Here is a 70,704-nt window from a genome sequence, read left to right as displayed (position 1 = left end):
TAAGAGACACAGATGCATGGAACAATTTTATGGACTCTGAGGGAGAAGGTGAGGGTGGGACGTTCTGGGAGAATAGCATTGAAACATGTATATTATCATATGTGAAACAGAACACCATTCCATGTTCGATGCATGTGACAAGGGCTCAGGGCCGGGGCAATGGGATGATCCAGAAGGATGGGATGGGGAGGGAGGTGGGTGGGGGGTCCAGGAAGGGGAACACATGTAAACCCATGGCTGATTCATGTCAATGTATGGCAAAAACTATTACAATATTGTAAAGTAATTAGCCCCCAACTAAAATAAATAAATTTATAAAAAAAAAAAAAAAAGAGTTGAACAAGACCTAGCGACTAAACAACAACCCCAAAGTTTGATGTCTCCTTCCCACTGTAGCAAGCATTTGCCTCATTCAGTCTCAGGGTTGCACAGGTAGCCTCATGGGTGATTAGCATTCTCTGACAAAGGCTCAGTGGGATCAGTCATATTTTACACACACAAAAAAAATGGGGGTGGGGGTAGAGTGTCCCCTGTGTCCCTAAGACTAGAGGATATTATACTGAGGAAAGTGCACTGGCTTTGAAGTCAGACAGGCTTGAGTTTGCAGATCTGTGCCCTTTCCAGCCGAGCCACTTCAGGTTCTTCATTGGCACTTATTGAGAGCCACTTGGTTGCCTACTTTCTGAGGCCACTTTGTCTTTTAAGAAAATACCAAAATATTAAGACAAATAGAAATACGTTAGCTGAGACTTTTGAGTTCAGTGGGAGAAGGAGAGGGTTGGATGATTTGAGAGAATAGCATTGAAATATACATTACCATTTGTAAAATATATAGCCAGTGGGAGTTTGATGTATCACCCAGGGCACCCAAAGCTGGTACTCTGTGACGACCTAGAGGGAGGGAGGTGGGAGGCGGGTTACAGGATGGAGAGGACACATGCATGCCTATGACAGATTCATACTGATGTGTGGCAAAAACCATCACAATATTGTAAAGTAATTATCCTCCAATTAAAATAAATAAATAAATTTTAAATAAATATATATATATGCTGAGACCAACAAACAATTTCCTTTTGCTAAAAAGATTCTCACTCCATCATTGTGGAAAACAGAATAAATTTCTCACAGCTATGTTATAGACACAAATGAAGTTAAGGCCTAGAGAGATTAACTAATCTATCCAAAAGCACCAGGTTTATTTTTATTTCTATTGTTATTGCTGTTTAACTGTGGTCATCACCTTAAACTCAAGGAAAAACTCATAACGTTAGAGGCGGGGTGGGTAGGTGCAGAAATAGGAAGCAGAAGGAAAAGCCAGGAAGCTGTTTCCCATAGAATAAGACAATTCTATTCCAAGGAACCCCCAGAGAGTCGCTAGCTAGGGACTAACACAGACTGAGCCCCCACCCACAAAGTATCAGCCAAGCAGTTTTAATCTGAAGGTAGCCCTATGTCTTTATCCATGGTGACATTCAGCTCTCATTTTCCCATTCACTCACACAGTTCAGTTCAGTTCAGTTCAGTTCAGTTCAGTTCAGTCGCTCAGTCGTGTCCAACTCTTTGCGACCCCATGAATTGCAGCACGCCAGGCCTCTCTGTCCATCACCAACTCCTGGAGTCTACCCAAACCCATGTCCATCGCGTCAGTGATGCCATCCAACCATCTCATCGCCTGTCATCCTCTTCTCCTCCTGCCCCTAATCCTACCCATCATCAGGGTCTTTTCCAATGAGTCAACGCTTCGCATGAGGTGGCCAAAGTATTGGAGTTTCAGCTTCAACATCAGTCCTTCCAGTGAACACCCAGGATTGATCTCCTTTAGGATGGATTGATTGGATCTCCTTGCAGTCCAAGGGACTCTCAAGAGTCACTCACAGAAGCTATTAAGCAACTATGACATTCAGGAACTCAGCTAGACACGGAAGACACAAAAATAAATGGCGCACAGGTCTTAGCCCTTTCTAAGTTCAACGTCCAGTGGGAAGACAATCAAGTAGACCAATAATACTATTAGTTCATTAATCATGCTGCAAATGTTTATTGATCCCTTAGAAGTTGAGGCTGTATTACGAAATATGACAGAATGTATGACATCAAGGCTGTATATTGTCACCCTGCTTATTTAACTTCTATGCAGAGTACATCATGAGAAACGCTGGGCTGGAAGAAACACAAGCTGGAATCAAGATTGCCGGGAGAAATATCAATAACCTCAGATAAGCAGATGACACCACCCTTATGGCAGAAAGTGAAGATAAACTAAAGAGCCTCTCGATGAAAGTGAAAGAGGAGAGTGAAAAAGTTGGCTTAAAGCTCAACGTTCAGAAAACTAAGATCATGGCACCTGGTCCCATCACTTCATGGGAAATAGATGGGGAAACAGTGGAAACAGTGTCAAACTTTATTTTTATGGGCTCCAAAATCACTGCAGATGCTGATTGCAGCCATGAAATTAAAAGACGCTTACTCTGTGGAAGGAAGGTTATGGCCAATCTAGATAGGATATTTAAAAGCAGAGACATTACTTTGCCAACAAAGGTCCGTCTAGTCAAGGCTATAGTTTTTCCAGTGGTCATGTATGGATGTGAGAGTTGGACGGTGAAGAAAGCTGAGTGCCGCAGAATTGATGCTTTTGAACTGTGGTGTTGGAGAAGAAGGACTGATGTTGAAGCTGAAACTCCAATACTTTGGCCATCTTAGTTTTCTGAACGTTGAGCTTTAAGCCAACTTTTTCACTCTCCTCTTTCACTTCATTGGAGAAGACTCGTGAGAGTCCCTTGGACTGCAAGGAGATCCAATCAATCCATCCTAAAGGAGATCAGTCCTGAGTGTTCATTAGAAGGACTGATGTCCGACTCTTTGTGACCCCATGAATTGCAGCACGCCAGGCCTCTCTGTCCATCACCAACTCCCGGAGTTTACCTAAACCCATGTCCATCGAGTCAGTGATGCCATCCAACCATCTCATCCTCTGTCGTCCCCTTCTCCTCCTGCCCCCAATCCTTCCCAGCATTAGGGTCTTTTCCAATGAGTCAACTCTTCACATGAGGTGGCCACATTAACAAATTGAAAGATAAAAACCATATGATTGTCTCAATAGATGCAGAAAAAGCCTTTGACAAAATTCAACATCCACTTATGATAAAAACCCTCCAGAAAGCAGGAATAGAAGGAACATACCTCAACATAATAAAAGCTATATATGACAAACCCACAGCAAACATTATCCTAAATGGTGAAAAACTGAAAGCATTTCCCCTAAAGTCAGGAACAAGACAAGGGTGCCCACTCTCACCACTACTATTCAATATAGTTTTGGAAGTTTTGGCCACAGCAATCAGAGCAGAAAATGAAATAAAAGGAATCCAGATTGGAAAAGAAGAAGTAAAACTCTCACTGTTTGCAGATGACATGATCCTCTAAAGAGAAAACCCTAAAGACTCCACCAGAAAATTACTAGAGCTAATCAATGAATATAGTAAATTTGTAGGATATAAAATTAACACACAGAAATCCCTTGCATTCCTATACACTAACAATGAGAAAACAGAAAGAGACATTAAGGAAACAATTCCATTCACCATTGCAATGAAAAGAATAAAATACTTAGGAATATATCTACCTAAAGAAACAAAAGACATATATATATATATATATATATATATATATATATATATAACTATGAAACACTAATTCTAAAGTTTAAACAGAAAGGCAGACAACCCAGAATATCCAACATAATAATGAAGATGAATGAAGTTGGAAGACTTACACTACCTAACTTCAAGACTTGTTATAAAGCTATAGCAATCAAGACTGTGTGGTACTTGCAAAAGAATGGATATATAGATCAATAGAACAGAAGAGGGAGCCTGGAAGTAGACCCACTCAGGTATAGTCAGCTTACTTTTAACAAAGGAATAAAGACAAATCAATGAACAAGAGATAGTATTTAAAGAAATTGTTCTGGAAGCATTAGATAGTCTATATGCAAAAAAACCCACAAAACCTAATCTAGATACAGACTTTACACCTTTCACAAAAATAACTCAATATGAATCCTAGACCTAAATGTAAAATGCGAAGCTATAAACCATTTGGAAGAAAATAAAGAAAACAATCTATGTGACCTTGGATTTGGCAATTTATTTAGACATAACATCAAAAGCACAATTCAAAGAAGAAAAGTTGAAAACTGGACTTCATTAAAATTAAAAATTTCTACTCTAAGAAATGGGCTTCCCAGGTGGCACTAGTGGTAAAGAACCTGCTTGCCAATGCAGGAGACCTAAGAGACAAAGGTTCAATCCCTAGGTTGGGAAGATCCCCTGGAGAAGGGCATGGCAACCCACTCCAGTATTCTTGCTTGGAGAATCCCATGGACAGAGAAGCCTGGGGGCTACAGTTCATGGGGTCACAAAGGGTCAAACATGACTAAGCAACTTAGCACTCTGAATGACAGTGATAAGAGAATGGAAAGACAAATCCCACACTAGGAGAAAACATTTGCAAACCATATGTCTAATAAAGGACTCGTACCCAAAATATGCAAAGAACTCTTAAAACTCAACAAGAAAACAAACAATCCAATTTTAAAATGGGCAAAATACCTAAACAGACATTGCATGCACTAAAAAAGAGATACAGATGATGAATAAGTATATGAAAAGATGCTATCATTTGTCATTAGGGAATGACAAGCTAAAATAATAACAAGATATCACTACACATCTAATGGAATGCCTAGAATCCAAAAAACTAAGCTGGTGAGGATGTGGAGCAATGGGAACTTTCACTCATTATTCAGTGTATATGTATGTGTTCAGTGGGAAAAGGCTACCCACTCCAGTATTCTGGCCTGGAGAATTCCATGGACTGTATAGTCCATGGGGTTGCAAAGAGTCAGACACGACTGAGTGACATTCACTCACTCCCTCACTCACAAAGTTAAGCTTGGGCTTACCATATTATCTGGCAATCACTCATCTAGGGATCTATTCAACTGATTTGAAAACATATCCAAACAAAAACTTTCATGGAAATATTTATAGAAGTTTTGCTCATAATCAGCAAAATCTAGAAGCAACCAAGATGTCCTTCAATAGGTGAATAGTTAAACAAAATGTAGTATGTCCTTACAATGGAATATTATTCAGCAATTAAAAAGAAACGAGCTATCAAGCCAGGCGGAGAAGGCAATGGCACCCCACTCCAGTACTCTTGCCTGGAAAATCCCATGGACGGAGGAGCCTGGTAGGCTACAGTCCATGCGGTCGCTAAGAGTCGGACACGACTTCACTTTCACTTTCACTTTTCCCTTTCATGCACTGGAGAAGGAAATGGCAACCCACTCCAGTATTCTTGCCTGGAGAATCCCAGGGACGGTGGAGCCTGGTGGGCTGCCGTCTGTGGGGTCGCACAGAGTCGGACACGACTGAAGCGACTTAGCAGCAGCAGCATCAAGCCAGGAGAAGACATGAGTGACCCTTAAACGTATATTAATAAGGGAAAGAAGCCAGTCAGCAAGAGCTATATCCTGTATGCTTCCACTAATATGACATTCTGAAAAAGACAAAACTACAGAGACAGTAAAAAGATCACTGGTTGCCCTGGGTCCAGTGTTCTGGAAGAGGAATTGAATAGATTAACTACAAAGGCTTTTCAGGGAAGTGAAACAATTCTGCATGACTCTGCGTTTATAAATTATGACTGTGCACTTGGCAAAACTTGTTGAATTGCACTGCACAAAGAATGATCCTAAATGCATGCCAACCTTTTTTTTAAAATCATTTAGGCACAATTCCAAGATAGAACACATGTATTTTCTTTAACCTAACTGTATTGCAAACGTACAAAACAACCTGAAGTTGGAGTATCAAACACTCTTGAAGGGGGTGTCTGTTGGGTGCAAAAGTAGGTGAGCGAGGCTGGAGTGCAGTGAGAAAGGGGAGAAAGAGTAGGAGATGCGTTCAGAGGCAAAACTATGAGTGAGGTTAAGTAGGACCTTTCAAGTCATAGTAAAAGGACAGGGCCCTTACTCTGAGTGATAGGGGAGAGAAACTATCAGAGGGTCTTGAGTAGAGAGGAGAGACAGATGTGACCTGGTTGTATCTTAACAGGTTCTCTCTGGCTCCTGCGTTGAGAATAGACTCCAGGGCTAGGGGATGGGCCTCCCCGGTGGCTCAGCAGTAAAGAATCTGCCTGCAGTGCAGGAGACACAGGTTCAGTCCCTGGGTCAGGAAGATACCCTGGAGAAGGGCATGGCAACCCACTCCAGTATTATTGCCTGGAGAATCCCATGGACAGGAGAGCCTGGCAGGCTACAGACCATAAGTGTTGCAAAGAGTCAGATATGACTGAAGTGGCTGAGCATGCCTACTGGGGGGCAGCAGGATCAGGGAAACCAGTTAGAAGGCTACTATAGCATTTCAAGTGATAGGTGATGTTGACTAGAACCAGAGTGTAAACCAGGGAGGTGCTGAGAAGTGGCTGAATTTAGAACTGTAAACCTAAATATATTTTGAAGGGAGAACCAATCAGATGAGGGAAATGAGAGAAAGAAAGGAGTCAGTGATGGTCCCAAGAATCTTTGGCCAGGGCAGCTAGAAACAGGACGTTGACTTGCTGAGCTGGGGAAGATAGCAGTGGGAACAGTTTCAGAGGAAAGAGCGGGGAGTTCAGATTTAGACATCAAATTTGTCGATGCTACTAGAGATTCACGTGGAGATTCAAGTGGAGATTCGTGCGGTTAGAATTTGAACCTAGTCTTAAGGAAAGGTGTTTAGCCTATAAATTATAAATTTGGGAGGTATAGGTGATGAGTTAAAAGAAGGATTCCAAAAGAGCATTAACAGGAGGAGATAAAGAGAAGAAGCAGAAAGCTGGATCTTAATAGCAGAGGGGACTCATCACCTTCTGAGGCTGATGTGGAGAAAGAAAAAATGTGAAGAACAGCAAGTGGGAATGTGGTTGAAAGAACATTTGCAAGGTCACAGGAAGTTGAAAGATGTCTTGCTGAATGGACTCCAGTTTTCTCTGCTGAGAGTAAGAGGGTGGGGATGGAAGCCTGGGGAAGGAAGTGAAACATGGGAGTATTTGTGACGACAGTGGGAGCAGAAGCTGACCAAGAGCGAGTAGGAGATTTGTCTCAAGGCAGTGCTGGAAACCCCTCCAGGAGCTTGGGTGGGGCTCCTCTCCAACCTCCAAGTCTCAGGACATGCTGTCTTGCCACTCCGCATCCTGATGTGCCGAGATTGGTCTTACGACCAGAAGTACCAGGACTCCAACACCCAACACATCTCTGCAGCCAGTGCCCCAGCACTTTTGCATTTCCAGCCCTTTTCCCTTCCTTCCTGTACCTGCGCCAGCTGGGCAACCTGCCTCCTCACCTAGCAGGTCCACGCATTCAGCCCTGGCCAAGATGCACCAACTCCACACCCACCAGGGACTCCCCATGCCCCAGCTCCAGTCAGGGAGTCACTTACTGACCCAACCAGAGCAGAACTCCAGTTCCCTTCTGTTGCTGTTTCCTCATGCACCTTCCCCCACCAAGAGCCTCTGGAATTAGAGCCCTTACTGGGACCCTTAGACTCCAAAACATCTCAGATCTGGAAAATGCCCAGGTCACCTGATTCAACCCCACAGTCACACAAAAAAAAAGACGCTGAGGACATTCATTCAGTTCCCAAGTATTTATTAGGCTACTATTATGTGCCAGGGGTATTCCAGGGAGGTCCCTGCCCTCATAAAGCTAACATCCAGTGAGGAAGATGGGTATAAAGCAAATAACAGTAGAATTAAAGATTCAGTTTTGAATCATGCAGTGCTGGAAAAAGCCAAGTTTCTGAATGACTGTATAGCTCATGGGGAGCGGGGGTGGGGGAGGGTTTCTCTCTGAAGTCATGATATTTAGACTGGGAACTGAAGGATGAATAGAACTTGATGGAGGGGTGGAATAGAGAGGGCGGGAAGGACATTTTAGACAGAGTTAAGCCCTGAGGTCCAAACCCCATGACCACCTCACATCAGTTTCCTGGTGGGTCTCCTCTCTTAACTTGTTCCCACCTATCTCCAGATGAAGACCTCCCTAAGCTGAGGGTAGGGGGTGGCAGGAAGGCAATATTGGTTGCCTTTAGCTTGCTCAGTGTGAGAGATAAGGTTAGTCACTAAGTTGTGTCTGACTCTTTTGCAACCCTGTGGACATAGCTCACCAGGCTCCTCTGTCCATGGGATTTCCCAGGCAAGAATACTGGAGTGCGTTGCTGTCGGAAGCTGCGATAGGCATTACTGACAAAATGGAGGCACGGCCCCAACCCCCTCTCCTCATCCCGCAGGCACAGTCCCGGGATGAAGGAATTAGGTCTTGTGATTCTGACTTGTCCTTTCCTTCCTCTGGTTGAGTTGGCTGGAAAGAATGTTATAATCCATAAAGTTAACTATTGACATTTGTTCAAGGATCTTTACAAAGAATGTTCCAGGATGAGCACATAGGCTGCAGCTTGAGGCCATGGGAAACATTGTTATCTGAAACCTGCTTGTAAGGGAAATGTTTATGACAAAACAGGTTTGCTGAGTTTAGGGGTTAGGAATAATTAAGAATAGTTAGAGGCTAAAAGTTTAAGGTATGTTGTAGTGTTGGCATATTTTACTATACCTTATGGAAACTAGGTATTTTAGAGATACTAATAGCTAAAAGCCTTTTTAGGAGATGATGAGCTTAAGTTACTAGGGGATAACAGGATTTAAAGAGATAAGAAATAAACTGAGGAATGTAATCTACAGCCCAGAGACAAACTTGAGTTACAATGTTATCAAAAGGACACTTAAGAGGGAACTCTGAAGGACAACAATGATTTATGGAGACAGTAAATCTGGGTGAGGGGAAACTGAAGATGTCATACCTCTGACCTAATGCTTTTGTAAAAGTATAAAAGAAAACCTGATGCTTAAAATAAACATGCAGCCCAGTGCTTTGAGCGAGAGACTGCATCATTTTCATTCACCGACCCCGTTCATCCCTTCAGTGCTTCCCTGGCTGCCGGAGCTGGACTCCGGCAGGTTGCCATTTCCTTCTCCAGGGGATCTTCCTGACCCAGGGATCGAACCTGCGTTTCCTGCATTGCAGGTAGATTCTTTACCACTGGTATAGAATGGGTATTTTATACTTCAGTTTATGTGCAACATTGCAACTTCTCCCTCTCTTTTTCCTTTAAATATTAATCTAGAAAATTTCATTATTAGCTAAACTTGACAGAGTAGAAAACCAAGATGATTAAACAAGTATCGTTGGATTCTCAGGAACTAGAATCTAAACCAAGATTTCCTGTGATTTTTAAGCAACCTTTAACTTCCTCAAACACTAGAAGTGTACAGATCATGAAGCTCCATTGTTGGGAGCCGTTCTGGATCTACTGCCGGATGGCAAAGTCACGGCACCACTCAAGAAGAAACTGCAAAGCGATTTCTCTCCAGGATCGGAACCTTCACTCCTTCCTGTTTTTATGCCTTTGGTGTGGCTAGCTGTGTTTCTTTCCTTGTTGGCAGGATTTAAAGGGGCTTCTGTAGTGATTTCACGAGAGTTTAGGGAAAAGAGAAATGATCCTCTGTCCCAAAGAAATATTCCCAAAATGATTAAACCTACTGATGCCCCTGGCTGATGGATCCCTAACAATCAGCCAGGGAGTAAGGCCATGCTCATTTAAAAAACAAACCCTAAGCCTATTGTGATTTGGCCTCATGAGGAGATTATTATTGATGACTGAAAACTTGGATCATGTATTAAGAAAAATTACAGAAACTAATTCAATTGCCTTTTCTCATAAAGATTGGGATGTTAGAGATATTTGTGTCCCCCCAGAACCTGAACACAGACAAAAGGAAATATGTGAGTCATATTGCAGGTGGTTTCAGGGTAGACTGTAAAAGATTTGTTTTTGCCACAAATAGTCTTGTGATATGTGGGTAGATGGTAAACAGACCCCCACAGACAATGGCTGTACTATGAAAGACTCTTGACCTTAAATCCTGCTATAGTGCTTATTCCCTGAAGCAAGACGCTGTGTTCGCTGAAGTAGATAGAACAATATGATTTATAACATCATGGATCATGTTTTTAGTAAAATAAGAATAGATTTCGGGGTAATGTAACCGAAATGTAACAAAAGACCAGGAAAGAACATTTACATCTTAGAATCAAGAGATAACTCATCTGAATAGGAAAATATTGCAAAAGAATCATTACAAAGGTTACTGACCTAAAACATGTGCTATGTAAGTAGAAGCTTAGAGCAATAAAGAATCTTCATCTCTGAACCTTCAAAAGACTCTGTGTCTTTCTTTCTTTCCTTTCTTTCTTTTCACCAACGCCGTTCATCCCTTGGGTACCCCTGGACCAGCTGGAGCAGGACTCCGGCACTCCATCAACCCTCTACATGCCATGCATTCATCCGAAGAGTCCTTGTACATGTCATATGTAGCTTATTATATAAATAAATGCTATGCCCATGTGCCTGCTTCAGTAACAGGCCAGCGTGCCCATAGTTAACTTGAAGAATTAAGGAGCCATGGTACTTACAATGTGAACCCCGTCACATGCACGTGAAAGCCCTAAGAAAGGAAAGCAAATTAAAAATGGAGTTAAGGCATACGCTTGCCTTTAGTGAAAAACAAGAATAAAAATTCCAAATTTGGGATGCATGAGAATATTGGTGGTTACTGAAATGATGCCTGTGGGTGCTGCAAAATGAAAATAGACTAATGATAGCAATGAACAATAGTGTCTGCACACCACACATACACACACACCCCACATACACACACATTCACACATTTCAGCCGTAATTCCTCTCTCCCTCCAGCAGAGATTAAATGAGAGTATCTGTCAGCGTGTTTGTGGTTGTCATAATGAACAACAGAGACTTGTAGCCAGTGGAGGTAGATTCCTGGAAAGACTATATAAGGCAGTGATGGTACATGCAAGCGGGCACTCAGTTTAGTTCTGGAGCATGTCTTCTCAGTCACTCATCTGTGAAATGGGGATCACAGTGCTCTCCTCACAGGTTCAAATGGGGCACTGTATGTAGGAGGGCCTGGGGCTCATTGCCCAGTATACATGGATGTTTGGGGAATGATACTGAAGGATTGAAATAAAAATGCTGATGATGAAGAAGGAAGTGATGACTCACAGACGATGATTAAATCAAAATTCAAAAAGATTTCAACAGAATTTGAAGTGAAGAACACTATTAAGAGGACACTAAATCAAAACACCCCAGAGTCCTGCATTTAGGTTGAAAAAATGGGCCTGCTGAGGGCATAATGGGGTGAGAAGTGGGTTAACAGCATTTGTGATGGGACAACCCACTGGCCCAGCGGGGCTGACAACGTGACCGAAAGGTAATGCAATCTTGAACTGCAATGCTATTATTATTGATGTTGCTACAACATGAATTCAGAACTATGTCATTTATATAGTTTTATATGTATCACCTTATTAATTGAAGGATACTGTTAGATCAAGGGAAGTAACTGCTCCAGTGAACCCTGAGTCAAGGCACCCTTGGGTGTTTTGTCCACTTGTAGTCACTAACTGTAAAAATAGTGTGAGCAACCAGAGGATAGTCTAATTTGTGCAGACAAAGGAACAGAAACTCAGCTCAGCATCACCATGCATTAGCCATGCAATCTTAAGAAAGTGGCAGTCTCTCCAAGTTGAGCCTCAGTTCCTTCAGCTGTCAAATAGGAATGACAGCTCCTATCCTACTGACCTGTCTTGGGGATTAAATGAAATCACGTGTATCAGGTACCTAGCAGAGTCTGGAAAAGGACCTCTGAATGTTATTGGGAACCCAGCCCTCTCTATCAGCCATGTATGGGTATCTGTTACCAGGGTCTACTGTAATTTGGTTTGATCCCAGGCAAGTGGACTCCTGGTCCCTCCATCTTCACACTCTGCATCCCCACCCCGATGTGATGAACCAGTGAGAGCCCAGTGGAGCCTGAACAGACAAACCAGCTACACTGGCCACCTGCTGTAAGACAAGTCAATAGACAACCACACCTCCTGTCTCCCCCTAGACCTTGGGATTCTACTTGTCTGGATGTTTCCTGAGCACCTGTTGCAGGGAGAAAGCCAATTCTGACTCCATATTGGAAACTGTTTCTTTGACTTGCTTGTATTATTATAATCATACTCAATGGCTTGCCTGGAGGACCCTGCCCCTCTGCTTGACTGTAAACTAAAGTGCCTTTTTTTTAATCTTATGGAGAGGTAGTTTGTCCCTGCCCACCTGTGAAGAGATTAACACACCCCTTCTGAAGGCTGGACATTCCCTTGGAGATGTTTTGCAAGACTGAAGACCCTTTCACTTTACTTCCCCACTGCATCTCTCTCTCTATTCTGCCTTTTGACTTTAGTTTCTCATTGTTTCTATCTCTGTGATCTATAAAGGAAGCTGGCATCCAGATCCCAAAAAGATAGTTATTTTGAGGTGCTAGTCTGCCATCTTCTCAGTCTGCCGGCTCCCAATTAAAGTTTCTTCCTTGTCTCAACACCTTGTCTCTCGGATTCATTGGCCTACCGTGCAGTGAACAGAGAGAGTGTGGACACAGTAACACAGCCACTATGCACCAGGAGCAGACAGACACGAACGCAATAAGCATGATCTCCACAATCACGGCCCTTGTAATCTAGTGGGGAAGAAAGACAGATACTAAGATATGTACCTACACAAACAGAAACACATAAAATAAATAGACACGGTGCCAAAGAAGAAGAGAAAATATTACTAATTTGGGGGCCTCAAGAGATGGACTCTTAGAAGAAAGGACCCGTGAGCAGAGTGCTGAGGGTGCATAAGAGATGCCCCAGCTCCCCTCTGTTGACTAAAACAATATAGTCACAACCTGAAAGTAGAGAGTTATTTTATTTGGTGGGATGCTTAGGACTCCAAGCCAGGGAGACAGCATCTCAGTAGCTCTGAGAAAACTGCTCCAAGGAGGCAGGGGGTAAGTCTGGCTATATACAAGTTTGCTACAAAGGGAGCAGGCAGTCTGAACATCAAATATCAGGTATCAAGTTAAGGAGTCTAGCATTCTATATGGAAAGGTGCAGGCCTCTGGGCTCACAAAATCCATTCCTTTCATATATACCTCACCTATTTGGGGCCAAATCCTGTTTCCTTGTTTACCTTGCTTCTTGCAATCATCGTGAAGGGGATGGGAGTGGGCGAGGTGGCAGCATCCGCTGGATCAGTTTGGGGAGTTCTCATTCACATTTGAAGGCCAGAAATCGCTGATGGCTCTGCCATTTCTTTATTAATATGGCAAGAGATATTTTCATTTCACACCTCTCTGCAGGCAGCTTCATCAACCTTGGGTGCAAAAGCTTTTGGCCACCCTGAGAGAGAACCTCCAGCTTCCCACCGTGGGGACACACTTCTTACTCCAACCCACTGCAGAAAGTCCCCCAAAAGTCCCTGCCACCCCTCTCAGGGTCTCACACCCCCACACACCACTCCTCCCAGCTAATCACACCTTCCTCACCCAGAGCTGGCTCCTCTAATTAAAGCCCTGTCCTAAATCAGCTGCCCTGGCAGAACCTGCTGGGCCAGAAACACACCTGTCCATTCTTTGTGGCTCTAAGCTTCCAAAAAATGTGTGCCCTCCCCAGAGCCACCCCACCCTGGCCTTCCACCCCCTCCTCCTCCTCCCCAGCAGGGCTGGTGGCCCTGGGACAGAGCAGAGCTTGGTGGAGGGCAGAGTCTACAGTACTACAGCACAGAGCCCATCATCTCCTCCACGCTGCCACAGCCTAGATGTTGATGAGAGCAAAAGAGAAAGGGCAATGAGGAGATGAAGATGGAGGCAGCATGAGAGAAACCATGAGAAAAAGAGAGAGGGGAGGCAGGAGGGAGACAGAGGGACACTAGAAAGAGATACACAAGTGTGGGAAGAAAGAAGCCAACAAGACAGAGGAAGAGCCAGGGAGCACAGGAGAGGCTGGGCAGAGACTTCGGGGAGGGAGCTTTTCCTGTAGGGCCAGCTTGTGGGGAGCAGCCTCAAGGCCCCCACAGGGAGACAGTTACAGAGGCCTCCAACGGCTGGGGGAGCACTGGTGCTGGAGAATCTCTTACCCCCAATCTCACACCAATGGAGAGGCCACCAGAGTTGGGGAGCCACGGAGGGCTGGGAATTAAGATGGAATTAACTTGTGGCCTCTGATGTGTTACAAGAGTGGGCGGGTTCCTGGCAGCAGGCAGACACTGGGATTTTCCACTCTGTGACAAACATCCCAAGACCAGCCCAGGGAAGGGCTGCTGCCCTTCTGGGCTGGGAACGCTGCCTCTGCTTGCCCTGCCCTGTACAGACGAGGCCCTTCCCTTTCTATTCCACAGACAGGCAGGTGCCACACCCCCACCCCAGTGCACCAGCTCTGGGCCAGGGAGGTGCAGGCAAAGGCCCAGAAATCCAGGTCAGAAGGGAGAAAAGAGGGGAGCAGTGATGAGCCGCCAAGAGGACCAGGCAAAGGCCCCGGGCACCCAGTGGAGGGAGATGTCATCTCTGGTCTGGAGAAACAGGGAGTGTCTGGAAAACTGGTGGAACTGGGGGAGTCACAAGGAGGGCAGGGACAGGTGGGCAAAGGCCCCAAGGTGGGCAATTGCAGGAGGAGAATCTGCAAATTGCCACCTAAGTCTCATTCTGTGCAAAAGGGTAGGTTCGAGTGATTGTGGAAAGCCCTAAATGCTGTGCATGCTAAGATGCTTTACTTTATTCTGTTGGAAAGGAGGGGTCATATGTGATTTCAACCAGAGAGGTGCAAAAATGGGGCTGTGCTCAGAATCTGAGGATTCCTAGGATTTCCCTGGTGGTACAGGGATTAAGACTCCGTGATCCCAGTGCAAGGGGCCCAGATTCAATCCATGGTCAGGCAACTAGATCCCACATTCTGTAACTAAAGATTCTGCATGATGCAACCAAGACCTGGCACAGCCAAACAAATAATCTCATCCCTTAGAAAAAGATTAATAAAATTCTTCAGATTAAAAAAAATAAAAGAAGAATCTGAGGGTTCCTCTTTTATTTAACTCACTGAGTGAACTTAAACAAGTCATCGGCCCTCTTTGGTTTCAGTTTTCTGGAAAATAGGCTTCAATCGAATTAGTATTCCAGAATCAAATAAAAGTTTTTGTGGCATTTTTTTTCTTTCTGAGCTTACAGTTGTGGAAAACAGCTAATAAGATGAGCTTAGAGGCCCTCCAGCCCTGAAAGTCCAGGATTGTGAAGCCACTGTGTCCCTCCCGTACCAAGGGCTCCTTTACCCGTGCCCGACTTGTGGGGCTCCTCCCTGCTCTCACCAGCCTTTGCCAACTCCCCAGGAGGCTGAGACTGAGGCCCACAAGGGTGTATCCTTCCTTCCTGAGCAAACAGCAGTAACAGATTGCAACCACCACCACAGCAGCAACAAGAACCATGATACCACCACTCAACTTTGGCAGGATCACATTATATGCAACCACGAGCCACAGGACTCTAAATTCACTTAATCCTCACAGCTAACCTCTGAGGAGGGATGTTAGTATGAACTCCACTTTTTTTTTTGGCCACCTCTCACGGCTTACATGATCTTAGTTCCCTCACCAGGGATCAAACCTGGGCCTCAGCAGTGAGAGCTAACCATCAGACCACTGGGGAATTCTCTGAATCCCACTGTAAATAATTAAAGGGGAGCTGGAAAGAATCTCTGCACACAAAGGACACCTAAGAGGCAACTGAATGGAACTGGCTGCCTCAGGATTGACCCTGAAAAAGCATTTTCCTACTGAGTGCTCTGGTTTCACCTAGATTATGTGTATTTAAGACAAATAAAAGTAAATAATCTTGAAAAGACAATAATTCAGACCCGGCAATAACACTGATTTGAGGAGGCCTTGAAGAGCACTAATGGAGATGGGGGCGTCTACAACCCACCCCCACCCCCACCCCCAGGAAAGCCTGCCTGGGGCAGGGGCTGGGGAGGCTAGTGAGACCCTGAGGCCAGGAATGTGCTTTGAATCAAAGGCCAGAGACTCTCTGCTTTGGAGAGTGGTAAGAAAGGCAGAGAAAGCTGGAGGGCAGCTCTTTTCTTGGGATCAATTCTCATCACACATCCACCTTTTTGTCCACTCCCCGTAGGAAGGGCTCTGAAACTCACCCTGGATGTTGTAAGAGAAGGGGAGACACACTGTGGCTAGCTGGGGAGGTTTCGCCCCTAAGGAAGGACTGGGTTGACCAGAGCTTCTAGTCCAGTGACTCCCATCCCAAGGGGTTCTCCTCCTGGAGCAGCCTCCCCTCTCCCCCTGACTCTAAATCAGAAAGGGGCATTGAGACCACCAGGCCTACTCCTTCCCCTGCTTACCTGCCCAGGTGACCTGAGGATAAAGTGAATCCGGTGAGATTGGCGGACAGTCTTTGAAAAGCATAAACAGCTGTGAAAATGTGAGGTTGAACCTGCTTTGTTCTAAGAGGTGTGAAACACTCTAAAAGCAAAGACTTATGTGAATACCAAAGGAGGGGGTGGGGAATCCATGTTTCTCCCCTTCTTCCTCCTTTCCTTGTTTCCAGATCAGGAAAAACTACCATTAGCAGGTAGTTTCCAGTTCCTATGCTTCTAGTAAACAGCAGTTGTTTCCCCCATCTGAAAGGGTGAGGCTTCACCTTGGGCAGGAGGAGTCCAGGAAGGGAGGGCTGTTGAGCCCCCAAGCTCTGAGTCCCAGCTCAGCTTGATGCCTAGCAGACTCAACCAGGGAAGGACAGAGAGCAGCGCTGTGTGGACACAGCCTCTGCCCTCAGGGAGCTCTGGGAGGATAGGAACATGGGACTCTGGAGACACAATAACCATTGCAGTTGAGCAACCAGGGCAGCTCTGAGTCTCAGACTGGGAGGGAACAGAACAGAGAGAATGCTGGTGGGATGAGGTATCATCCAGCAAGTCTTCCCCAAAGAGGGGATGATAAGCAAATTGGAAAGGGGAGCAAGGACTTGGTCCACTCATTCATTTATTCATCCATTTCTCCAATAAATGTTTGTAGCACCTTCCCTGATAGCTCAGTTGGTAAAGAATCCGCCTACAATGCAGGAGACCCCAGTTCGATTCCTGGGCTGGGAAGATCTGCTGGAGAAGGGATAGGCTACCCACTCCAGTATTCTTGGGCTTCCCTTGTGCCTCAGCCAGTAAAGAATCCACCTGCAATGCAGGAGACCTGGGTTCCATCCCTGGGTTGGGAAGATCCCCTGGAGAAGGGAAAGGCTACTCACTCCAGTATTCTGGCCTGGAGAATTCCATGAGCTGTATAGTTCATGGGGTCACAAAGAGCTGGACATGACTGAGTGACTTTCACTTTTACTTTTCTGTATTCAGACACTGCTCAAGAACTGAGGACACAGACATGAATGAAACTGGACAAACTCACAACCCAGTGGAGAGAATGTCTATAAACAATCACTGCCCTGAAATAAGGGCTGCATACAAATATGGACAAGGTAGTGTGTGAACAGAGAGGAGGGACTGGGATGTTGACCTGGGTCACGTGTGAGGCTGGGAGCTGCCAGGCAGACGGTGAGGGAGGAAAGGAACAGGCCGAGCTGACTCCATCTTGAAAAAGAAGTAAACTCCATCTTGCATTTTCAGTGAGCTTTGGACCATGTGCCTGGTAGCCATGGGGATAACATACCTGTGGCCCAACTGGCTTCCCAGACTGATAAACACCAGATTCCATACCAAGATTTCCCATCACCAGAAAGAATGTAATAATCCCCTATGTAGTCAATCACCTTAATCTTTATGGCACCCATTGGTGTAGGCTACAATGCATAACCAGCTGACCCTTCTGATTATGAATCATGGCTGTAACCTGATTGTATCTCCTTTTAACACTTTTAAGGGATTTGGGGATGTGGTCTTGAGCAGTACACTTAAGGTATATAAGGTTTTCACAAAGTCGGTCAGAGTCCTTGGCTAAGAGGAAACTCTGCCTTGGGCCCGCCAGTGTAATAAACTGCACTCCACTATCTGCATTGTCATTCTGAGTAAGTTTGTTTCCCGGAATGTATGGCTACAACAACAGGAGGAGAAGGCACACCAGGAGAGGGGTGTGTACAAAGGGACAAGAAGGCTCACCTGGGTGAGGAGGTGGGTGCTGGGGAGAGGAAGGTGAGGAGGGAAGGAGGCTGGGTGCAGTCTCAGACGGCTGGAATGCCCCACTATGGGGTTTGATCAAATGGAACTGATCATACTAGTTAGGAAATGATCATACTAACCTGAAGCAGAAGAAACAGGATGGGGCTGGCCTGGAGGGGACGCAGGTGTTGAGCCAGGATGGAAGGTGAAGAAGGGGAGACTCAGAAGCCAGGGTTGGGGAGGGGGTGGTATTGGAAGGAATTGGGGTTCCCTCATTGTCTGAAATGAGGCCAAGTCTTAATGATGTTGTACAAAGCCCGTCCAGGAGACAGAATGTTGGTCACATCGCTGTGCCCCACCAACAGGTAGTTGGGGACCAGATACCCCTTGACCACGGAACACTGGATCAGGTTCTGAGCTGCCTCCAGCGCGGCGGCATTCGGTGGTTTTTCTGCAAAACACATTTAGCCCAGCAATCACTAGGGTCTCAAGGTTACTTGCTTTTGGGCAGGGACAAGCACCTAGCCCAGTCTCCCTTTGTCCCCATCACCACCATAGCCAACAAATTCCTGTAAGTTTCTGCAGCCAGGCACATTGGGAAAACAAAGTCATTGTGTTCCCTGATTCTGCCTTCTAGAAAGTTCAAAACTTCTCTGAAAAATAACTGCAGCTCAACACATCACTTCTCAACAGTCACCACGGAGCAGACACGGCAGCACCAGACCATTCATTGCTTGTCTATAGGAGATAGTGGTGCTCCCCAATGCTGTTGCCATGGTTACCAAGGGAGAAGCTACATTTGCCAACAGTGATATGAAAATACCAAAGTTTGCAAAATATTTTTTTCTCTCTTGCTCCATGTTTGCATTTGGGCATGGCTCTAAAGACAGACAGAACTGGGTATTGGTACAGGTGAATTTGGAGGAAATGTTCTGTCTGAGAGGGACTCCTGGGGACCTGCCTCTTGCATTGAGAGTCCCACTGACACTGTCGGGCACCACAATGCATCTTATCCCCATTGCTTCCCAGATATTTCACATAATACTTCATCATCCAGAGTCCCTCTGCCCCATGTTTACCCCTTACCTACAAAGTTGCCTATGAAGGCAATTCCTAGGCCAATATCGTTGTATCCATATGTGTGAGAGCCTTGGATATGCCAGCCAACTCCTTCATACACACCACCATCCTGGCCCACCAGGAAGCTAAGATCAGGCAAAGGGAAAAGGAGAAAATTACTCTGGGGAGAACTGGTTTCATTCACTCCTTGAATCATTAATTCATCCTTTCATCCACTTACTATTATTACTATTACCATTACTATTACTCTTACCATATGTGCCAATGTGAACAGAGATAAAAAGGCAAAAGAAAAAAAAAGTAGTCCCTGAACCTAAGAAATGAAGACAGACAGTGACAAGCAATGATGACAGCAACATCAGTCCACTGCTACATGGTAACACTAGTAATGAAAACTGATTTTTATTCTGATCCTGTTGGCCACTGATTTCTTGACATGTTCTCTTCCCCGGTTCTCCTCCCCTGGGACTCTGGTCTCACACCTTCTTTCTTCTCACTCAACATATTCTCCCTGGACAAACATCCAGTCTTATAACTCCAATTGTTGTTGTTTTTTAGTCACTTAAGTCATGTCGAACACTTTTGCCTGCTTTTGACTCATATCCGCTCATGGACTGTAGGCCCCCAGGCTCCTCTGTCCATGGGATTTCCCAGCCAAGAATACTGGAGTAGGTTTCCGTTTCCTTCTCCAGGGGGTCTTCCCAACTCAGGGACTGAACCCGCGTCTCCTATGTCTCCTGCTTGGCTGGCAGATTCTTTATCACTGAGCCAGCTGGGAAGCCATAGCTCAATTACAAGCTCTAAAAGCCAACATGTCCAAACAAACCCATCTTCTTCCACAATTTCCCTAGCCAGAAAATTGGGCATCACATTGAATGCCTCACTCTCCCTCCCCCAGCCCCATCCAATCAACATTCATGGCTTGTCAACCATTTCTCCTATTTTAAATCTCTCCACTTACCTTTATGCCGACAGCTGCCATGCTGTTCCAGGTCACCATCACCTGCTGTCTGAATTACTGCAAAAGCTGTCTGCCCAGAGTTTTACCTCCTTCCAATCCATGCTTAAAACAGCCCCCAGAGTGGTTTTGCTAAAATACAGATCCCATCATAGGGCATGAACTTCCAGTTGCCTTTCAAATAGAGTCAGCCTGTCAGAACCAATGTCCAGGCCTGTGCTGTGACTCCTGTTAACCTCTCCAGCCTTCCCTCTCACCATTGCCCTCTTTGTAGTCTGTTTTAGGTAGGAGTTAAGCTTCTTTGTGGGCGTCCCAGGTGGTGCTAATGGTAAAGAACACGCCTGTCAATGCAAGAGATATAAGAGGCACGGATTTGATCCCTGGATCAGAAAGATCCCCTGGAGGAGGCTACCCACTCCAGGATTCTTGCCTGGAGAATCCCAGGGACAGAGGAGCCTGGTGGGCTACAGTCCATAGAGTCACCCATGACTGGAGCAACTTAGCACAAAGCTTCTTTCATTTGTGCTCTGTCTGGACTCCAGGCCCTTGTACATGCTGCTCCTTCTTGCCTGGAACACTCTGCATCCTTCTTTGCCTGACTGACCCCCACTCCGTATCCATGTCCCAGTGTGGATGCCTCTCCCTGCTGAAGCCCTGCTGTGATACCATTCAGTCCTCCAAAGTCTTGTTAGAGGTCTATCCTGGGCACATTCTGTTACTCATCCATCCCAGTGCCAACACTCACAATCGTCATGACCTGCTTACTATCCTCTCTCCTCCACAAGGGAAGGAGCCATATTCATCTTGCTGAGCACCAAGCACATAGCATGCATGCATGCTCAGTTGCTTCAGTTGTGTCTGACTCTTTGTGAACCCATGGACTGTAGTCCACCAGTTTCCTCTATCCATGGGTTTTTTCAGGCAGGAATAGTGGAGTGGGCTGCCGTTTCCTTCTCCAGGGACTGTACCTGCATCTCCTGCATTGCAGGCAGATTCTCTATTGCTGAGCCACCAGGGATACCCCAATAAATATTGGTGAAAAAGTAAGAAAAGATGAATGAGAGGGCCCTTTGTCCATACTGAGCACAGTTGGTGCCAGAGTGACAGATGCTGCATCCTGAGGCTGCAGTGGGAGTGAGCACCATAACAGGCTTCTAAAATCAAGGGATAGGAATCAAGCCAGTCCCCAAAGAATGAATGTGAAAGGAAACTAACATTCCCTCAGCTCCTGGCATTTTTCATTTGGAATTTCCACATTTAATTCTTTATTAACTAAGCTTAATAACAATAGCAAGGCTGTGGAAAATACTGTAAAATGCAGCCATAGTTTTCTCCTATTTACAAAGGCTGTTTTTAAAATGGGAGTTCAGAGGAGAAAGGCAGTCAGCCCAGAATGAGACATGTGCTTAGTCATTCAGTCGTGTCCAGCTCTTTGCGTCCCCAAGGACTATAGCCCACCAGGCTCCTCTGTCCATGGGGATTCTCAGGCAAGAATACTGGAGTGGGTTGCCTTCCCTCCTCCAGGGGATCTTCCCAACCCAGGGATCAAAGCCAAGTCTCCTTCATTGCAGGCGGGTTCTTTACCGTCTGAGCCACCAGGACATATGCAAAAGCAAATCCACCTGAGACTTCATAAAATTTGTTATGATTAAGTCATAGCTTCCCTGTAGCTCAGTGGTAAAGAATCCACCTGCCAATGCAGGAGACACAGGTTTGACTCTGATTCGGGAAGATCTCACATACTGTGGAGCAACTAAGCCCATGAGCCATAACCATTGAGCCTGTGCTCTAGAGCCTGTGCTCCACAACAAGAGAAGCCACCACAAAGAGAACCCCACATGGCAACTAGAGAATAGGCACCTCCTCTTCTGCTCCCCACAACTAGAGAAAACCTGCACAGCAATGAAGACCCAGACCAGCTAGTAAATAAATAAATAATTTTTTAAAATTGATTCTTTTATAGGTTATCACTGAATCACTTTGCTGTATACCTGAAACTAATACAACAATGTAAATCAACTAGATGCCAATAAAATTAAAATTAATACTAATAACTACAAGTTATCATACTCTAACCCTAAATTTCTTCTATAAAAATTCCAAGGGAACGTCTAAGAAGCTTCCCACTGTTCTACTAGCTTACTGTGTTTCTTAATTATAGACCTGGCAGTAAAGGAAACAAAAGAGAACATTTTTTTTATTTCACTTGGTATTATCAAATAGATAAGGTATTGTTGCCCTACTGCAGAGAGGAGGCAAAAGAAGTCCAGAGAAGTTAAAGTTTCCTATGTCTATAAATGGAGTAAGCAATACCAGAGGTATTGCAGGATTCTAACATCAGAGACAGCAAGTTTGGGGTTGGGCTCAAGGGCAGTAGGGGGTGAACAGGGTCTGGGTTTCTGGCTGGTTGGAAGGGATTACATTTAAAAGGCATGGTCCGTTGACAGCCTCCCATAAGGGTCTCACACTCTTGGTTTATCACTATTGTTTTAACACCTTCCTTTCAGAGTCTTCCCAACCACTCATGGAGAACATGCCCAGAGGAGATAACTAAACCTTAGCTAGGCTCTGAAGAATGCTCAGTCTAGAATCCTGCACAAATAAAAAGATGATGTCTTATGTAAAGCACTTGGCACAAAGGAAGAGCTTGGTAAACACTGGCTCCCTCCCCAAGCCTTCCTTCCTATAGCCCTGAAGAAAAGGAGGGTCAAGTTTGCACCAGTCCCACTTACTGATATCCGATGTCACAGAAGTTCTTTGTGTCCATGTGATAAGATTGTATATCTCGGACGCGGATCCGGCAGTCCATGGATACGTTGCAGGTTGCCCCAGCCGTGTGGATGATGACAACATATTTGGCTGGGAGGCTCATTGTAGGGCAGTGTGTCTGTCTGGCTTCCCAAGCTGACCTTGTGATGATGTTGGGGCAAGCTGTGGTGAGGAAAAAACAATGAGATGCAAATTCGCCTGTGCCCACATGTGGACAATCTCACAACTGCAGGCTGGTTACTCCTCAGACTTCCCAAACTCTGGCACCCACTAATACATCCTAACATGTAGGATTCTGTGGGATTCTGGGAAAGTCTAGATAGGGATTGTCTGGGTCAGGCAGCTGGAGCCAAGGGTTAGAGGCAAAATTCAAGTTCTGATAACAACTATAGAAATCAGCATGTAAGCAGAAGGGAAAAGACTATTGATACCTACATGCTTGAATATGCATCACAAATAAATGCAGATGTGTGTACTTATATAACAAGACCAATGTGCAGAAATCAGCTGACTTTCTGAACTGATCACATGCATATGGTAATTTGAAATCTCTAAAGAATTCTACACACACAAAAGTGTTATTAATGAGGACAACACCAGTCTGAAAGCAAGACAAATTTTAAAGATTTGCAACTTAAAAAGCTTAATAAAAAACATTCTTGAGTCCTAGGCAAGACCCACTCTAGCAGAGAGTGTTAAACTATTGAAAGCACTTATAATTGTACTGGTTTTAGGTTGCTGCGTGCCTTTCCAAAATAGTGCATGATTTTTATTATCCAACTTCTTGGACTATTCACACTCACGTCAGTGTAATCTGTGAACCCAAGTTTTTCTCATTGTGCTGTGGTCATGTTCAAGGTTGGCTTGTTTTGCTTTTAAGAAGGAGGTGTGTGTGAGAGAGAGTATGAGACAGAGATTGTGTGTGTATGTGTATTCATGTAATATACACAAGTATATATATATTTACCCCACCCCATTTCCATGCTTTATTCTTCTCCATAACCCTGATGTCATCTAACATCATATACATTTTACTTATTGATTCTTCATTTTCTATCTTTCTCTACTTAAATGTGCAGTTTTATCTGTTTTGTTCACAGCTTCACCCTCAGTACCTAGAAGAGTGCCTGGTATTCAGTAAATATTCGTTGAGTGAAGACATGTGTACATATATATTTATGTCAAGAATGGTTCCATGGCTAAATGGTTCTAGTGGAAAGGAGAGGCCAGGAAGGTACCCTCTTAGAATTTTCCAGATCTCAGCAAGAGATATTCTTGGTCTGAGAAACCAATGAATACCAATAAGAAAAAGCATCTTCTACTGTTGCTGGGTGGTAACTGGGAGGAGGATGAGGCAGTACAGAGAGGCTTTACCTTTTCTGGGCATCGGTGGCTGATGAGGGACCAGGCAGCTCTCTGCTTTCAAGAGAAGTGGCTGAATATACCTGGGTGATAGGTGACCCTTCTTTATGGCATAGAAGATCAGGTCCTCTGCGGCTGATAAGGCAGTGGGGCTGGGACTGCTGCCTGAAAGAGGATGACATGGAGGACAGAACTGTTAGCAAAAAGTTCCAACCTGGTCTAGATGTAGAGGGAGGATAAGTTGACCCCTTGAGCCTAAATAACTGATAGATGAAAAGAGAAAAAACTGGTCCAATAGCCAGGACAGAGAGGTTAAGAGACAAAGAAGTACTTACACACAGCTCTTAGAAACCAAGTTGGTGACTTCTTCCAAATACTTTATTTATCCACTCCATCACTATGTGGAGTCACTCAGAGACAGTGAAAGCTACATGTAGAAGGAGGCCCACCTGACCAAGTCAGGAATGCCCTAGCTTGGCAGAAAAGGTGACTGTATTTATTTAATAGCTTCCACAATCAGACATGAGGCCAAGTGCTCTTCACATCCATTAACTCATGTAATCCTCACAGAAAACCTCTGAGATAAATGCTATTACTTGCCCCATCAGGAAGATGAGGATCCTGGCAGGTGCCAGTTATTTATCGTTGGCTCTTAACTCCATCCCTACTCTGTGTTCTCCTGTGCTTTGCAGAGGACTAGAAACCTGCAAACTACATTTCCCAGACTTCCTTGCTTGGGGGCGGCTGGTTGGGCTCTACCAATGGGAGACACTGGAGGAAGAGAGAAGCCATGTTTTTCTGCCTCTGCCAGTTCCCAATTATCAACTTCAGGGCTTACCTGATAGCTCAGTTGGTAAAGAATCCGCCTGCAATGCAGGACACCCTGGCTAAATTCCTGGGTCGGGAAGATCCCCCGGAGAAGGGAAAGACTATCCACTCCAATATTCTGGCCTGGAGACAAAGAGTCAGACACAACTGAACAACTTTCACTTCACACTCTCAAAGTGATGCCAATAACCGTGAGCTCAAGCAGTATCAGTGGTGGCTTCAGCAGTCTCACAGGAGTATAGACCAGAGAGGAGAAAGAGAACTCCAAAAATGCCCCATCATAGAATCCAAGGGAGAAAAGAACTTCAAGAGAGGGGCCATCATCTGAGAGAACAACATGATGTAGGCTGAAAAGACAAGAGTGAGTGACGGAAGACAGTGTAGACAACTCCTTGGTAGAAGGTCAGAGGGGTGACCATTACCTAGATTATTCCCAAAGAATGCGAGGCCCAGGGAGATGTTGTTGTAGCCCTGGGTGTGCATGCCTTGGATGCTCCAGCCAACACCTTCGTACACCCTGCCATCGTTCCCAACCAGGAAGCTGCCAGGCAAGGAGACATGATTAAATGGCAAATTTCTATAACAGAAAACTTCTCACCCATTCTCAGAATGCAAAAAGTTCTAGAGGCTCGTATGTTACAAGGACATAACAGTGAGAGGGAGTGGGATAATGCATTTTAGACTTCCAAGAGATGCAGGAATATATCTTTAATTTTCTTGTGACTTAGTTTACCTGTGTTTCCCAGAATCTCACTTTAAAAATACTCATTTGGTTCAAAGTAGAATTCCAATATGTGACTCTCAAGAACCTGAGAACTTTAGTTCAACATTTTTCAAGGGCATGAGAATCCATTCATCATGTTTTTAAATTATAGGACCAAGCACTTGTACATTGAAAACAGTTGAGCAGAATTTAGGGATTCCTTTAAGTTAACATTTTCTTCAGTTTCTCTTTAGAAATTTCTAAGCTCTTTTTTTATCACAGAAATTTGTTTAGGATGTTCCTTTTCCCCATTTAGTTTTTGAAGCCAAAGTATTTTTTTCCTTCCACCTCTTCTTCTCTTTCTAACTTTCTCGTCTTCCACATTCCAGTTACAGTCTTAAAAATTTTATTTTCACAACTCTTACATGTTCAGCTTTTAACAGGTCATGCATTTCCACAGCAAACTGAGCACAGAAAGAACACTTCCCCGAAGTCACCAAAGACCCCGAATGAAGTGGAACAGACTTCCTACCCTGCAGTGACATCAGCCTAAGGACCAGGTGGGGGCCTCACTGTGTCTACTGTGTCCCTGGCTTTGCCACAGTACTTTCAGGTACTGAGGTACTCTGTCCCTGCAGCCTTTGGTCATTCCAAAGTGAACAGTCCCTATGGCTACAGCAACTGCATCGTACAAACCAGAGACTGTTACTCTGTCACCCCAGAAACATGACTGCGAGATGCAATGGCTGAAGTAGGCAACTCAGCGGTGACAATGGCAGAGTGGTGGGGCACTCGTGGTAGGCTCAGCAGCTGAGCTGTAGTGAACATGGCATCCACAGAGGGCAGATGGGAAGACTCCTAACCCTGGCCCTCTGGGGCTCAGGTGACTACAGTGAGGGCTTCCAGGTGCTCTTACTTATTTGCAATCTCAATAAATCAAGGATAAGACGTGGGTTACCCTTTCCAAAGTGGATAATTCAGAAAGCATTTATACTTGTCCTTAGAATTCAGGGAGGAGAGCACCATTCCCTCTCTCTCTCTTCTTCTATAAGGAAAAAGGGGGAAAGAGGAGGTTGTGGGCATCCTCCACTGATAATCCTCATCCTCCACTGATTATCATCCTCCACTGATAATCCTCAGAGAGCGTACTCAATACACAACACAAGCCTCTCCTTGCCTCACACATTTGCAGGCCCTCTTCCCTGCATTCCCAGTGGTACGTCTCCTATGGGGTCCCAGTCTCACTGTGGAGGTGGCCCTTCAGGGTACCTGGTGGAGAAAGCCCTGTGAGCAGAAGTGGAACAAGGCAGGACTAGTAGGCAGCCTGGGAAGAGTTCTGAGTTCACACTCCTTCTTTGAGTGACTTTCAGCAAATTCTCTAACTTCTCCAGACCACAGCATCCTCACCTATGACACAGGGGTGGTAATATTTCTCCTGCCCATTCCTCAGGGTGGCAGGGAGAGCCTACTTGAGTAATACTTGTAAAGACCTTCATAAATTGAAATGTTCTTTGAGCTTCAAGGGGGAGACTGTACTTATCACACAACCTCCCTCGCTTCTTTCCTGGAACTCCTAGTAGCCAAGACCACATCTGAATATGTGGCTCACAATGGTCCTCCTCATGACCCCTGGGAGACTTTGGATTCTGTTTATATTAGCATTTTTTATTCATTAGAAAAGGAACATGAATGGGAAATTAAGAAACGCAGAGAAGGGGGAACAGGAGACCCCCTCAAAAGAACTCAAACATGGGCTCCAGGGACCCCACCAGCCTCTTACTTGTAGGCCACATCACACCAGCCTTTGGTGTAGACGGAACGGGACTGCAGGCCCCTCAGCTTTTGACTGCAAGCATTCTGCTCCTCGCATTCCATCCCTGTGAGCTGGTCCGTGATGACATAGGCCACAGGCTGGGTCAGCTGGGCCCTGCAGGTCAGGGATCTCGCTCCCCACTCCTTGCGGGAGACAATGGTGGGCACACCTGGGGGGAGGGGAGAGGGGAAATAGGCTGGCGTGCTGAGGCCCTGCCATGCCCTCCCTAGGCTGTCCAGGCCATCCTGACTCCTCTGTGGTGGGAGAGGCCCCAGAAGGAGGCCTGCACCACCACAGCCTCCCCGTCCCATCTCCATCTCTTGTTTGAAAGTGAAAGTAAAAGTGTTAGTTACTCAGTCCTGTACAACTGTTTGCGACCCCATGGACTGTAGACCACCAGGCTCCTGAGGAAAGTTCTGTCACTCTCCTAAAACCAGCAGCTCCCCAGCCAGAGCCCACAGGAAGCCCCATGAACACTGGGGTGGGGAATTCCCTCTTTCAGATGAACGAGCACTGTGGGCAAGGCTGTGAGAGCCCCACCCAGGACCCCAGGACCCCCGAGGGCTCCCTCATTATCCTTACTTGAGAGCTCCCAGAAACTGCCTGAGTGAAGTGGTATCTCTACCCTGAGAGCTAGAGACTGAGATCCTTGTCTTTTTTCCCTGGGTTTCCTCTCCCTTCTGGAACGCACCTTTGCCTAAGGACTCAGGACAATCCATGGGAGGAGCTGTGGTTCTACCCTACCCCATCCACCCCGCCCAGCCATAGTGATGTTCTAAGAAACACTTCTGTCTCCCTAAAAAGCCCCAGGCAGCCCCCTCCCCCAAATGCCTCACCATTGCGACCTGTGTGAATGAGCTGTGAGATGCCAACAAACAGGTCCAGAAGCTCCTGTGACAGCCCCCCGGCTTGGGTCTCATTCCAGGACAATTTCAGGGGATCCCCTGCAAAGGCACACTGCACTTGGTGCTGGTCTTTGGAAAATATATGGACCAGCTCAGAGGCACAGGCTCCATGGTCCTCCTGTGACCCCACAGCCCACAGCCTCTCAGTCTCCCCCAGATAACCTCCCACCCGACCCACCTGACTTCCTCTAGGAAACAAGAAAGAGGAAAACCACAGATGCATCTGACCTCACCCTGCCTCTGCCTCTCACATCTGCCCCAGTGAGGCCTTTCCCCCATCCCGCACCCTCCCCAACCTCCCCAAGCCTCCCCTTATTTCAGGTTCAATGCAGTCTCTCTTGTCTCCTCAGCTGGGCAGCTCATTCTCAGTTCACCTGTATATGTAACATACCAAAATGGTCATCATGTTAACATGTATTCATATGTTAAGCACCTAGTGATCCAGGCAAGGTTCTTGAAATACAGAAATTTACAGATGGTTGTGACTGTCCTCACCAACGTGATTTTTTTTTGAAGATAGGATTAATGGAGGATTAATCACCACAAATAGGCTTCCCAGATGGCTCAGTGAGTAAAGAATTCTCCTGCAATGCAGGAGCCTCAGGTTCAACCCCTGGGTCCGGAAGATCCCTGGAGGAGGACATGACAACCCCCTCCAGTATTCTTGCCTGGAGAATCCCATGGACAGAGGAGCCTGGCAGGCTACAGTCCATGGGGCAGCAAGGAGTCAGCACAACTGAAGCGACTGAGCGCACACACACACACACACACACACAAAATCATCACAAATTTGCCTCATTCCCCTCTGTCTGTTCAGTACCAGAGGTCACGGGGGCAATGTCACTGGGACAGCAATGTCATCCACTGACCAGCTCTGTAGTTAACAAAGCATTTTCAAGGGCACTATCACATTTGTGGCTTAAAACAATTTTGTGAAATAGACAAAGCAAATTAACTACTCCCTCTATACAAGTGAGAAACTGAGGCTCAGAGAGGTTATTTGTCTAAAATGATATGAGCTTTAAGCTGTGGACTTGGATTCCAAGCCAGGCTGTCTGACCCTAGACCCATGTTCATAACCACTAGACTCTGCATCCACCCTCAAATTGTCAGGTGACCTAGAGCAAGTCACTGCCACAATGGGGCCTGTTTCTCTGTCTACAAGACTAAGTTGTTAAGGGTCTCCATCATGGTTCTGAGGTTCTGTCCTTCTGTGAAATAATCTGGAGCAAATGCCTGACCATGGCACTGACACCAAGCTGTACCAGGCAGGCTGGAGAGGCTGCTGAGGACCGGAGCCCATCTCAGCTGGGGAGGGGGCACCTGAGCTGGACTCCAGTAGGGAATATAGCTGATGGGGAGGAATGAGGACCCTGGAGAGGATAATTCACAAACAAAACCAGGCTGAGGCTGATGCCAAAAGCACTTGTGACCTAGTAAAAGAAAACTCACCCCAGGCCGCGAGATCCAAAGCAGACAAGACAAGAAACCATAGCAGCATCCTCATGTGGTCCTAGGTCACCAACAGGGAGAGTATGGATCACAGCCCTGGGAGAGACACCGATAGTTAGACCAGTCATCCTCACCCTTCAAACAGAGCACCGACCAAATTGCATGGCCCCCATCTGCCTCCTTGCCAAACTGAGGACCTCTGGAGAACCAGCACCTAGTAAGACTTCTCAAGGTCCTCAGGACAAGGTTGACCCTTGACAGATGCTCAATAAAGGTGAGCTAACACCTCTGTCTACCAGCCTACAGTTACCCTGAGAATTCATGGTCCCTCCTAGGAGGGAGCCCAGTGCCTCATTTACAGATTTACAGCACAGATAATAACAATTTCTAAAACTCTTGAGTAGCTATTTGAATAAACTCTGTGTGGATGTTTTTACATCTTAGTGCTGCTATTTTATATTTAATTCTTATAAAATTCCGATAAGATATTCGTAATCCTATTCTTTTATTTTTATTTTTTTAATTGTGAAAGTATGATAACACATTTACAGGAGGCTTGGAAAATACAGAACAAGGTTGCATATAGTTCCACTATATATTAAATTATTTTTTAAGTAAATAAATTAAAACTTTTAGTTGGAGTTTCAATATCAAACTCTCAAAAATTAACAGAATGAATATACAGAGACATAGAAGGCTATAGTAGACCTGAAAAGCACTGTGAATCAATTGAACATAATTGAAATTTATACAATTTTCACACAACAGTAGGACACAAATTGTATTCAAGTTCTCTTAGAATGTAAGCTAGGAGACATACCTAGGGACATAAACAAGGTGCAAAAATTTCATGGTCTTGAAATCATATGGAGTCTGTTCTCTTATCACTGTGAAATTATCATAACCTCATTTTTATATGTGAGAACACTGAGGCTCAGAAGAAGAAAACTACAGTAGAGGCAGAGGTGGGCTTCATTCGCAAAGATTCCTGACAGATGCTCACCTAACTTATTCTCAAGTGAAAATGGTAATAATAGCAGCATTTACCAATTACTGATCACATCCTATAGTCCAAGTATTTGCTGTGGTAGTGGTGGTAGTTTAGTCACTAATTCATGTCCAACTCATAACCCCATGGACTGTACAGTCTGCCAGGCTCCTCCATCCATGGGATTTTCCAGGCAGGAATACTGGAGTGGGTTTCCATTTCCTTCTCCAGGAGGACTTCACAGTTATTCATTAAGAATCTTCACAGTGACCTATGAGACCTGTACTTATCATCAGGAAACTGGACTTCAGAGAGGTTAAGTCACTAGCCCAAAGTTACCCAGTTAGAAAGAGCAGATCTTGAGAGCCTCTGCCTGGAACTTCTCCACAATCTGCTTGAGTTTCTGATGATGGAGATTTACAACAAGGGCCCAAGAGGTTAACCTCCAGGATTATTATGCCCTTTCCATTGCAGAAATATTTTCTGCTGTGTCAGGCAGAAATGAACTGCTTACTTCAACTCAATCCAAATGAAATATCAACTCCTTGAGATGTCAACCAAAACATCAACTGTTCTCCCAATTATCCTACTAGAAAACTGTTGAGGGAGGTTTGAGATCAAAGGGGGTATATGACTGCCCCCAAGAGATTTTATGTTATCATCAGTAGTTCCCAGATGGAAAATGTTTAGAACCCCAGTTTAAAATGAGCATACAGGAGCTTCCTGGGATGAGGACAAGCAACCTCTCAGCCATTAACACCCAGGAATCCATTCATTCAAGAAAACTGTGTCCTGATGACAAATGAGCCCTCCACAAAGGAAGGCAGTCACCTAATGTGGAAAAGTGTTGAGCTTCCCTCTTTAGTCAAACAAGAGGCAAGGATTCACTTGCCGAAAATGGAAGCCCTGTAGGCTGGCCTCCCAGGAAAGAAGCTGGCGTCTTGCAAAACTACCTAGAAACCAGCAATCAATTCTGGTCAACAAGAGGTCTAGACTCTGATCACTTGATCCCCAACCATGAATGATAATGTAGCGAATGCTGTCCCGAGCTTGTCACATCACACAGCCGAAGTAGAAAAGCTTGAGCCCAACCCCTGATCATGCAAGGCAGGAATTTCTAGTGTCTCCCATCCCTACCTCTAACTGCAAACACTGAGTCAGCAGGACAAGCTGCAGCCACAATTCGCCCACCATGGCTCACATTGCTATGTATTCTCTGTACTTAAAATGAAGATGAAATATTAGAACAGGAGACAAGTGAGATATAACAGATAAGGATTCCAGGCTAGTCAGAAAGGAAAGAAATTGGGCAGAAGTGATCCCAGGACCCACAGCCTTGGCAAGAAAGATCCAGACATGGTGGAACCAAACCCATTTAGAACAATTTAGGTAGAGAGTTTTCTTATTTGGAGGAAGAATTCAAGAGTGGAGATCAGGGGAACTTTCTCCATCATGTTAACTTTGTAACCTGATAGAATCCAATCCCTCCGATAATAGAGGGGGTTCTCAAGAAGACACACACACACACTCAGAAATACCTGTGGATCCCTTGCTGTCCCAATCCCACAGGTCAAGCTGCAGCCGGCTCACCCCTCATTGGCTGGCAGAGCCTCCTTTCAGACTTGGCCTCTGGCCCTACCCTCCTCCTTGGCCTTCACCCTCCCAGGCACTAGAGGGCACTCTCTCCCCAGGAATGGAGAATGGGCCCTAGCTTTCCAGAGAGAAGAGAAAGGCCAGGAGCCCTAACAAAAGGAGGAGAGGAGGAAGAGGAGGGCCAGGCTCTGCTCAGTCCACAGTCTACAGCACAGAGAGGGAATCAGTGAAACCAGACAGGTGCTGACAGCAGGGGACCCGCCCTGTGAGTAATCCCAGGTACCTCCTTCCTGGGAAAGGGTGCAGCTGCCCAAGGCTCCTCAGCTGCTTCCTCAGCCCCAGCCTCCAGGAAGCCCTGCCAATCGGCTATGCCTCGAACTGGCTAGGTGAGTGGAATCCAGAGAGGAAGAAGACAGGGTCCCCACCCTCAAGAAGCTCAAAGTCAGAAGTAGGAGGCTAGGCCAGCACACCAACAACCACCCTACAAAGCAGAGGCTGCACCTGACTGCTTGGAGACATGCTTAATTGGGCTTGCATATTATTTTTAGATTTGCATTCCAATTAAGATAGACACTATTATTTTAAAATCTAGAGATTTAAAATAAAATATTGAGGTATATAGGAGTCTTAGCTCGGGGTGCCATAAAATACCCTAGACTGAGTGACTTAGACAGAAATTTATTTTCTCACAATTCTGGAGGCTAGAGTCCACAATCAAGGCTCCAGCATGGTCAGTTTTGGGTGAGGGCTCTCTTCCTGGCTTGGAGCTGTTAAGGGAAAAACTGGTTGAAACCACCCACCTTAGCCAGGCACTATAGCAATCCATTTGCGTGAGTTATTTTATGACAGGAGGCCCTGGTAAGAAACACAGAACTAACAAGTCATCACCAACCAGAAGAATTTGGGAAAGGTCAAAAGGAGACTCCACATGTCCTACCAACCTCCCAGAATCCTACTTGCTAGAATCCATCTTGGCTGAGCAGTGTGTAAGCCACCAGGAAGGACCCTGAGTCAGAATAATTGGCCAGGGACAACCTGGAAACTAATCCCATCATCATAAAACCTGAGACTATGAGCCACATGGCAGAGCAGTCCTCCTGGCTTCCTTTACCCTCCCACTCTCTGCCCAGGCACCCCTTCCCAATAGAGTCTTTTGCTTTGTCAGCACATGTGTCTCTTCAGACAATTCATTCCCAACTCTTGGACAAGAGAACACTCTCAGGCCCTGAGGTCCCTCTTCCTGCAACACAGTCAACTGCCTTCTCACTGTGTCCTGACCTAATGAGGGGAAAGAGAGAGAGAGAAAGCTCTCTGATGTCTTTTCTTATAAGGACCCTAATCTCTTCATGAGGGCCCCACCCCCATGATCTCATCTAGCTCTGACTACCTCCCAAAGGTCCTATCTCCAAATACCATCACCTTGGAGGTTAAGGCTTCAACACACGAATTTTCAGGGAGACACAATTCAATCTGTTTTATTGTTTGGCTGCTCAGTCGTGTCTGACTCTTTGTGACCCCATGGACTGCAGCACCCTAGGCTTCCCTGTCCTTCACCAACTCCTGGAGCTTGCTCAAGCTCACATCCATTGAGTCAGTGATGCCATACAACCATCTTATCCTCTGTCATCCCCTTCTCCTCCCGCTTTCAATCTTTCCCAGCATAAGGATCTTTTTCAATGAGTCAGTTCTTCACATCAGGTGGCCAAAGTATTGGAGTTTCAGCTTCAGCATCAGGCCTTCCAATGAATATTCAGGACTGATTTCCTTTAGGATGGACTGGTTGGATCTCCTTGCAGTCCAAGGGACTCTCAAGAGTCTTCTCCAAAACCACAATTCAAAAGCACCAATTCTTTGGGTTTCAGCCTTCCTTATAGTCCAGCTCTCACATCCATACAGACTACTAGAAAAACCAATCTATAGCAAAATTCAATCTATAGTAACTGGAATATGAGGAGATCCTTCTCACAACCCAGAAATCAAGAACATTTATACATTGATTTGTGAAACAAATATTGAGCTACCAGGGTGACCCAGTGCTCCTGACACCATATTAGGAACTGGGGATATGCCAGGGAGAAAAACACACCTTGTGTCTGCCCCATGAGGTCTACATCCTAGCGGGAAAGAGAGACACAAAGCAATCAAATGAACACAACATCTCAAATAATGATGGTGCTGTGCAGAAAAAGAGCAGGGCACTGAGCACATTTGTGAGAAAGTAATGCTGGAATTGGGACATAAAAGATGAATAGATGTTTCCCAAAAAGTAGAGGGGAAGAGTGAATGCATATGAGAAGACCCTGAGGTTCATAGCTCCATGACTCTTAGAGCACAGACCACCTCTCTCCAGCCCTCTTCTCACAAGGAAGCATCTCTCCTCTTGAGGAAGGGAGGAACTTGGTGAATCCGTATTTCAGTTCCCTGGCAAGTTCTCCTCACTCCAGAGCACCTACAGATGAAATAACCATGTACTATGTGAAAGCAAAAGGTTCACCTTTACTCTAAACACCCTAAAGATATTTGGACATTTGATTCTTTATCTTATTATATCCACAGTGTTCTAAGTTCTTACTTGCAATGTAAGTTCTCATCCCTTCTCAACTAGCCTAGCCCAAGGTATTTCAGTATCATCATTATTTGATGTGAAAGTAAAAAGAGAACATATAAATTTGGCCTCACAGTAACTAAGATCTAAGCCGAGTTTCCCCAACATTTCTGCTGTGGTAGGCACACTCTGAACTGCCCATAAATCACATATGTATCTTGTATATTTCTTATCCCAGGCTTGGAGTCAATTATTTCTCCAAGAACCTCTGTCCTCCCATCACAAGTAATGATCACCCAACAGTATCCTTTACAAATGTCATGTTGTAAGGGTAATGCTAAAAGAAACACACGTGGCTCAGTAACTGGTTAGTGTCTGACATTACTTTGAGGGCCTTTTCACCAACCACCAGGAAATTTACACTTGATGTGTGAACGTTTGGTGAAGTTGCTCTACCATTTGGTTATTCACTTGTGTTCTTTGTATAGGCAGAGCAGAATAGGTGCTTTTTTCTTTCCCCTTTTTACAGGTTTTCAAATAAATAAGTGGATTCACATTTTCCAAAGGTGACCAGTTAGACACTTTGGATCATTATGAACTTATGAATTTAAATTTAATGACCTCAGACCCATAGAAATTATTGTTGCTCTCAATGCTCAGCTTGTCCCATTGGATAGATAGTAGACATTGGAATTCTCCCATTAGGCAGCAGTCTCCCAAGACCTTTTGATCCAAACTGAGAAAATGTTTGTTGGCTTCATTGTTATATGATATGAGAAAATATTTCACACTTATCTTGCACATTTTCTATCACCAGACACAAAATCAGTTGTTTCTCCAAGAACTTTTTATTTCTTTTATTGGAATACTATAATTTCAGCTCACAATCTGGTGCTAACTTATTGCTACTGGATTGATCAGAGTTTCCAGACCTCTTCACTGGACAGTGGTTAAAAATGTTAAGATGAAACACTTCATGAGTTCATAAGTACCTCGTGAGTGTATCCTTATATTTTCAATTCAAATCCAGGGCTCTGGTATATTACTTAACCTCTTCTAGGTTAGTCTGCATCTCCTTTTTCCACCCTGAAAATTTTACTTTCAAAAACACTGGGGATGATGGAATTAGAATATCACATTTGTTTAGAATATCACTCATTTGCTTGATCCCACATCTCACAGTAAACTTTCATACAAAAATAATACAAAGATTAGCACCAACAATATAATTACTAAATAGATTAAAAGTTAATTTGCAAACACTCTTCTCATTCCCTCCACATTTTTTTCAGTTCTGTAATCTGCTACATTGTTAGCACTCACAACCATTACATACTATACTCTCACTTATAATCCTCATTTAGTCTTAATTTACAAATACACATACATTAATATTCATCTCTGGTCATTATGTTAAGGTCTCATTTTGGTTGTTTGAGTCATTATCTTGTAAATTCCTAAGGAAGGGCTCATGAGACTATATTCCCAGGGTTCTTACATGTTGATGAGAGTTTATCTGTGACCTTTGCATTTGAAACTCGATTTTATTAAATATAAAACCCTTGGATCACATTATCACATTTTTTCCTTACATTTTAAATATATTCTTCCATTTTTTTCTAGCTGAAAATGTTGTCAAAAAGTCTGATGATATTTTTCTCTCTTATTTGTCACATTTTTGGTTTTTATCCTGAATGCCCAAAGGAAATGTTTTATTGAAAACCCATTAGTTTAATATACCCTGTAATTCATCATTGTGAGTCATTCTTTTTAAATACAAAGCAAAGTAAAAGCAAATTTTCAAAACTTTTTTTTCAGGAAGGTTTTCTAGCATTACAGTTTTTAGTATTTATCCTATTCCCTTATTTTAGTTTTCTTGTTTAGGGACTTCAATTATACATACCTTGTAACTTCTTTGCTTATCAACTATGTTGGTTACTTTCCCTCTAGTTATTTTACTCTTGTTTTTTATTTCTTTTGGATTTTTAATTTTTTCCTTCACTTAATCTTTGTTTTCTTCTAAGGTATTATCTGTTACGTGCATTTACTTTCTATCTTCCTTCTTTTACCTGGTCATTTCTGAAATGGTTAGTATATTTCTTACTCTCTCATGAGCTCTATTACCTGATTTCTCATATTTTACACTTCCAGTTAATTTTTCTTTCCTATCTTACATGATTTTCTGGATATTTTTAGCTGGATCTGAGAGGCTAGTTTATAATTTTTTATCTATGAGCATCTCCTATGTGGGGAGGTGCTGGGTGGCCTGTGTGGACACAGCCTGGGCCTGGGCCTGGGCCTGGAGTAGTGCATGGTCCTGTCCTCACAGGGGTGTGGAAGGATGGGGACATGGGACCCTAGAGACACAGCACCCATTAGAGACAAGCAACCAGAGCCAGTTCTGAGCCTCGGATTGGAAAAGAATGGAACAGAGAGAATGCTGGCAGGATGGAGGACTGTCCAAGGTCCAGCAAATCTTTCCCAAAGAGAGTATGTCCAGCAAATTGGAAAGGGGAGCAGGGACTTGGCCCACTCCCCTTTATTCCTCCATTTCTCCAATAAATATCTGTCACATCTTCTGAATTCTAGACACTGCTGAAGAACTAAAGACACATACATGAATGAAACTGGACAACCTCACAACCCAGTGGAGAGAATGTCTATAAACAATTACTGCCCTGAAATAAGGGCTGCATCCAAATTAGGGCAAGGCAGTGTGTGAACAGAGAGGAGGGGCTGGGACACTGACCTCGGTCACATGTGAGGCTGGGGGCTGCCAGGCAGACGGCAGGGCAAGACACACCAGGAGAGGGGTGTGTACCAGGGGACAAGAAAGCTCACCTGGCTGAAGACATGGGTGGCAGGGAGAAGAAGGTGAGAAAAGAGGAAGACTGGGCCCAGACTCAGAGGGCTGGGAACATCCAACTACAGGGTTTAAGGGACTCTGGGAGATGCTGGCAGGAAATGGTCATACTAACCTGAGACAGGAGGGACAGGATGGGGCTGGCAAGGAGAGGATACAGGTGTTGAATCAGAATAGAGAGGAAGGGGAGGACCGGCAGGTGGGGTTGGGGAAGGGGATGGAGTTGGGGAAGGAGATGGCCTTGGGAGGAAAAAGGGGCTCCCTAGTGTCTGAAATGAGGCCAAGTCTTAATGATGTTGTACAAAGCCCGCCCAGGAGATAGAACGTTGGTCACATCACTGTGCCCCAGCAGCAGGTAGTTGGGGACCAGGTGCCTCTTGACCACAGAACACTGGATCAGGTTCTGGGCTGCCTCCAGTGCTGCGGCATTGGGCGGGGAATCTGCAAAACACAGCGGACTCATCAGTTATAGGATTCCCGAGCTTGTTCCAGGGCAGGACACACTCCTAGATCCCCCTAACCCACCTTTACCACCAAACTGGTATATTCCACCTTACAGACAGATAGAAAACCAAGTCAAGACTTTAGATTCCTCAGCACCAAAGTTCTTCCTGAATCAGAAGAGCAGAGCCTGAGATACAATATACAATCATTCTGGGGCTGTACAAAGCCTTTAGCCTGGTAGTTCTACAGGGGACAATCTAACCCCCCAGGGGACATTTGGAAATTTCTAGAAACATTTTTGGTTGTCACAGTGAGGGGAAGGATGTTGTAGGTATCTGGTGGGTAGAGACCAGGGATGTTGCTAAATACCCTACAGTGCATAGGGCAGCCCCAATGAATTATCTGACCTGAAATGTTGATAATGCTGTGGTTGAGCAACCCTGCATTAGCCATGTAGTGTTTTGTTCACCTTCACAAGCCCAGCATCATCTCCAGGCATATTCCTGACTCACCCCTTCCCCTATCCAAGGCCCGATTTAGTATTAGTCCCCAGTGACATAGGCTTCCCTTCCCAGAGATTCCACAAAAGTCCCCTGAGCTTAAACAAACTCTGATCAAATCTCTGAGCAATGGCAATTCTCAGCATGCACTCTGGATACAGAGTCAGGGCTCATCTGTGCATTTGGCAATTAAGGCAAGTGTCCACACATGGATGTCATGGTAAAAACTTATCAGGAACATACAAAAAGATCTTCTTTCCTTGTCTAATGTGTCTTGGATATCAGAAGAGAGAGGCATTTGTTTGGGTGTGAAAGATGTAAATTTAGGGTGAAATTCTGTCTCAGAGGCCACCTCTCACACTGAACTTAGTTCAACATCAGATCTGAAGCTGGGTAAATCCAGCACTGCTGCCGCTGCTGCTAAGTCACTTCAGTCATGTCCGACTCTGTGCGACCCCACAGACGGCAGCCCACCAGGCTCCTCCGTCCCTGAGATTCTCCGGGCAAGAATACTGGAGTGGGTTGCCATTTAAATACAGCACACACAGCCACTAAAATGATACCTGTGTCTGACACCACTGTCTTTCATGTCGGACGCTTTCCCTCAAATACCACACAATGACCACTACTTCCCGAAGCATCCACTTACCAGAGAAGGTGCCCATAAAGGCGAGGCCGAGGGCAATGTCATTGTAGCCGGGGGTGTGGGAGCCTTGGACACTCCAGCCTACTCCTTCATAGATGATGCCATCCTGGCCCACAAGGAAGCTAGAAGACAGCCAGGGGAGGTGGATAGGGCATGAAAGGGAGGCACTCTGAGACTGTTCCATTCATTCATTCATTCTTGTCTACTCATCAGACATTGATTAGCTTATCAAGTTTTAAACACTGTATAACAAAAAAAGAGTCCTTGACTGTGTCATGCTGGTCAGCCAGCTCTCATGGGCAAGGGACGTGGCCAGCAGCCCTGATCTGTAGCTTTTATTGATCTCCCACCATTGTTGATCTCAGCCTACCAATGATTTGACAAAATTCTTAACAACAATCCTCTCTCATGAGCCCATGGGCCTCAGCACAGCACCGCTGCCGCAGGTAGCTCACAGACTAGGAAGAGTGACAGCTTTCAACCCCTGCAGCCCTACCTCACCAGTGAAACTGTTGCCCACAGGTGACCTACACCTCCCCACGACTAAGGACAAACAAAGAACACTTCCCCAGCCTTGCCTTCCCCGGCTTCTCTGTTTGGGAGGCCCTGCCAATCCCTGCCTCTTCAAACATTCTTAGTTTCCATCGCACCGCACTCTTCCAGTTGCTTCTTGTCTGGCTGCTGCTCATCATCTCATCTTCCTGTATCCTTCCCTGCACCTGGGGGATTCCTCGGGATGTGGCCCTAACTCCTCTCTTCTCACTTGACACATCCCAGGACTAACCCATCTACTTCCTTGGCTTCAGCTGCCATCCAGAAAGACCATGAACTCACACCTGGACCCACCTACTCCCCTTGCTGGGCTCCTGATCTTGGTGAAAAATCCCACCATTCCCTCCTCCTCCTGGGAATAATTCTGCATAGCAGGGCCCAGCAAAACACATCCTGATAGGTAATGGATGTTGGGGGACAAGGTTCCTCCTATCTTAAAAACGATTTTACTACGAGGGATTGGAGATAGGAGAGGCAGTCAGCCCAGGAGTACATATCAAGCAGTGGTAAATCCATCGAAGGCAGGGTCCCTGCACATAGCTGTCCTGGGCTTGGGGACAAGTAGGGACTCAAATCCAGCTCCACTAGGGCTCCTTTGATTCACGTGCACAAATATGCAATCTGGGTTAGTAGAGACCCACCCTCAGATTTAAAATTCTGTGCAATTGTTTCTGATAGGATGTTGTTGTTTTTGTTGTTGTTCAGATGCTAAGTCCAAGATGTTAGGTAGTATCTAACCCCAAACATCTTATCTTCAGTCTCTGAAAGCATCCTTCAAGAAGTCGCCACTCTTCTGTTAGGTCAGTGTGTTCTTTATAAAAGGATTACAGACTTTGGCACTAGAGAAATCCAAAGGTACTATCTGGACAGGAGAACACTTCCCCGACCTTGCCTTCCCTGACCTCTCTGTTCCAGAGGCCCTGCCAATTCCCACCTCTTCAAACATTCTTAGCTTCCATCGCACCGCACTCTCCCAGTTGCTTTTTCTCTGGCTGCTCCCTGTCACCTCACCTTCCTGTGTAAGGAAAGATGTCCTCCCCAAGGAGGCTGATACTTTGCAGATGCAAAGGAGAGTCTAACATGAGGGAGACAAACTTCAAGTTGGGGCTGAACTGAGAGACAGAGCCTGAGCTGCTGAGAAGTTGGAGGTGATTATGTGAAAAAGACATAATCTTTAGATGCTCCTTTCTACAGGTTTTACAATCTTCCCTGCATTTGATGTCCTATAGTACCTTTCAGCAGAGCCTTGGTCTCCATCATGTCAATATCTGACCTTTCAAAAGGACACACATTCACACTACTGTCCATAAAGGAGATAACCAACAAGGACCTACTGTATAGCACAGGAAACTAAACTTAATATTGTGTGGTCATAACAAACACCCTCTTCCAACAACACAAGAGATGATTCTACACATGGACATCACCAGATGGTCAATACCGAAATCAGATTGATTATATTCTTTGCAGCCTAAGATGGAAAAGCTCTATACAGTCAGCAAAAACAAGACCAGGAGCTGACTGTGGCTCAGACTATGAACTCTTATTGCCAAATTCAGACTGAAATTGAGAAAGTAGTGAAAACCACTAGACCATTCAGGTATGACCTAAATCAAATCCCTTAGGATTATACAGTGGAAGTGACAAATAGATTCAAGGGATTAGACTTGATAGACAGAGTGCCTGAAGAACTATAGATGGAGGTTTGTGACACTGTACAGGAGGTGGTGATCAAGACCATCCCCAAGAAAAAGAAATACAAAAAAGGCAAAACGGTTGTCTGAGGAGGCCTTACAAATAGCTGAGTAAAGAAGAGAAGCTAAAGGCAAAGGAGAAAAGGAAAAATATACTCATCCAAATGCAGAGTTCCAAAGAACACCAAGGAGAGACAAGAAAGCCTTCCTCAGTGATCAATGCAGAGATGTAAAGGAAAACAATGGAATGGGAAAGACTAGAGATCTCTTCAAGAAAATTAGAGATACAAAGGGAACAATTCATGCAAAGATGAGCATAATAAAGGACAGAAATCATATGGACCTAACAGATAGCAGAAGCAGAAGATATTAAGAAGAGGTGGCAAGAATACACAGAAGAACTATACAAAGAAAAAAGATCTTCATGACTCAAATAACCACAATGATGTGATCACTCACATAGAGCCAGACATCCTGGAGTCCAAAGTCAAGTGGGCCTTAGGAAGCATCAATACGAACAAAGCTAGTGGAGGTGATGGAATTCCAGTTGAGCTATTTCAATCCTTAAAAGATGATGCTGTTAAAGTGCTGCAGTAAATATGTCAGCAAATTTGAAAAACTCAGCAGTGGCCACAGGACTGGAAAAGGTCAGTTTTCATTCCAATCCCAAAGAAAGGCAATGCCAAAGAGTGTTCAAACTACTGCACAATTGCACACATCTCATACATTAGCAAAGTAATGCTCAAAATTCTCCAAGTGAGGCTTCAACAGTATGGAAACTGAGAACTTCCAGATGTTCAAGCTGGATTTAGAAAAGGCAGAGGAACCAGAGATCAAATTGCCAACATCTGTTGGATCATACAAAAAGCAAGAGTTCCAGAAAAATATCATCTTCATTGACTATGCTAAAGCTTTTGACTGTGTGGATCACAACAAACTGTGGAAAATTCTTAAAGAGATGGGAATACCAGACCACTTTGCCTGCCTCCTGATAAATCTGTATGCAGGTCAAGAAGCAACAGCTAGAACCGGACATGAAACAATGGACTGGTTCCAAATTGGGAAAGGAGTATATCAAGGCTGTATACTGTCACCATGCTTATTTAACTTAAACGCAGAGTACATCAAGAAAAATGCCAGGCTGGATGAAGCACAAGCTGGAATCAAGATTACTGGGAGAAATATCAATAACCTCAGATATGCAGATGACACTACAGAAACCAAAGAGGAACTAAAGAGCCTCTTGATGAAAGTGAAAGAGGAGAGTGAAAAAGATGGCTTAAAACTCAACATTAAAAAAACTAAGATCATGGCATCCAGTCCCATCACTTCATGGCAAACAGATGGGGAAACAATGCAAACTGTGACAGACTTTATTTTCTTGGGCTCCAAAATCACTGCAGATGGTGACTGCAGCCATGAAATTAAAAGACACTTGCTCCTTGGAAGAAAAGCTATGACCAATTTAGACAGCATATTAAAAAGCAGAGACATTAGTTTGCCAACAAAGGTCCATCTAGTCAAAGCTATGGTTTTTCCAGTAGTCACATATATTTGGGTTGGACTATAAGGAAAGTTGAGTATTGAAGAATTGATGCTTTTGAACTGTGGTGTTGGAGAAGACTCTTGAGAGTCCCTTGGACAGCAAGGAGACCAAATCAGTCAATCATAAAGGAAATCAGTCCTGAATATTCATTGGAAGGACTGACACTAAAGCTGAAGCTCCAGTCCTTTGGCCACCCAATGTGAAGAACTGACTCATTTGAAAAGACCCTAAAGTTGGGAAAGATTGAAGGCAGGAGGAGAAGGGGATGACAGAGGATGAGATGGTTGGATGACATCACGGACTCAATGGACATGAGTTTGAGCAAGCCCTGGGAGTTGGTGATGGACAGGGAAGCCTGGCATGCTGCAGTCCATGGGGTCTCAAAGTGTCAGACACAACTGAGCAACTGAACTGAACTGAATAACCTATAAGGGAAAAGAATCTGAAAAAGAATATATATGTATGTATAAAACTGAATCACTTTGCTGTACACCTGAAACTAACAAAACATTATAAACAACTATACTTCAATTAAAATAATAAAGACACACATTTTGAGAACGTGCTCAAGGGCAATGACCACCGCTTAGCTACATCCTAAATAAGGCCCACCCAGGGCTTGGTGAGGAATCCGTAAGTGAGAAGGACCACCTCTCCTATGCTGGGCTCTCAGTAAATATTAGCTCCTCTTCCCATTCCTTTCACAGGCTCAGTATCCACCCCCATGGGAAGAGAAGCCTCAGGTACACTTACTTGTACCCAATATCACACAAGTCCGATCTATCCATGAAGAAGGACTGGATATCTTGGACCAGCACGCGGCATTCATCAGACTTGTTGCAGGTTCGCCCCGCGGTGTGGATAATGATGACATACTGAGCCGGCTGGTTCATCTTGGGGCAGTGGGCCTCCCTGGCATCCCAAGCAGACCGCTGGACAATAAGTGGGCAAGCTGTAGTGGGGCAGAAACATGGGTGTGAGGATTCAATGTGCTTTCTCAGGTCACTCACCTCACTACTGAACATCCTGCCCACCCTCTCGGCATCCTGCCCTGACCATGACTATGGACCTGGAGAGCCCAACAGCTCCTGGTGGCCCATCTGGGAACAGGAATTGCGTTTAAGATGCAGGAGCCAAGAATTACCAGTTACAACCCCAAAAATCAGAACCTAAAGGACAATGGGAATGTTGATCTTGAGGGGACATGGATGCTGTATCCCAAGTGCAAAGTGTACTTATTTATCTGAACAACTGTCGTGTGTGTGTGTGTGTGTGTGTGTGTGTGTGTGTGTGTAACAGGGTCTTTTTGGAGAAATCAACTGAATTTTTATCTGAAAACATGTCTTTAAGAATCACTTGTAGTCCACAAAACTATGTCAGTGTAAACAATTAGTAATACCGACAGACGACACCATCCAAAGGCAGAGATCAAATTCACTCCAAGGTCTAATACAAAATTCCAATTTTCTTTAAAATTCTATTAATTCCAAGAAAAGATTAATAATGCCTATTAACTGTACTGTTTGTTTAGGCCACACCATATGGCTTGTGGGATCTAAGTTCCCTAACCAGGGATCAAACCAGGGCCCCCAGCAGTGAAAGCACAGAGTCCTAACCACTGAACTGCCAGGAAACTCCCTTCTAACTGTACTGGTTTTGATGTTGCTGCTTGTTAAACTCCAAATCTGCTTTTAATCTTCCTTGAATTATGTTAAACTCTTCCTTTAAATCAATACAAGTAGTACCTTAAGCTCTTTGGTCTATTAATGCAGTTCTATTGATAATTTTTGTATTCAGAAAGATGTGCATTTGTGCCTTGTGTTTGTAATCCTATCCCTCTCCAGGCTTTTTCCCCTTCATAGCACTTTTCACCATTTCACCATGTAACATACTAACTATTTTATTTGTTTGTGTTCTTATTGTGTTCCTCTACCATCTTGATTGAACCTTCACGAGGCACTGCTATTGTGTATTTGCTTTCTTGATACATCCCCAGTGACGAGCTGGTGCTCAGAAATGAGTGAACACACGGTAGACTATGCAGAGTGCCATGCCTCTATCATTCTAGGAATCTGAGGGCCAAGTTGGTGACCTGGAGGGTCCCTCGCAAGGTTTCCCAGCCCTAATGTTTCAGAGAGTTGGGTGATCAGTTGCCTATCAGAGGACTTCAGTGAAAAAGACAGCCTCTTTAATAAGGGGTGCTGGGAAAACTGGACAGCTACATGTAAAAGAATGAAATTAGAATACTTCCTAACACCATACACAAAAATAAACTCAAAATGGATTAAAGGCTTAAATGTAAGGCCAGAAACGATAAAGCTCTTAGAGGAAAACATAGACAGTACACTCTTTGACATAAATTGCAGCAAGATTCTCTCTGACCCACCTCCTAAATTAATGGAAATAAAAACAAAAATAAACAAGTGGAAACTAATAAAATTTAACAGCTTTTGCACAACAAAGGAAACTATAGACAACATGAAAAGATAAAATGCAGAATGGGAGAAAATAATTGCAAACGAAGCAACTGACAAAAGGGTTCAGTTCAGTTCAGTTCAGTCACTCAATCGTGTCTGACTCTTTGTGACCCCATGGACTTCAGCATGCCAGGCCTCCCTGTCCATCACCAACTCCCAGAGTTTACTCAAACTCATATCCATTGAGTCGGTGATGCCATGCAACCATCTCATCCTCTGTTGCCCCCTTCTCCTTCCACCTTCAATCTTTCCCAGCATCAGGGTCTTTTCAAATAAGTCAGCTCTTCGTATCAGGTGGCCAAAGTATTGGAGTTTCAGCTTCAACATCAGTCCTTCCAATGAATATTCAGGACTGATTTCCTTTAGGATGGACTGGTTGGATCACCCTGTAGTCCAAGGGATTCTCAAGAGTCTTCTCCAACACCACAGTTCAAAAGCATCAATTCTTCAGCGCTCAGCTTTCTTTGTAGTCCAACTCTCACATCCATACATGACCACTGGAAAAACCATAGCCTTGACTAGATGGACCTTTGTTGGCAAAGTAATGTCTCTGCTTTTTAATATGTTGTCTAGGTTGGTCATAAATTTCCTTCCAAGGAGCAAGTTTCTTTTAATTTCATGGCTGTAGTCACCATCTGCAGTGATTTTGGAGCCCCAAAAAATAAAGTCTGTCACTGTTTCCACTGTTTCCCCAGACAAAGGGTTAACCTCCAAAATACTTAAGCAGCTCATACAGCTCAATATCAGGAAAACAAGCAACCCAACAACAACAACAACAAAAATGGCAGACATTTCTCCAAAGAAGACATACAGATGGTGAATAAACACATGAAAAGGTGTTCAACATCACTCATTATTGGAAAAATACAAATCGAAATGACTGTGACGTATCACTCATACCAGTCAGAGTAGCCATCATCAAAAAATCTGCAAACAGTAAATGGTGGAGAAGGTATGGAGAAAAGGGAACCCTCCTGCATTGTTGGTGGGAATGTAAATCGATACAGCCATTATGGAAAACAAATGGAATAGTATGGAGATTCCCCAGAAATTCCATTACTGGGCATATACCCCAAGAAAACCACAATTATAAAAGACACAGTTACCCCAATGTTCACTGAAGCAATATTTACAATAGCCAAGACATGGAAGCAACCTAGATGTCCATCAACAGATGAGTTTGTGTAAAAAAATAAGTTTTGGTACATTTATACAGTGGAATATTATTCAGCTGTAACAAGTAATGAATCTGAGCAGTAGTAGTGAGGTGGATAAACCTAGAGCTTCTTATACAGAGTGAAGTAAGTCAGAAAGAGAAAAACAAGTATCATATAGTAACGTATATATATGGAACCTAGAAGAGTAGTACTGATGAACCTAGTAGAGGACAGACTTGTGGACACAGCAGGGGAAGATGAGGGTGAGACAAATTGAGAAAGTAGCATTGACATATATACACTATCATCGGTAAAATAGACAGTGGGAAGTTGCTAAGTAACTCAGAGGCCCAGCCTGGCACATTGTGATGACCTAGAGGGGTGGGAAGGGGGAAGGGATATAAATAATTATGACTGATTCACATTGTTTTATGGCAGAAACCAACACAAAATTGTAAAGCAAATTTTCACCAATTAAAAAATAATTAAAAAACAAAACAAAACAAAACAATCTCAGTGAGAGCCTGACTGAAAAAGTCACTTCCAATGGCATTTGGAAGTGAGTGGGAGTGAATCTGGAGGGAGGTCCAGTAAGACTCAGGTCTTACTGGACTTCCCTGGTAGTTCAGTGATTAACACTCCATACTTCCAAGGAATCAAACATGAGTTTGATCCCTGGTCAGGGAACTAAGATCTCACATGCCATGCAGCACTGCCCAAAAAAAAATTTTTTTAAGATTGAAAGTCTTACCTTCCTTGAGACTTGCATTCTGCTGAGGGGACAGGCAGCTCTCGCCTTTCACAAGGAGTGGCTGAACATACATGGGTGACAGGTGGCCCTTGCGGACAGCAGAGGAGATCAAACCTTCCATGGCTGACAGGGCGGCAGGGCTAGGACTGTGGCCTGGAAGAGAGTGATCCTTAGGAAGCCTCGATCTGGCCTGAGTTGCAGAGTTCTGTCGGGGAGGACGAGATGTCCTGCCAGCCCCCACACAGCTGTTGAAGGGGGAGGAAGGGGAACAGCCTCATCCTGAGCGTTGGACTGCTTGGAACTCAAGGGTCTGCCTGGGCAGAGCTTTGGTGACTGGAAAGACCTTTCCCAAAGACCCACCGAGACTTCATTCATCTGTCTCCCTGGGGAAGAGCTGGAGGGCAGTCCCATGCTCAGTAATGCCCCCTGGCTGCATTAGGGTTTCCCATCACTAGGGCCCTTCTAGGCATGTGCCAGCCTCTCTGTCTGCAGTGACTGCTGTAATCCTCACATCAAGCCTGTGAGGCAGATGCTATGATGAACCCCACTATTCTCAAAGAGTAACTTGAGGTTGCCAAGAAGTACTGAGCTCAAGATACCACAGCTCACAAGGCAACACCCAGGGGCAAAGAGTGGTCACGGAAACTAACCAAGTTGAACATCAAGACTCCTCTGGCAAACTGGAAGCTGCCCTGGAGCAGAAATAGAAAGGATGAGCTTGTGTTCTGTTTCCTCTCTTTACGGCTATGTCACCTGGGTCACTTATCTCTCTGAAACTTAGGCTGTACCTACTGTAAAAGTAGTCATGAAACTTAACTGGGCCATCTCAAAAGATATTGGGAGGGAGCCATGAGAAACCAGATGTGCAGAGGCTTTGCTAACTGCTGTTATTTAGTCGCAAAATCATGTCCAACTCTTTTGAGACCCCATGGACTGTAGCCTGCCAGGCTCCTCTGTCCATGGGATTTCCCAGGCAAGAGTACTGGAATGGGCTGCCATTCCCTTCTCCAGGAGATATTCCCAACCCAAGAATCAAACCTTCATCTCCTGCATTGCAGATGAGTTCTTTATCACTGTATCACGAGGGAAGCCCACTTATTAACTGTAAAAGTTCAGAAATTCAATGGATGTGTGTTGGGATGCAGGTGGGCAGGGTGGCAATAAGACTAGAGGACCATGGAGGGGACTTGGGGTTTGGAGCCCCAACATGGCTTTTAAAAATTGCACAGAAAATCTCAGAGAGAGAGAGATGGAAGGAGGAAGTGGCTGGCCAGAAGCCAGGCCTGATACTACAGAAGCATCTGAGCTAGAGAGAAGGTGTTCTAGTCTTTGATGCAAGAGTGAGATCTGGAGCCTGGATCCTCCCAAGACCAGAGCGGGAGCAGAACCAGAGTGCGGGAGAAAGGATGGAGAGCCTTCCCTGGGGGTGGCCAGGGGACCAGGAGGCTGGGAGGAAGCCAGAGCAGGAGGAGGAAGACCGTTCACAGAAGTCAGGGGAGAGGAGAATTCCAGGAGAGGGTGTGTCATCACCAGTGTGAGGAGGATGGAGAGACAGTGCGAGACCAAGTACTAGCTAACTCTATAGAGAAGGACAGCTGGGGTGACCATTACCTTCGCTGGTGCCAAAGAAGGCGAGGCCCAGGGAGATATTGTTGTAGCCCTGGGTGTGCACACCTTGGACATTCCAGCCAACACCCTCGTACACCCTGCCATCGTCCCCAACCAGGAAGCTGCGGAGAGGGAAATCCAGGCTTGGTGGCTGGTCCCAGGCACACCCCTGCAAGAGGAACCCCAACCTAGCCTCCTAAAGGAGAAGGACCAAACCAAGTTCACTAGAGGGAATTTGCATGGATTCATCGAGACAGTGGATAGACAAAGTGACTTACACTCATCCTTAGAAGGACCACGCCCATGTTCTTCACCCCATCCCCAGTTCAGATGTTGGGTTTTGTATAAATCATCCTACACACTTGAAAGGGAAGGGGTCCTGGAGCTGCCACCCAGAGGCTCCCTCAGACCCAACCAAACAATATAAGATTCTTTTCAGCCTCTACATTTCCTCAAAAGTGGCTCTCCTCCTCCTTCCAAAATGCTGTGTGTCTGTGATCTCCACACAGGCTGGTTGTGTGATTTCTCTCTGCCAGGGTAACCTCTTACATAGACTTCCCAGGAGGCAGCATCTCAAACAAGGATGTGGACACAGGCAGTTTATTTGGGAAGAGACCCCAGAAGCCAGACTGAAGGGGCCAGGGGAGTGAGACAAGAAGAAACTCGACAAAGTGTGAAGAAATGGGTTGGCTTCCCCATGGACACCTGGGGCTCAGCACCCCACTCCTTGACATGTGACCTTCCAAGAGAGAAGTACTTAAAATTGTCCCTTCAGAGGGCTGGAGACTAAGAAGTTAGCCACAAAGCCTGCCCTCCAGGGGGTTCACCGTCAGGGACTTGGACGAAAGCTTGAGGCAGAAAAGCAGAGAGATGCAGGTGCTCTTGAGGTGGGAAGCCATTCCCACACACAGGAATCGTCCACAATGAACTGAAGTCAGAGGTGGGCTGAGGAACTTGGTCCTGGGCCCTGGGAGGGCCTGCTAGAGTGACCATCAGGGGAAGAAGTGGATGCCTCCCTCATTGAGGTGAAAGCCCCGACACACACTGTAGTGGAAGGATCAGAGGGCAAAGGGGCAATCCTGAGCCAGCTTGGGCCACAGGACTTAGCAGCAGTGTGACCTTGATCCCTTCCTTGGTAGCCCCACCTGTAACATGGAGATGATGACACCCACCCAGCCAAGTCTCACGCTTTGTCAGGGGGCAAACGCACCCATGCACCCACATACGGGGAAGCCATTCCTAACCTGCGATGTGCTGTGTGAACCATTAGGAGGCGAACAGAAAGTAGAGTCAGCACTTAAACTTCCTTGCTTCCTTTTAAGAGAGCTCAAAGTTAAGAACCTCATAGAAACTTTCAAAGGCTTTGGAATTTTATAGGATATTTTTTCATTGTATTCATTATTAACCAGGTACAACCACAACCCAGAAAATGAGGGAAACAGAGAAGAGAAGGGGAAAGGGAGGCACCCTTAAGACCGCTGGGTCACATGCCTCCAGCCCAGCCTCTTACTTGTAGGCTACGTCACACCAGCCGTTGCGCACGTGATGGCCCTGCAGCTCCTGCAGCCTCTGACTGCACGAGGTCTGGTTGTGACATTCCAGCCCAGGGACGTGGTGCGTGACAACGAAGTCCACCGGCAGGGCCAGCTGGGCACTGCAGCCAATGGCATCTGCCCCCCACTGCTTGCGAGAGACCATGGTGGAGACACCTGCAGGGGAGCCATGCGGGTGTCACTTGGCACACCCTGCTCCACTGCTGCCACCTTGGGCCCCTGGGCCACACGCGCCAGCCGAGGCCAGTTCTGCCCCGTGGTGGCTGCAGAAGAGCTGCAGGAGGAGGCCTTCTGTGGGCAGGTGGGCACATCCTCCTCTTCTTGCCTCCATGTTTCCATTTCACTACTCGCTCCAATGCAGGGACTGTGCCTGCCCAGAGCATCCTAGGTGCTTGGCCCCCACACCTGGATGACCTTCTCTGATTGAGGGTCCCTCCCTGCTCTGCTCCAGGAAGCCTTTTGTGTCACCATTTGCCCCAGGGAAAGCCCCCAGGGGCGCCTCTCAGTTTCACCCCAGCACTACTGCCCTCCGTGTGCTCCAAGCTCACTGACAGTTTCCTCTGGGACTCTGCTTCCTTCGCCCTGCTCCCAGCGCTCCCCAAGGGGGCATCTCCTCCTCAACCTGGGGGGCCCTCCAGGCAGGGCCTGTGACTTCCCTTCAGTCTGGGGACTCCTGAGGGCAAAGTGCGAGTCTCCAACCTCAGGCTAGGGGGGCCTGAATGCACAGACTGCATCTCCTCTTCCTGGGTTTCTGGCCCCTCCCAGCAGCACTCCCACTTCCCCTTCCCCACCTTCCCTCCCTGCCAAGGCCTAAGACAACCCACGCAGGTGTTCCTGTGTCTCAGCCCCAACCACCCCATCCCACCATTAAGTGCCTGGTCCCAAGAGAAACCCAGCTGGTCCTCAAACCTCCTCACCACTGAGACCCCGTTTGTCTTTTGCAGTGAGCTGGGAGATGTTGCCAAGCAGGTCCTGAAGCCCCTCGAACAGGTGTTTATCTTGTGTTTTATCCCAGGAGGAATCACCTGTAAAGGAACATTCCATTTCGCATCAGCCCTCAGAGAGCCCCAGTACCAGTCCTCTCCGTGGCAGCGGCTCAGGCTCCTCTCCACAACCCTCTGCCTCCCCAGATCTCTGAGTCCTTTCAGGAAGCCCTTCCGGGGCCAGAGGACCACCTCCAGCAGTACCATGAGGCATGGATTTCTCCAACACCAGCTCCAGGTAACCTTCTAAGAAGTTAGTTAAACAGACAAGGGCAGGGGGTCGGAAATATTGTCCTTTTCTCATGAGCCACATCTCCACATACAATTGGCAAAATCAACAACAACAAAAACCACCTGGAAATGCATCCAGGCACTTCAAAATCACAAAGTCTTTCCTTGTATGCATTTTGCCTAATGGAAGCAATGGGACAGATTGTGCACAGAAGGGACTGGAATTCCCTGCACAAATCAAGTCAGTTCCTCTGGGATTGATTTTGGGGGCATTTGCTATGCCCATGCTCCTGTGGGAGGGACTTTGGGGATTTCAACAGATTCCCACCCCGAAGGAACTGTCTCTTACTGACAACCATAAACCCCAGTCATAGGCTGACATAATATTGCAAATAGAATCATTGCCCCATTGCTCAAGTGCTAAGTCCTTCCAGTGCATTTTCCCATTCTATTCTCACAATAAATATAGATTATAACCTTATTTTAGTCTTCAGGTGAGAAAATTAAGGTTTCAAGAGGTGACTAACTTATTTAAAATCATTGCTTGGAGACAGGGCAAGGATTTGCACCCAGGTTTACAGACTCCAAGTTCTGTGGTCTAAATGCAAAGCTGTCCTCCTCCTGCTGCTCTGGCTTCCTACCAGCCTCCTAAGGGAAAGCAGGCATTTAAAGATTTCCTGTTGTGAGACTGTAGGATGATCCTTCTTAGTTACTCTCTAAACCAATGAAGAAAACTCACCCCAGGCCCCGAGACCCAGAGTGGAGAAGACAAGAAGCCACCACAGCATCTTCACGTGATTCCAGGACATGGACAGGAGCGACCTCGGCTCTACGAAAGACAATGATGGTTACCCCAACTGTGTTCACCCGTCAAATGGGGCACCCACCCTACTGCATGGCCCCATCTGCCCTCCTGAAGGTTAGCACCTGGATAGGCTTCTCTGGGTCCCCAGCACATGTCAGGTGTTCATTGGATGGGGAAACACCCCTATCCTGTTTCCCTGGGCAACCAGATCTCATTGAGTGCCTACCATGTGTGAGGCCTGAGTAGACACTCACGCATGCTTCGTTAAATCCTCGCACCAAGCCTGCAACCTAGGGTTGCTAGCCCCCACTCTTATAGAAGAGGGCTGTAAGGTCCAGGGGTGAAAGTGAAAGTAAAAGTTGCTTAGTCATGTCCTACTCTTTGCGACCCCATGGACTGTAGCCGGCCAGGCTCCTTTGTCCATGGGATTCTCCAGGCCAGAATACTGGAGTGAGTAACCATTCCCTTCTCCAGGGGATCTTCCCAACCCAGGAGTCTAACCAGGGTCTCCTGCATTGCAGGTGGATTCTTTACCAGTTGAGCTACCAGGGACCACGGGTAGCAGAATGGAAAAATACAAACTCACTTCGATGGGTCTGATGCAGAGAATTTCTTCCCAGCTGGGGATAGACTGTGATTGGGAAGAGGAGGGGATATAAGAGTTGAGGAGGGGGAGGGTCCTATTTCCAAAGCAGAGCAAAAATCCTGATCTTTACACTCCATCTGGTGGAGTCCAGTCCTTCTGATAAGAGAGGGCTTCTCAAGAAGAAACATAGCTACACACACACACACACACACACACACACACACACACACTCAGAAATACCTGTGGGTCCCTTGCTGTCCCAGCTCCACAGGTCAAGCTACAGCCGGCTCACCCCTCATTGGCTGGCAGGGCCTCCTTTCAGGCTTGGGCTCTGGCCCTGCCCTCCTTCTCGGCCTTCACCCTCCCAGGCACTAGAGGGCACTCTCTCCCTGGGAATGGAGACTGGGCCCTAGCTTTCCAGAGAGAAGAGAAAGGCCAGGAGCCCTAACAAAAAGGGGAGAAGAGGAGGGACAGGCTCTGAGCGGCTCCCTCTATAGTCCACAGCACTGAGAAGGAATCAAGACCAGACAGGTGCTGACAGCAGGGACCCGCCCTGTGAATAATCCCATATACCTCCTCCCTGGGAAAGGGTGCGGCTGCCCAAGGCTCCCAGGAAGCCTGACAAACCCAGGGGTGCCTGTGGGAACTGGGGGTCACATTCTGACCTCCGGGAACTTTCTGCCTGTGGGGACAGATCTGCGCCAGGAGACTGAAGGCTCCAGGTGGAGGTTGCTCCCCAACCCCCACCTCCCACCCCTTTCCATCAGCCCCACCAGCAGCGGGCAGATAAAGTAGAAAAGCACATCCCAGGAGGTGATGCACATATGTCTTTATCACTAGAACTGATTCCCATTCTGTGGCCAAGGGGACCATTCACCCACCACCCCCACCTCAGCATCAGACTGTCACCCACCCAAGAAGCCTCCCACAAGCCAAGCTCCAGCCCCTCAGCCACTCTCAGCTCAAAGCCGCAGTTATCACCTCACATGTTCCATGTCTACTCCACAGTCTGAAGCTCTGGTCTTGGGAGCCCTTGAATCTTCACGGAGGAAACTTCACGTGACACCTTGTGTGCATGCAATTGGACATGTGTCTCCATGGGGACCTGCAGGGACTCCCACCTCTCCATGGGTGGAGCAGCCTCCTGAGACCGCTGAATGGATCCTTTTGAGGGAACACCTCAAATCTGGACAGGTTGTCCTTAGTGAAGCTATGGAGTCACCCTGAGGCCCGGGGACCCCAGAAAACCTCCCTCGAAGGGGCCCCTTGAATACCTTAGTTCCATCTACTCTTCTCTCTTATTGACCCACAAAGGCCCAGGGCTGGGAAGAGGGGCCCTGGGGTGGGGGGAAGCAGAGTGAGGGTGTTCCTGATCTCATCTTGGGCCACCGGTGCAGGTGGTAGCAGCCCCAGAGATACAAGATGGGAAGGGAGACCTGTAGCCTGGGGACTGATACTGCAGGGCCTGGGGGTTTCCTGAACCTGTAGACTGTCTCTCAGGCCTGACCAGCAATGAAGCTTTCAGTGAGGAGGCCTGTGGCCCCCAGAGCATCAAGTTAGGGAGAGGAGAATGGTTCCATTGTGCATACGGGTTTGGGAGGTGGGAATCCTGAGGACAGACTGGGTGGGTGGTGGCTGCCTGAGAGAGGAGGGCAAGCAGGGGAACCCAGGTCCATCCTGAGACCAGCAAATTCTTGGAGACTAACAGGCTGAGGGGCTCCCTGAGGGAAAAAAAAAACCTGTTCTGGACAGAGGGTGTCAGGAGGGGTAAGAGAGCAGAGTGGGTTGTTCTCTCTAGTTCTGTGCGCTTAGGACCAGAATCCTAACTGCCCTGCTAAGTTGAACAGCCTCACCCTGGTCATCTCCCCATCTCTCACCCACCTTGGCCAGAGCAGCTACCTTGCTGAGGGTCCCTGTCTCACTCCTCATCTGGGCAAGGAGGCCCCACATCCAGCCTGGCTTCTTCCAAGAGACCTTCTGTGGAAAAGAAGGAAGGAAAAAGAAAAGCAGACGACACACAGACTGCTTCAAGTAACATATTGCCTGAGACAGTGGTTCTCAAAGAATGTTCCAAGGAACCTGGGGGTTCCCAAGACCCTGCAGGGGCTCCATGGGGTCATGACTATTTCCAGTCATGATATAACACTGCAGTCCATAATAATATACCCTGAACCATCCATCACAAGAAGCCTGCCACCAACCAAGTATCCCCAGACCCTCCTCTTCCTCACTGTGCTGATATTTACACCTGTGACCCTAGAACAGCAGCAGGTCAGACTACCAGCATCTTAGCAGGAACAAGGGAGGTGGCAGCAAACTGCATTGGCAGTCATTGTATTCCTCATGCTGTATTCTTTCAAAATGAAAATGTTTTTCACTGGAGAAATGTTCTTGATAAAGCGATGAAAGCTATTCATTTTATTAGATCTCAACCATGACTGTCTCAAGGAAAAGCACTTGCATGATTGAAGGGTAAGTTGAACTAGCCGCCTTTTTCATAGAAACACCATTTTTACTTGAAAGAACAAATAGCAGCTCAATTATGGATACTCATGCTACAGTATATAAGGCAGACATGTATCTTGAAAATGAACAGAGGTAAGCTTTTACTTCAAGGAAAACCAACAGCATGTGTTAGTGTAATAAAACTGGAACTTTCAAGCAAAAATTAAAATTTGAAAACTTTGGCTGTGCCACCATGAGTTTGACAGTTTCTCAAAACGTAAAGATTTTCTTGATGAGATCAGTGGTGATATCAATAAATGTGATTTTTACCTATGTAAATATATTAGATAATGAAATGTGTCAGCATTTGGAAGATGTGGATAACCCAGTGAATCAATCTTTTCCAAATGACCAGTATATTAAGTTACAGAATCATAGGAGACATATTTAAATTTCATGATAGACCAACGAATGTAACAAAGAATTCATTAATATGGTCTGAGATTCTAGGATAACCCTTACAAAACGTCCACTTGTTGAGTTTTGGTGGATTATCAAAGAAGAATATTCACAACAAATTTTATTGCAATTATTTATATGAGTGTAGGCTCAGTCATATCCAACTCTTTGTGACCCTATGGACTATAGCCTGCCAGTCTCCTCTGTCCATGGGATTTTCCAGGCAAGAATACTGGAGTGGTTTGCCATTTCAACAACAACTTTTAAAGATTATTAATATATTCTCCTCTTTCCAACTACCTATCTGTGTGAGGCTCAATTGTCTTCATATTTTCAAACAAAAAACGAATATCGTATATTAACACATATATAAGGAATCTAGAAAGACGGTACTGATGAACCTAATCACAGGGCAGCAATGGAGACGCAGACGGAGAGAACAGACCAATGGACATGGGGTGGCGGTGGGGTGGGGAGGAAGGAGAGGGTGGGATGTATGGAGAAAGTAACATGGAAGCATATACACTACCATGTGTAAAATAGATAGCCAGTGGGAATTTGCTGTATGACTCAGGGAACTCAAACCAGGGCTCTGTGACAACCTAGAGGCCTGGGATGGGGAGAGAGGTGGGAGGGAGGTTCGAGACAGAGGGGACATATGTATACCTATGGCTAATTCATGTTGATATATGGCAGAAACCAATACAATATTGTAAAGCAACTACCCTTCAAGTAAAAACAAATTTTAAAAAAGAACAGAAAAATAAAACAACACATACAACAAATTGATTACAGAAGTAGGAAAGTCCACTTGTCTTCATATAAGCCATACATTAAAGAGGTGTGCAAACATGTAACAAATGATATCATTTTTCTCACTAGCCTTTTTTTGAAAATATATTATTTCTTACTTTAAAAATGTTAATAGATAATGGGTTTACTGATACTATTTTAAGTGAATTAATAAGTATTTTAAATTGTATAATATTGTATATAATAGTAGATGTAACCCATATAAACAAATGAGGCAGCTGCAACGGCTCCGCGCAGAAGTGTTAAGCGTGGCCGAGAGGAGCAAGCCGAGCCGGGAGCCGGGGGCGGCGGTCGAGGGGAGCTAGGCCGGGCTGGGGGCCGGGGGTGGCAGCGGCCGAGGGGAGCTAGGCTGGGCTGGGGGCCGGGGGCCAGGGGCGGCTGCGAGAGGAGTTACCCCAGGCCCAAGGAGCAGCGGCTGTGTGGGCACAGGAGGGCCGAGAGGAGTTACTCCACATTCAAGGTCAGGAAGGGCCGTCGTGAGTAGATACCCCTTGTTCAAGGTAAGGAGCAACGGCTGCACTTTGCTGGAGCAGCCATGAAGAAATACCCCACGTCCAAGGTAAAAGAAACCCAAGTAAGACAGTAGGTGTTGAGAGAGGGCATCAGAGGGCAGGCACACTGAAACTAAAGTTACAAAAAACTAGCTAATCTGATCACACGGACCACAGCCTTGTCTATCTCAATGAAACTAAGCCATGCCGTGTGGGGCCACGCAAGAACTGTACAAAAAAGATCTTCATGACCCAGATAATCACGATGGTGTGATCACTCACCTAGAGCCAGGCATCCTGGAATGTGAAGTCCAGTGGGCCTTAGAAAGCATCACTACGAACAACGCTAGTGGAGGTGATGGAATTCCAGTTGAGCTATTTCAAATCCTCAAAGATGATGCTGTGAAAGTGCTGCACTCGATATGCCAGCAAATTTAGAAAACTCAGAAGTGGCCACAGGACTGGAAAAGGTCAGTTTTCGTTCCAATCCTTAAGAAAGGCAATGCCAAAGAATGCTCAAACTACCGCACAATTGCACTCATCTCACACGCTAGTAAAGTAATGCTCAAAATTCTCCAAGCCAGGCTTCAGCAATACATGAACTGTGAACTTCCAGATGTTCAAGCTGGTTTTAGAAAAGGCAGAGGAACCAGGGATCAAATTGCCAATATCTGCTGGATCATCGAAAAAGCAAGAGAGTTCCAGAAAAACATCTATTTCTGCCTTATTGACTATGCCAAAGCCTTTGACTGTGTGGATCACAATAAACTGTGGAAAATTCTGAAAGAGATGGGAATACCAGACCACCTGACCTGTCTCTTGAGAAACCTGTATGCAGGTCAGGAAGCAACAGTTAGAACTGGACATGGAACAACAGACTGGTTCCAAATAGGAAAAGGAGTACATCAAGGCTGTATATTGTCACCCTGCTTATTTAACTTATATGCAGAGTACATCATGAGAAACGCTGGGCTGGAAGAAACACAAGCTGGAATCAAGATTGCCGGGAGAAATATCAATAACCTCAGATATGTAGATGACACCACCCTTTTGGCAGAAAGTTAAGAAGAACTAAAGAGCCTCTTGATGAAAGTGAAAGAGGAGAGTGAAAAAGTTGGCTTAAAGCTCAACATTCAGAAAACTAAGATCATGGCATCTGGTCCCATCACTTCATGGGAAATAGATGGGGAAACAGTGGAAACAGTGTCAGACTTTATTTTTTTGTACTCCAAAATCACTGCTGATGGTGATTGCAGCCATGAAATTAAAAGACGCTTACTCCTTGGAAGGAAGGTTATGGCCAACCTAGATAGCATATTTAAAAGCAGAGACATTACTTTGCCAACAAAAGTCCATCTAGTCAAGGCTATGGTTTTTCCAGTGATCATGTATGGATGTGGGAGTTGGACGGTGAAGAAAGCTGAGCGCCGCAGAATAGATGCTTTTGAACTGTGGTGTTGGAGAAGACTCTTGAGAGTCCCTTGGACTGCAAGAAGATCCAATCAATCCATCCTAAAGGAGATCAATCCTGGGTGTTCATTGGAAGGACTGATGTTGAAGCTGAAACTCCAATACTTTGGCCACCTCATGCGAAGAGTTGACTCATTGGAAAAGACCCTAATGCTGGGTAGGATTGGGGGCAGGAGGAGAAGGGGATGACAGAGGATGAGATGGTTGGATGGCATCACTGACTCGATGGACATGGGTTTGGGTAGACTCCGGGAGCTGGTGATGGACAGAGAGGCCTGGCGTGCTGCAATTCATGGGATCGCAAAGAGTCGGACACGACTGAGCGACTGAACTGAACTGAACTGATATAAACAAAAACTCTTTTTGATACTCAATAATCTGTCAAGTGTTAAAGGGCCTTGAAAACGGAAAGGTTAAGAATCAGGGCCCAAGGAACGCAGCAGGCTGTCCTGACACAGATCGGCCACAAGGGGGCAGCACGAACTCTGATCATCCCAGGCTACCTTTCACCCGCGAAATTGCCTTCATTTCCATATCTCTTTCACCCCTCCCCACTTCCTTATTTTCCTTCCCTGCATTTTCCCGAGTGGCACAACTTCTTAATTACAGGAAATGATCATCTTCTCAGCGTAGTTTCTATCAAAGCCATGCCAGTCACATATTACTCTGCAACCGTTTATCAGATGCCTCTCAGATGACGTTAATCACCCAGGGATGAGTAAAAGAGTTAATAAGCTAGTGAGGGTGAGGGACCCCAAGGCCAGTCATTAGAACGCCAACGTGGTGATAATGTGACAGCCCTTTATTTCCTGTTTCAGAGGGATTCCCGCGAGGCAGAGGAAGTCAATAGGGACACACTGAGATTATTCATCAGGTATTTCTGGACGGATCTGGAACTTCAGGGACACGCTGAGAACAAAAACCAGGTTCCACAAGAGATAGGAGAGGAGAAGGACTGGAAAAACGGGAGCCAGGGAACAGAAAATGGGGAAAGAAAATTTCCCAGAAATCACAGAGATTATGAGTGAAGACAGCAAGAGGGAGTCAGGGGAAAGGATTGAGACTTGGGAATCCTGCAGAGGGGGGAGTGACACTGACCCCTCTTGGTTGTGGCCTCAGGGGACCAAGCTCACTGATAGGTCTAGAGCTGCTGAGCATCTGCCCGCTCCCTTGTTTGCTTGTGTGTTTTTAACACAGCTGAGGAAGCCATACCCACTGTCCAGAACCAGGAAAACTGTCCCAATTCATGCCCACGCAGGAGGCTCTCAATGTTCCTCTAGGAGAAGACCCCACTTCCCACTGCCCTTTCCTTCCAACCTCTGGCCTTGGTTGGCAGTGAGGACGCTGGGTGGAATCTGGGCACTTATTAACCAAGCCAGAAATAGCTGCCCAGGTCACGGCCTCTACAACTCAGCTTCAGCCTCACCCAGGCCTGGGTTAGTCTGGGACCATGAGGTCTGCCAACCAAGGCCTTTTTTTGTTGTTTTTCAGGCTCTTAGTTATGAAATCTTCGGTCTTCATTGGGGCCTGTAGTGTCTTTTAGTTGTGGCATGCGAACTCTTAGCTATGGCATGTGGGATCTAGTTCCCTGACTAGGGGTCGAACCCAGGCTCCCTGCATTGGGAGCATGGAGTCTTAGCCACTGGAGCACCAGGAAAGTCCCCTGCCACCGCATTCTGTCATGAGGGAACTCACTGCCAAAGCAGGACCCCCAAGTGTGGACTCCCTTCTGTTTCGAAGCCCTGTCCAGCTGCTCTCTCCACCAACCACTGACCCTACTCTCCTCCTCCCACCCATTCACTTCCATCCTAACCAGCACTGTAGGGTCCCAGCCAACATCTCTGCAGAAAGTCACAGGACAACAAACAGACCTGTGTGTATTTCACACTCATTCATTTCCCCATTTATTTGTGTATTCCTGCGTTTATTAATTTAACAACTGTTCATTCTACACCTACCGAGCAGGCTCTTGCTCCATCCTGGAACCACAGAGGTGATTCAGGCCACATCCCTGGTTTGGGGAGACTCAGCAGAGTGAAGGAGAGAGACCTGAAAGACAAGAACTTCAGGCGTTGGCCTGCAACCATGCTTTGCTCAGAACATACCATGTTTCATATTTAACGTTTTAATCTTCCTTTAAAAGTAGTTGACGAATCTTATAAGCTCGAGTTTTCACAGAAAAAAATCAGATTTCCTGAACCTTTGGGAGGTCCATTAACAAATGATCCACTCTCTCACGTGGCTGCCTTCCCCTGAGGATGAGTAACAGCGGCCCCCTCAAGTGAGGAATGCTCTCATTTGCCACAGTCCCCACCACTCTCTAGTCTCTCCAACCCAGAGACCCCACGTCTGCTGTCACAAGTCACACTACTGATGGTGCTCTTGGTATTCTTCAGCCCACACTGCTTCACCGCTTGGCTCCAGGGCTCTAGTTCCTGTAAGCTTGGGTCTCGCATCCTTGGTCCAGAGCAAAACATGCCCTGAGAGAGGCAGCAGAGGGCGCTGTGGACGCACACATGAGAGGCACTCAGGCGAACTTGCCCTGAGAGCCTTAAACAGAGATTTCCGAACTGAGGAGGGAACTGAGGGATGGCTGCAGGCTATTGTCTGCACTTCCTCCATCAGCTTGAACAATGGAGGCAGACCCCTCGCCCTCTTAGGAGCCAGAGCCAGACAGGAGCGGGAAGGATCAGCCATCCTTGTTGGGCTGCCACATGGGGAGCCAGAGTGGGTTGGCCACCTCAGGGGTCCTCAGCCCACCACCAGCCTCTGGCTATCACAGGTGGGAAGCACAACCTCAGTGGTTGTTGAGAGAGGGGTCCCAGAAGAGAGGCAGGGTGCTTCCCACCTCACTCAGGGGGAACAGGGGTGTGGGGTGGAGGGGAAGTGGACTAAGCAACCAGCTTCCTCCCAAACCAGCTCCGGGCCAGGGCTGGGAATTTCACAAAAAGTCAAAAAGAGCTCTGTGAACACTTCCTGTCCTGACCCAGCCCCCTTCCTGGCAGTGAAACAGCCCAGCCCCGGGCTACCGCATAGGCTCACCTATGAAGCAATCTTCCCGTGAGAGGGCTGAGTGTCTTGATCAGTGGTGTATAAAAACTGGGCCCACATCTTGCTGTCAAACCCTTCTGTGTGGCTCCTCAGCTTGGGTAAGTGAGCTGCCAGCTATCCCGGGGCCAGAGCCTGCCCACTGACTCTTCCCTCCCCTTACCCATCTTCCTTTCAAACCTGGAAGCCCTCCTTGGGCTCACTTTAAAACTTCCTTCCCTTTTTCTTAGGTCATGCACTGCTGCAGTCTCCTATCTTCAAAGGCTCTCTTTTTGGGCATTCCCTAGACTTTCTATAAGCCATTCCTCTCATGTCTGGAACTGAGTCATCTCCCAGTTCAGTTGCAGTCCCCAATTTCTTTTCATTCTATATTTTCCTCTTCATTCCTGTGTGCAGACAGTAGGAGGGTCAAGGAAGCTTGACAGTCTTCTAAGCAACCTACTCTGTTGCTCAAACAGAAGGCAGGAAGATGGCGGACCAAATGTCACAAATGGAATCCAGCATAGAAACCATCATCAACATCTTCCACCAGTACTCCATACGGCTAGGGAACCCGGAAACCCTGATCCAGAAAGAATTCAAACAGCTGGTGAAAAAAGAGCTGCCAAACTTTCTCAAGGTAAGGCTGGATTCCTGGTGGACCTGACTCAGTCTGGGCTAAGGATGGAGAATGGGGATGCAATCTGCAACCATCAAGGAAAATGTTCCTGCCCCTCAACCCAGCCTCCAAAGGCAGTGGGCTCTGTGTTTGGAGCAGGATTTGGACCCTGTCACTAGAGGTGGTCCACAGTAGGTGGCACCAACAGACTGAGCTTGTGCAGTGTGCTTGGTTCCATCCCAGGCAGGGCACATAGTGGCCAGCAGGGACCCACTTCTTGAGGGGAGAGACACGTGGCAAACCTGTTGATCAATCAAGAACACAGATAGATCCACTGCCAATAGAGAACTGTGGGCAATGTGGACGGGGCAGGAGAGAGGTAACTAGTTAAGTACGTGAAGGGTCCCTCCAAGGAGATGACCTTTGAGCTGAAATCTGAGTGTTAGGAAGGGGCTAGGGGAAGCAAGTGACAACAACCCTTGGAAGGAAACTAATGAGACTGCAAGCATCAGATGAACTTAGAAGACCCAAGAGAACTTTTCTAATCCAAAGGCTCTCTGGTAGGAAACAAATAAACAGCACTTGGGAAGGGATGCAGCCCAGCTCCAGTGTGGACAAAGCACATCATAACATGTTAGCTTATTTCCCTGATTGGAAAATGATCCGGCAGCTCTAAGAAAAGGAAGATTCATTCCACTGGATCTTTTTGTTTTCTTTACAAATTTGGTGACTTGGGGGACACAGATGCTGTGCTCAGAAGGGTGGGACATGTAAGTCCCAGTCTCAGTTCCATTCCTGGGGCAGGATAGCCCAGAATACGTGGCCAGCCCTGCCTGGGGCCCCTTGCCACCTTGGTAAGGTGGAGAATTGCAGTGGACAGAGTCTGGGGGATGCTGACAGCTCCCCGAAGGGGCAGAACTCAGCAAGCCAGACTCTGGGTCAGGGGCACAAGAGACGATACAACCAAGAGATTGTGTGGGCAAGGTTTTCGTCTGTGTGACCCCTACTCCACCCCATCCACCACCCCCCACATACAGAGCAGATAGGCCAGGAGGGAAAGCCAGGCCCCTGCCCGGGGGCTGCTCAGGAGTGAGAGCTCTGCCAGGACAATGGCAAAAGTACAGAAGAGGAAATCATGTTGAAGCATTGCAAGAGGAGACTCAGCAAAAGTGTCCAGCCAGTGGGTGGTAGAGCTGGAACCCAGGGGAGCCTGGATCCTCCCCTCATGCCCTTCCTTGCACACTTATCACACCATCTCATTTCCCTTAGATGCTTCCCCACCCTACAGGCTGAAATGAGGGTCACTAGCCTGGAGAGGGAGGGAAGGGGGCGTGATGCTGACAGAAGCAGTGAGAACGGGATAAGTCCAGGCTCTGGGTCAGATCGTAACATGGGTGTCCTCCCTTCCACTCCCAAGCCTTGGCAATCTGCACGAGCTAGTTACCCTCTGCAAGACCATTTTCTCAAGTGTTCCTCAAGAAAGATTCCAAGTCTCTCTATAATTGTTGTAAGAACCCAGTGAAGAGACATCGCTGTACTTACTGTGTGACCTTGGGCAAGTCACCTGACTTCGGATCCTCTCCTGTATAAGGGAGAGAATCGTGGTGACTGGGTTGTGTGTGGAAGGAATTAGAAAGTGTCTAATAGATGCTGAAACTGAGGCCCAGAAGCCCAGTGTCCCTGTGCCTCTGGCATCGGGTCACTTCCAGTGCTCTCCCCGTCCCCAGCCCTGGCCACACCCAGCCCTGACGCCCTGTGTCTCCCACCTGCAGAAGCAGAAGAAGGATGAAAAAGCCATCAACGAGATCATGGAGGACCTGGACACAAACCAAGACAAGCAGCTGAGCTTTGAGGAGTTCATTATGCTGGTGGCCAGGCTGACGGTAGCCTCCCATGAGGAGATGCACAAGACCGCACCCCCAGGAGAAGGCCACAGGCATGGGCCAGGCTTCGGGACGGGTAGCTCGGGCCCGTGCCCAGGCCAGGGTGGCCACAGCCACAGCCATGGTGGTCATGGCCACAGCCATGGTGGTCACGGCCATAGCCACTAATCAGGAGGCCAGCCACTGCCCACCTAAGGCCTCAGGGCTGCCTTCGCTGTGAGGCAGGGTGATGGGGGTGAAATAAAGTCTTCCTCGGAGTCATTGCTCTGCGTACTTCTTCCCCCTCCCCCCTCCCAACCTGACCTTCCCAGAAGTCTGGGCATCAGACAGTCCTGGGCCTTAATTGGGCCTCAACTCCTTCATTCAGTAATAACAAAAAAGAGAAGCGGAGAAACTGTGAGTCTCTTCTAGGTCCCTTGGGCTCATCTCCTGGACCATATCCTCCTCCATGACTCCAGACCCCAGTGCTCAGGTGCCCCTTACCTCACCCCAGCTCAAGATCTCCCAGTCCAGATGGTCAAGTCGGCCATTGTCACCACAGAAAGAAACAGGTGTTATACCTTCCCCTCGACTTTCCAGCCGTGTCCCAACCCAGCCCCTACCTCCTCTTTACCCAGTGCTGTCCACACAGCCATCTCTCTCCTACTAGAACCTTGAGTGTGTGAGTGTTGTGTGCTGTCATGCCTGACCGTTTGTGACCCCATGGACTGTAGCCTGCCAGGCTCCTCTATCCATGAGATTTTTCCAGGTAAGAATACTAGAGCCAGTTGCCATTTCCTTCTCCTGGGGATCTTCCCGACCCAGGGGTCGAACCTGCATCTTCTGCATTGGCAGGTGGATTCTTTGTCACTGAGCCACTTGGGAACCAGAACCTTAGGCCTCTGGCAGTCCTCCAGACGCGCATGCAGACAGAGCATGTCTGAGGAGGAATGCTGGAGTCAAGGACAGATGGGATGTTACCCACAGATGGAGTTCTGAATCCGTGGGGGCGCTGGGCATCTCTAGCAGACCCAGTGTCCTTCCCATGGACACAAGGGAAGGTGTGCACACAGGTGGGGAGCAGGGCCCTGGCCCCAGGAGGATGGGAGCATGAGAAGGGCCCAGCCTGTCTGCTAGAAGAAACCAGAGCCATCCCTGGGTCTGCAGCCATGAGGCCCAACCACTGCCATGAGGAGGGACATTGGGTCCGGGGAGCCTCTCAGGCCTGCAGGTTCTGATCCTAAGACTCCAGGGCAAGCTGAGCTCCTGGAGGGGGTGGGAGTTCCTCCAGGCCTCATCGGTAGCTAAGAGCTCAGGTCAGCAGAAGCCCTGGCTGCCCTATGAACCTGCAGCCTGGCCTGGCTCCCAGGTTCCCTGCCTCAGCAGCCTCCAGACCCAGGTGCTCACTTCAGAGACACCCAAGTGACTCCCCTGCCCTTGCTGCTTGCCCTGAGCGCAACCTCTCCCAGGTCATCACTGGCCTGGGGTGAGCCTTCCAAACACCAGAGCCCAAATCAGGGCCGTCCTCCTGCCCTGTGCTTTCAGCAGAGAGAAGACTCTGACAGGATTAGGATGGGGCACAGGGCAGGAAAAGATGAACAGCATCCATCCCCTGGGTTACAAGTAAAGAAAGCGAGGCACAGCGTGGAGAAGGGTCAGACAGTGGTGGTTGGTGGAGATGGCAGAGAGCCTTGAATCCATCTTCTCTGCAGCCTGGATCTTGCAGCTCCTTCCCCGATGCTGAGCACAAAGCAAGGAACCAGGTTCAGATTCCAGCTCCCTGCAGCCTGCCTGCCATGGACCTTGCACATCCTGTTTTAAGAGCCTTTGCTATGGCGACAGGGATGTCAGCGCTCCTGCTTGAGAGTATGCGGGTGTTTCCAGGAAGCACTCCAGGCTGTGAGCTTGGGGAGCAGAGTTCAGAAGGTCCCAGTCCCTTCCCTGCCTAGGGGACCCCATAAGTGGGGAGACATCTCCTGACAGCCATTCTAAGCCACCCTCAAGTCCCTGCTGTGCAGCTTGGTGCAGGAGAAAGAGAGCTGGCCCAGCAGTTGGGAGGTTTTTTCAGTCCCTAAGTCATGTCCAACTCTTTGCAACCCCGTGGACTACAGCATGCCAGGCTTCTCTGTCCTTAACCATCTCCCGGAGTTTGTTCAAATTCATGTTCATTGAGTCGGTGATGCCATCCAACCATCTCATCTTCTGTGACCCCATTTTCCTCCTGCCCTCAATCTTTCCCAGTGTCAGGGTCTTTTCCAATGAGCCAGGTCTTCATATCAGGTGGCCAAAATATTGGAGCTTGAGCTCCAGCATCAATCTTTCCAATGAATATTCAGGGTTGACTTCTTTTATGATTGACTGGCTTGATCTTCTTGCTGTCCAAGTGACTCTCAAGAGTCTTCTCCAACTCCACAAGTTGAAATCTCAACTCTTCAGTGCTCAGTCTTCTTTGTGATCCAATTTTCACACCCATACATGACTACTGGAAAAACCACAGCCTGGGTTCTGGTCCGGACTAGATGCCTCGGATAGAGTAGGCTCCCCCCATCCCCTCCGTCCACCGTTACCTATTGCATTGTGCCAGAAGTATGTCTTTGACTTTGCTTCCCCACTGCACTGGGAACTCCACGAGAGCAAGTCATGACATCTGTCTTATTTTCTAGTTTATTCCCAGCACCTGGAGTAGTGACTGACACACGGTAGGCTCTCAACCAATACTGACGGTACAGATGTCCTAAAATACTCTACATGCTCCATGACCCCTTCTTGGGGGGTAATGTGAAGAAAGGAGGGAGAGGAAGTAAGATTAAAACCAGCAAAATGTCCCCAAAGCCTCGATCACCAGGGGTAAATACTGAAGGTTCTGTATATCATCATGGCACCTCCAACTGGAAGATAAGGGCAGTGAAGGGATGAGACTCTAGAGCCCCTCCCCAGCTTTATTCAGTCTTACCAGTTCTGCTTTCATCTATTGTACACTAGAAGCTTCCATCTGAATAAAGGAGTTTTTCCTGAAAAAAGTTTGTACATTATTGGTTTAACCCAACTTGTCCCACCCTCACACTTGAGTGATTCTCTCCCTGCCAAGTAGTTAGCCCCACCCTGCCCGAACTCCTCCAGGAAAGGGAGTGTCCTCCTTTGGTGCTGACACTTAGAAAATCTTCCATTACACCAGCCAAAATCTGTCTCCTCATGCCTGCTGAGCATTAACCCTGGTTTCCTCCCACATCACTGGGGGCACAGAATAAATCTAACTCCGCTCATGCACACAGCTACCCAATCAGTTCTTCAAAACATTTTCCCTAAATCACATCCTGGCTTTCCCCAGACTCTACACGATTGCACCAGGAATGCTCTCCTCACCTTGAGGTCTCTAGTGAGTCCCTTAATGGCCATGAGGACCCAGAGCCTGTGTCACTGGCACCCCCCCCTTTCCTGACCACCCACCTGCCTTAAGCACATGGGGGCTTGTTCCTCCAGGCCCATAGGACTCTCCAATATGTCCCCCTCTGCATTTGCACTAGAGAACTGTAACCCCTTATCTAGAGGCAGGGGCAATGGTTGATTGCCCCCAGGTGCTAGCATGGAATAAACTCTCAGGAGCACTTTGAATGAGCAAGGGAAGGTATGATGGTCCTAGGGTCCCGTGGGGCTGGAGGGTGAAGTTGGAGCTGTCTTGGGGAGAGGGTGAGGTGGGGACCACTTTGGGCATGAGGGGTGTACCGATGGTCTGGCGACCTGAAGGCCAGAGATGGTGGAGCAGCTGGGCTCAGAACTATAGGGGACAGAGCTTCTTAGATACCAAAGGTTCCACTTTTGCCTTATCTCTTTGTTAGCTCGACCTGAGAGGAGCAGGCTGCTCTAGATCCCAGGGGGGGAAGGTGTTACAGCAAACCGCTCTCTCAGAGCCCTGTGGGATTTTGTTAAAAGAGCTGACCTGATGGAAGGGTGACTTAGCCCTTCCAACTGATTAGCTTCTCCTATTCCAAAAAAGTGGTTCTATGGAGTAGAGGGGCGTCATCTTCTTTCCTCAGACAAAGAATGAGAGCGTCAGGGTCAAGGTTAAGATTCCCACTCCAGATGAGAAATGCTGACTACCTCTATGATTAATGAGTCCTTTCAAGAAACAAGAACTTTGGGGTTTCCCCAGCATTATGCTGATTGAAGAACAAAAAGCCTGTTGTCAGATGCCTGTCTCCCGATTCCTATAAGAGGGAGTTGCCCTCCTTGGCAGCGGAGCCTGAACTTCTGCATACCTTTCTGGGAGGGGTGAGGAAGTACAGGGGCACCTCCAGCTGCAGGACACTGCACAGAGGCTTAACAATGCTCAGAATATGCTCTGGGACCTGGGCAGTGCCCAGAGGCTTAATGATGCTCAGAATATGCTGTGGGACCTGGGTGTTGTGAAATGCTTCCAGAACTGGGCATGGAGATTAATTCATTTGTCATTCAGTTGTCTTCTTATTCACTTGGCAGACACTAACTGCAGACTTATTGTGTGTCAGCCTCTGTATAAGGCTCTGAGGGGCCCTTGCAATAAATAAGGCTTCACTCTGTCATTTAAGGAACTCCCAGGATTGCAGGGCAGACAAGACAGACTCTTAAATGAGTCTGATGTAGAAAATCAAAGGCCAGAGAGGGATCAAGATCTGTGGGGCTTTGATGGGAGGGCTGTCGTTTGCCTGGGTGGTCTCCTGGAGGGGTGAGTTAAGGGCAGTGGCTGCAGACTTCCTCAGATAAATGTGCAAGGGCTTCAGAGAAAGAGCACATGTGCAAAGGCCTGGACGTAGAAGAGAAGGAGGTGGGAGATGAAGAGGAGAGCGGGTAGATACTAGGCCAGGGAGCTACACTTTCCAGAAAACAGAGGGCAGAAGCAGCAGTGGAGATTTGGGGAGGGAAGTGATACACTCATACTTTGGAAAAGTCTGCTGTGTGGGGGATGATTTGGGGCAGAAATGAGACAGGTTAGGAGACAGCACGATGGTCCACGTAAGGCTAGGAGAGCCCAAGGTGGTGCTTCTCAGAGAAATGATGCTTTCAGCCAGGGTCTCAAACTACCCGGACCCCATGTCAACAAGGCAGGTGTGTCCCACCACCTCTACAGGAAAAAGAGAGAATTGCGTGATGTTTCCCAAGACTTTGCCGGGAAGAAAGGCCTCAGCTTTCACCAGCCGGCTGAGGCAATCTTACACAAGCCTGACACAAGCCCTGCCATGAAATAAACTCTAGAATCCAAACTCAATGCCCTGCCCCCTCCCACAGTTGCTGAAAACCTGTGTTTTAGAAAGCCTCGTACCATGGATTTTGACACTTCAATTACCAAAGTGACAGCAGGACTGAAACAATTGGTTGCTCAAGTCTTACTTCCCCTTGGGACTCGGGCTGAAACAATTCCTCTACCCCAAGACTCTGGTCAATCCCCTGGCTGAACTAGACCCCTAGCTTCTGTCCTCAGAGGTCCCTGCCTGCACACATAAAACAGGGAAGGTGGTCACCGGGGTAGGGGGAGAGACTGGCCTCCAGTGAGCATTCCCGGGGTTTCCCTTTTCTCTGTGAGTTCCCTCACTTTTGCCCATGAACCCAGAATTGTCTCATGTATGGTGAGATTGTACAGTGAGGAGGGGGACTATTGCCAATGTTGCAGGAAAGGGGGACCTCTTCCAGGGCCCTAAAGGGAGCTGTTGTCTAACACTCAGAAATGAATTGTCCGAGGAGTCACACGTTCCGACAAAGCAAGAGACTTTATTGGGAAGGGGCACCTGGGTGGAGAGAAGCAGGGTAAGGGGACCCAGGGGAACCACTCTGCCACATGGTTCTAAGTCTTGGGTTTTATGGTGATGGGGTTAGTTTCCGGGTTGTCTCTGGCCAATCTCTCTGACTCAGGGTCCTTTCTAGTGCACACATTGCTTAGCCAAAATGTACTCCAATGAGGAGGATTCTGGGAGGTCGGTAGGACACTCATCTTCTTT

The 70,704-nt window shown here is 46.7% G+C and overlaps 3 protein-coding genes across 6 annotated transcripts; 1 reads left to right on the top strand and 2 right to left on the bottom strand.

Annotated features, from left to right (window-relative positions):
• Positions 1 to 18,429: 18,429 nt before the first annotated feature.
• On the bottom strand, positions 18,430 to 53,817 carry LOC145505231 (peptidoglycan recognition protein 3-like). The gene is made up of 9 exons (XM_081486989.1): positions 53,790 to 53,817; positions 30,028 to 30,123; positions 28,507 to 28,614; positions 27,638 to 27,839; positions 25,577 to 25,695; positions 24,339 to 24,491; positions 22,928 to 23,126; positions 19,244 to 19,362; positions 18,430 to 18,608 (listed from the first exon to the last, which is right to left on the bottom strand). The coding sequence occupies exons 2-9, from the start codon at positions 30,080 to 30,082 to the stop codon at positions 18,430 to 18,432; spliced, it is 1,134 nt and encodes a 377-aa protein (XP_081343115.1). The 5' UTR covers positions 30,083 to 30,123; positions 53,790 to 53,817.
• On the bottom strand, positions 37,118 to 53,817 carry PGLYRP4 (peptidoglycan recognition protein 4). 2 transcript variants are annotated; one of them, XM_081488825.1, is made up of 9 exons: positions 53,790 to 53,817; positions 52,898 to 52,987; positions 51,862 to 51,969; positions 50,902 to 51,100; positions 49,395 to 49,513; positions 47,784 to 47,936; positions 44,152 to 44,350; positions 39,610 to 39,728; positions 37,118 to 38,457 (listed from the first exon to the last, which is right to left on the bottom strand). In XM_081488825.1, exons 2-9 carry the CDS (start codon positions 52,965 to 52,967, stop codon positions 38,279 to 38,281), a joined length of 1,146 nt encoding a protein of 381 aa, XP_081344951.1. In that variant the 5' UTR covers positions 52,968 to 52,987; positions 53,790 to 53,817; the 3' UTR covers positions 37,118 to 38,278. The 2 variants fall into 2 exon arrangements, with proteins under 2 accessions (XP_081344951.1, XP_081344952.1); XM_081488826.1 differs by lacking the exon at positions 53,790 to 53,817 and having other exon boundaries at positions 50,902 to 51,113; positions 51,881 to 51,969; positions 52,898 to 52,946.
• An 8,444-nt stretch (positions 53,818 to 62,261) lies between these two features.
• On the top strand, positions 62,262 to 65,013 carry S100A9 (S100 calcium binding protein A9). 3 transcript variants are annotated; one of them, XM_081488834.1, is made up of 3 exons: positions 62,262 to 62,376; positions 62,734 to 62,894; positions 64,646 to 65,013. In XM_081488834.1, exons 2-3 carry the CDS (start codon positions 62,745 to 62,747, stop codon positions 64,922 to 64,924), a joined length of 429 nt encoding a protein of 142 aa, XP_081344960.1. In that variant the 5' UTR covers positions 62,262 to 62,376; positions 62,734 to 62,744; the 3' UTR covers positions 64,925 to 65,013. The 3 variants fall into 3 exon arrangements, with proteins under 3 accessions (XP_081344960.1, XP_081344959.1, XP_081344958.1); XM_081488833.1 differs by having other exon boundaries at positions 62,676 to 62,894; XM_081488832.1 differs by having other exon boundaries at positions 62,672 to 62,894.
• The last annotated feature ends 5,691 nt before the right edge of the window (positions 65,014 to 70,704 follow it).

The sequence above is a fragment of the Giraffa tippelskirchi genome, chromosome 5 (assembly GCF_054371585.1).
Source record: "Giraffa tippelskirchi isolate mGirTip1 chromosome 5, T2T-mGirTip1v1.2.pri, whole genome shotgun sequence".
NCBI classification, from domain to species: domain Eukaryota; kingdom Metazoa; phylum Chordata; class Mammalia; order Artiodactyla; family Giraffidae; genus Giraffa; species Giraffa tippelskirchi.
Note: the sequence above shows the minus strand (reverse complement) of the source record. Positions and strands in the feature narration are given on the sequence as shown.

Bases quoted from the DNA above. Each gene is read 5' to 3' on its own strand.
- LOC145505231 (XM_081486989.1), bottom strand. From the start codon at position 30,082: ATGAGGATGCTGCTATGGTTTCTTGTCTTGTCTGCTTTGGATCTCGCG. The intron at 24,492-25,576 runs GTAATGGTCACC...ATCCTCTTTCAG, and splicing joins ATTCTTTGGGAATAATCTAG to GCAGCAGTCCCAGCCCCACT. The intron at 19,363-22,927 runs GTAAGTGGGACT...GCCTGATCTTAG, and splicing joins TTCTGTGACATCGGATATCA to CTTCCTGGTGGGCCAGGATG.
- PGLYRP4 (XM_081488825.1), bottom strand. From the start codon at position 52,967: ATGTCCTGGAATCACGTGAAGATGCTGTGGTGGCTTCTTGTCTTCTCC. The intron at 51,970-52,897 runs GTGAGTTTTCTT...GTTCCTTTACAG, and splicing joins TCTGGGTCTCGGGGCCTGGG to GTGATTCCTCCTGGGATAAA. The intron at 44,351-47,783 runs GTAAGACTTTCA...GCCCCACTACAG, and splicing joins GAATGCAAGTCTCAAGGAAG to CTTGCCCACTTATTGTCCAG.
- S100A9 (XM_081488834.1), top strand. From the start codon at position 62,745: ATGGCGGACCAAATGTCACAAATGGAATCCAGCATAGAAACCATCATC. The intron at 62,895-64,645 runs GTAAGGCTGGAT...TCCCACCTGCAG, and splicing joins AGCTGCCAAACTTTCTCAAG to AAGCAGAAGAAGGATGAAAA.